This window comes from Fundulus heteroclitus, unplaced genomic scaffold (assembly GCF_011125445.2).
Source record: "Fundulus heteroclitus isolate FHET01 unplaced genomic scaffold, MU-UCD_Fhet_4.1 scaffold_490, whole genome shotgun sequence".
NCBI classification, from domain to species: domain Eukaryota; kingdom Metazoa; phylum Chordata; class Actinopteri; order Cyprinodontiformes; family Fundulidae; genus Fundulus; species Fundulus heteroclitus.
The window spans coordinates 3,710-75,798 of NW_023396913.1; the positions used below are offsets into that span (position 1 = coordinate 3,710).

The 72,089-nt window shown below is 42.1% G+C and overlaps 2 protein-coding genes and 6 long non-coding RNA genes across 9 annotated transcripts; 4 read left to right on the forward strand and 4 right to left on the reverse strand.

Moving 5' to 3' along the window:
* Positions 1–1,403: 1,403 nt before the first annotated feature.
* LOC118560848 lies at positions 1,404–1,945 on the reverse strand. Its single transcript, XR_004929638.1, has 4 exons — positions 1,885–1,945; positions 1,757–1,807; positions 1,601–1,645; positions 1,404–1,524 (listed from the first exon to the last, which is right to left on the reverse strand). It is a non-coding gene; the product is annotated as an uncharacterized LOC118560848 (long non-coding RNA).
* A 22,338-nt stretch (positions 1,946–24,283) lies between these two features.
* LOC110368202 lies at positions 24,284–25,497 on the reverse strand. The gene is made up of 5 exons (XM_036132363.1): positions 25,334–25,497; positions 25,154–25,258; positions 24,755–24,936; positions 24,451–24,645; positions 24,284–24,298 (listed from the first exon to the last, which is right to left on the reverse strand). Exons 1-5 carry the CDS (start codon positions 25,446–25,448, stop codon positions 24,284–24,286), a joined length of 612 nt encoding a protein of 203 aa, XP_035988256.1. The 5' UTR covers positions 25,449–25,497.
* A 7,751-nt stretch (positions 25,498–33,248) lies between these two features.
* LOC118560849 lies at positions 33,249–37,214 on the forward strand. 2 transcript variants are annotated; one of them, XR_004929640.1, is made up of 5 exons: positions 33,249–33,435; positions 34,547–34,654; positions 34,781–35,013; positions 35,107–35,225; positions 36,703–37,213. It is a non-coding gene; the product is annotated as an uncharacterized LOC118560849 (long non-coding RNA). The 2 variants fall into 2 exon arrangements; XR_004929639.1 differs by lacking the exon at positions 33,249–33,435 and having other exon boundaries at positions 34,384–34,654; positions 36,703–37,214.
* A 473-nt stretch (positions 37,215–37,687) lies between these two features.
* On the reverse strand, positions 37,688–43,722 carry LOC118560847. Its single transcript, XR_004929637.1, has 4 exons — positions 43,474–43,722; positions 42,043–42,220; positions 38,829–39,035; positions 37,688–38,714 (listed from the first exon to the last, which is right to left on the reverse strand). It is a non-coding gene; the product is annotated as an uncharacterized LOC118560847 (long non-coding RNA).
* A 6,270-nt stretch (positions 43,723–49,992) lies between these two features.
* On the forward strand, positions 49,993–50,675 carry LOC118560846. The gene is made up of 3 exons (XR_004929636.1): positions 49,993–50,115; positions 50,317–50,381; positions 50,480–50,675. It is a non-coding gene; the product is annotated as an uncharacterized LOC118560846 (long non-coding RNA).
* A 1,930-nt stretch (positions 50,676–52,605) lies between these two features.
* Positions 52,606–53,949, forward strand: LOC118560844. Its single transcript, XR_004929635.1, has 4 exons — positions 52,606–52,845; positions 53,335–53,428; positions 53,633–53,720; positions 53,916–53,949. It is a non-coding gene; the product is annotated as an uncharacterized LOC118560844 (long non-coding RNA).
* A 606-nt stretch (positions 53,950–54,555) lies between these two features.
* LOC118560843 lies at positions 54,556–55,569 on the reverse strand. The gene is made up of 2 exons (XR_004929634.1): positions 55,331–55,569; positions 54,556–54,775 (listed from the first exon to the last, which is right to left on the reverse strand). It is a non-coding gene; the product is annotated as an uncharacterized LOC118560843 (long non-coding RNA).
* A 4,302-nt stretch (positions 55,570–59,871) lies between these two features.
* Positions 59,872–66,451, forward strand: LOC118560845 (calphotin-like). The gene is made up of 2 exons (XM_036132364.1): positions 59,872–60,095; positions 64,088–66,451. Exon 2 carries the CDS (start codon positions 64,898–64,900, stop codon positions 66,269–66,271), a length of 1,374 nt encoding a protein of 457 aa, XP_035988257.1. The 5' UTR covers positions 59,872–60,095; positions 64,088–64,897; the 3' UTR covers positions 66,272–66,451.
* The last annotated feature ends 5,638 nt before the right edge of the window (positions 66,452–72,089 follow it).

The following is a 72,089-nucleotide window of genomic DNA, read 5'->3' on the forward strand; positions in this document are numbered from 1 at the left end:
TCTCACCTATGAATGAAAAATGTATTTCATGTAGTTGAAATCTAATTTAACATGTTTTAAGTGGAAAAAAGACAAAAGGTCCTTACCATCCAGCCAAGCAAAATTAGTTTTCTTCCTGAAAACTGGGTCAGACACAATATCTTTAAAGTACTTGCAGGTCAATGCTAAGGTGAGGTAAGCTGAGTCTCCCTGTGCAAGTACCACCTCCTGGAGAATAGCATGAAGTACATCCCAAGGCATCTGAAAAAAGGAAAAGAAAAAAAGAAAAATGAAAAAGGTGCATTGCAGGACTGTCATACCAAAAGAATGGCTATGACACATATGATTATGAATTAATCTTACCTGTAAGATTGGCGCTATCCTTTGTACCTGCATGATGAAGAGCATTAAACAATAATTAACACTTTATATCTCTCAGTATCTTATCCTTTCCATCTCCAATGCTATAAAAAACGCTGTCCAAATAATAGCTTTGTTTTTTTAAATCATTTAGGGTTTTAGTGTCATTTGCACATAAAGATATACAAATCAAAATTACTAGTTATGTGTAAATTTTAAAAATTAACCTCAATTCGTGCCTCAGTTGCTTTGGCATAGTTGTGGTCATCAGCACACAGAGTCTGTAAAAATACAGATATTTTCTATGTGAAAGACAAATGAAAGCCCAAATAACATCAAAATTGCTTCAACCCTCTTAATTGTTCAATTCAATAAAATTTTATTTATATAGCGCCAATTCATGAAACATGTCATCTAGAGGGACTTTACAAAGTCAAAATCAATCAGATTATACAGATTGGTCAAAAATTTCCTATAAGGGAACCAGTTGATTGCTTCAAAGTCCCGACAAGCAGCATTCACTCCTGAAGAAGCGTAGAGCCACAGGGAGAGTCGTCTGCATTGTACATGGCTTTGCAGCAATCCCTCATACTGAGCAAGCATGAAGCGACAGTGGAGAGGAAAACTCCCCATTAACGGGAAGGAAAAACCTCCAGCAGAACCAGAACCAGGCTCTGAGCACCGTCGGACCTTGGCACTGTGACCCTCTGCCTGAAAAGTGAAGTAGCTGCATTATATGCAGGCTGTCAGTTAAGCTTTTACATTTCAATAATTCCAGAAAACAAGTGTGCAAATCTGTAACAAAAAATATTTTAGATACACAGTCAATTCAAAATTGTTGATAAAGATAACGCAGCTGTTGACGAGGTGCATCACAGAATTAGACAATGTGAAAACTATATTGATCAATTATTCCACACCACTAACCTCAGATTCCTCGTTGCGCCTTCTCTTGAGCCTGAACACTGGAGTATAATTTCCATTCAACATCGTCTGGCACTCTGCTGTCCAATGTGCATGGCTGCAAATGAAAATTTACTGTTACAGCAAAGGAAAACATAGTAGTGTATGGGCTATCTACCAAAAAGCAAGACATGGCCATGTGGAAAAGATTACATACCTGTCAAGGGATTTGTTCTCCAGTATCAACAGACACCACCACCTCCGCAAGACTGACATGTCATGCTGAAATTCAAAATGTTAAGTGTCAGTAAACAATAAAATAACCAGGTTGTAATACTGTCCTGTTAAAAATACTTACCACAGAGTAGTCAAATTCTGCATCCAAGGTGACATAAAAGGCGGCCTGTACCAGAGAAATATTTTTACAACTTCAAGGTTTGTGATAGGGTTGGGAGCAAAAATATAGGAATTAGTCAAATGTGGTTTTAACAAAGTCAATCATCATAGGGCCCACCATTATCATGAAGATGCCACAGTCCAAGCCAAAGAGTTGTCTAGGGAAGCCCTGAATTAAGACAAAACATTCATGAACTTAACGGTCACTCATACACGCTAACTGTAATAGAATCAATTTTCAAATACCTGCAAGTCTTTGCCAGTAATTTCCTCCCATGTTCCATCAGAGATGTTTTGAGCTATTGTAGTGGAACGTTCTTCCCACAACGTAATAATTTGTACAAAGTCCTTCAAAAATTCTAAGTTCTTGATAAGGCAGTTAAGAATATCCAACAGTGGTCAAAAAGTGAACAAAAGTAGCTGAATTTCGGTCCAAGGCGGTTTATTGCAACAACACAAGACAACCACACGTGAGATGAGCTCCGGACAACATCAACATCATCTGACAACATACAGAAAATGGGCTGTTTATATACATTCTCTATGTCTTGGAGCTCCTCCTTTGAGCTCCACCTTTTTATTACGTATTTTCTATCACTTTTCCATGGATAGCTTTATTATTTTGTTACATATCAGTGGAAACTTCCCGAGGGTGCATATTTTTTTAAAACACTTTATTGTCCTGCCTCCTTCCACATGGCCCCTCCTCATTATGTTAACCTCAATTGCAAACTGGCTCCCCATCATTATCTTCTTGCTGATGACAACACTCCATTATATTAACATCATGTGGCCATGCTAAACAGTTGCACATCGTTTCCTCTTCCTGGACCTTTACCATACATCTTTTGTTCACAATACAACATAATTTGATTTCTGATCATGATGTTTCCATGGTGCACCATGTATGTCTGACTGGCCTTGCCTGTGTGCGTCTAACTCTCAGCTTGACCTCAAGACTGACACACACATTTCCCTCAGATACATGTTAAGGCACACTTTTAATCATAGTGATAGGAATACATTTATTGTGAGATATATAAACACACCCTTTAACTAATGTGACAAGAAAATACAAGTACTGTGAGAGGTTAATCTACTACATTTCCCCCCTGTGACCCTGATAAGGGTCACAAAATAAATCACACTCTACAAATGATTGTTGATTCATCATGACTATGAATTTCTAGAGTAAATATCAATAGCACACCACATTGTAAGTAATAGTTAGCACACCACAAACTAATCAATATTAGTACCAAAGTTTAAAATCAAAACACACTTCTACTAATAGTGAGGGATACACAAAACTATGATCACACAGTAAAACACAAGACTTATAGTTAAACAAAGAGGGAATCCCCCCTTGGCACTCTTGTGAGGACTTTTTTCCTCTTACTTACTTTTTTTATAGAAGGGTTTTCAGGATTTGTTTTCAGCAATGATACTGGGCATCAGGTCGACATATCCGAGCAGCTTAATCACCTGTTAGGACACTACAACCCTTACCCCGGGGGCACTGCACACCCCCTACATCAAACGAGTTGATGTTTAAATATTAATACCAATACTCTATCATGCCTGCTGTATCAGGCTAACCAGTCACTTAATGGTCCGTAGACCTGCATTACAACCAACATTTGAGCAACCCTATCGGTGCTCCCTGCACAGTTTTTAGTACTGTCACATAAGTTATAAATATACACAATTATATTTAACTTTTTTAAGCATGCATCATCATATTTATTATTGAAGTATACATAATCATTTCATCATTCATAACAGCTTAGGTCTTTTTTTTTTTTTTTTTTTCATTGAAAGTTCTGAGGTTGGGGATTAGGGAAAACCACCCCCCTTGGAGGTTGATTCCCCAGTCCTACTGTGGAAGTCCCAGGAGCACGCCCCTGTTGTTGTGCCAGTGTCGTAGTAGCCAAACGCCACTGCAATACTTGACGTCTTGCTGTGTCACGTTCTGCTGTCATCTGCAACAGTCTGTCCTGTAAGTTGACAATGGTCTGTTGAGCATCTTGAAGTCGTTGCGTTAGACTGTCCTGTTCTTGGGTTAACTGGCACACTCTAGCCTTATATTTGACTTTGTATGTGCTGCGGCGAATTGCGAATATGTGCTTCTTTGACGCCGGAGATAGACATCTGACCAGCTGAGTGTAAACTCTAGTATCCATAGAGGCAATTTCCGTTTTGAGGTCGTGAGCGGTTCTGTAAAGATCCAGAGGGTGCATTAGAAATCCTGAGACGTGGCTCATCTCAAAGGCGCTCAGCTGCATCTGTTGAAAAACATTAACAGTCGGCTCCAGTGCAGGATTTCCCATCGCGGTTGGACCCGTCGGCCCCGTGCCCGATGTAGATGGCATCTCATGACCAGCTCTGTTTGGCCTTCCTTGGCCAGGTGTGGATGGCATCTCCCAGGCAGCTCTGTTCGGCCATCCTCGGTCTGCTGGGTCCTCAGGGCTGACAGGGCTGAAGTCGATCCTTAGGGCCCCTGGTGATGGCAGGTCGTCCATCGGCAGCTCTCTGAGGTCCCTCATTCCTCCCGGTGGTACAGCGCTAGGCCCCTCTGCTGGATCGTCTGGGCGCCTATTAGGGAGACCAGTGCCTATACCTACATATGCTTGTGTGCCTAACGACGCATGTGCGGCGTTTGTGTTTCCTCTATTCGCGCGTCCCTGCCAATCCTCAGCTGGTGTGTGGTGTACGTTAAAATAAGCGTCCGCCATTGTCAGCAGTCTGCATGTGGAGACATAGTATGTTATAGGTATATATCCACATGAGGCATATACTTTCCTAAAAGAACTTATAAATATTTTTAGCATGCAAATTACTACTCCTACGCTAATCTATAAACACTTGACATGCAAACAACTACATCTAAGGTCGTTTATAAAGACTCGGCATGCAATTTATCACTATATAATTAAAATCAGGAAAAAAAAAAGAATATATGTATATATACACGTACCTGGTGGGGGTGAGAGGGGATCATGGTTTTACCTTATATGACCTGGTCTATCTGCACCTCTATTAGGGGGAATTGACCAGTTACACTCACAATAAGTTTTGAGACCAACCCCCGAATGAGGGGTACGACGCAGCAGACAACTACTAATATTATCAATATTATGGCTCCCAGTATTATTCCTGCTGCTTTGAGGTATCTTGTCCACCCAAGCTTATTGAACCAATCCCAAAACCCCTTCAGCTGAGTGTTCCAATTGGATCTCTCCACATGTTCATCTCTCATACGCTTCATTTCTTGAAGAACACCTGTTAAGCTGCCGTTAACATCAGTATGCATAGGGATTAAAGTACAACAATCTGTCCCGATATAATCACATAGCCCCTGGTCCCCGGCCATACGGGATTCCAGTACGAACCTATGTTGTAAAACCATTAGTGATGTAGCATGTAATTGTTCTTTTATAAGGTCTACGCTCTGTATTGTAAAATTTATAAACCTTTGTTGATTGTACCATAGGAGATTTATCCACCTACTATTTCGAGCTATGTATTGCGCATTATTAATTGCTCCGCCGATTGGCCATGGTATCGAGCCGACCCCTCTTCCAGCTTCTATCCACTCACTTCCTATAGCAGCATGTTCCTCTGGCACCCCTACTGGGACCTGATCCCATGTAATGTATACTTCATCTGACCTTTGCCAATTTGGTTTGTGCTCAGTAGGAGTGCTGTGCCCAGTGGGAGTACTTCTTTTTTCACGGTTCCTTATTTCATTAGATGTTCTGTTGCTGATTTTTTGATTATCTATTATTAATTTTAATTGTCCTGTAAGCATTACTGGAGCACAGATGCCTTCCCACCGAGAAGGCAGTGAGGATAGTATCTGCTCATTATTGTGACATATCCAAAAAATATCTCCTAATGGGGCAGATCCTCTCGCCAGACTCCTTACTCGGTATAGAGCTACCGATGCAGGTTGTAATTCATAGATGACATGTCCTCCATCTGGTACTACCTGTTTACACCGCATTTTAGCTTTAGGGCTAGTTTCACATATTTTAATGTAGCTGACATTTCCTCCAGCTGCCGGTGGATACCATGGCATGTTACTACATTTCACCATTCCGTCTGCCGTCCCCATTTCGCTAGAGGTCCTGTCTGTCACCTTTTCTAATTCTTTTCCTCGAGCTATACAGAATGGAAAAATTATTTCAGCTGGTTTTTTTATTACTGGAGGGAGTAAGAATGTACTTAGTACTTCACTTGTTGAGGGGGTTAGTGCTTTGGGGCATCTTTTCCTGTCTTCTGCCCATGCTGGTGAACCTGCGGCCATGTGCATGGCACAGAAAGCAAAACACTCTGATATGTCTGGGCAATCACCTATTTTACTTCCAGGTATAATCTGAAGGGATGGTAATTTCTTAGCATTATAGCAGGCGATACAATCATCTTTAGGACGATTTTTAGCTTCAAACATTGTCTGAACTGAGAACTGTATCCATTGTTGGAACATGTTTGTCTCCCAATGTGACGTTTTTAAAATCTTTAAATCCCTTTTCTGTCTTTTGTTTATTAACTTTACTACTCTATGAGCTCTTTCTAACGTCATTATTTGTTTTGTTAGTATGTTTTGGCACATGTCTGTCTTGCATCTTACCGTAATGATCACCATCCCATCCCCACGGCAGTCCATGCTTTGTGGAGTTCCAAGCCAATGTTTTCCCATTGACTCGTCTCCTAAAATTTCTTCAGACATCACATAGTCATAACCTTCAGTTTGCACATGCATTAATGATTTATTCTTGTCAGGATTTGTCTTTGATGAACCCAGAACCACACACACAGGACTAAAGTTGAGGAGTTTTATTGACAGGTTTGATGGGATGGTGGGTGATGTAACCAGTAATCCAGGAATACACAGGTACAAGGGTGTAGATGAAGGCAGGAGCTGACAGCCTGGAGAGAGAGAGTCCAAACGAAGCTGGGAGGCTTGGCACTGGGCAGAGCTTTCTCAGAGTGACTGGTCAGGTTAGCAGTTCTCAGGAGACACCAGGACAAAAGGCAGAGCTTCACCAAGAACTAGCAACATAAACAAAGTCTTTCAGAGAGACTGGCAGGACTAACCTGAAATGAGAAAGCAGATCAAATCTTCCAAAGCAAAAAACGAGGACTGGCATGGAGAGGGTGTAGAACGATGACGGACCGGCAAAGGAGTGACAGGCAGAGTGAGGCTTAAGTAGGGAGGCTGGCAGGTGAAGTGAGTCTGGCTAATTAGTGGCTGGCAGGTGTGACTAACTGCAGTGGAAGGGAAGGCTGAAGTGAGGGGAAGGAGAAACTAAAAACAATAAATAAAGTCAAACCCTAACTAAAACTAAAACAAGGTGGAAAAACCGAAAACCAATGGCAACAAAAGCTGAATCAAAACTAAACCATGACATTACCCCCCCCTCAAGGCCGGTCTCCGGACAGCCTAACAAGCCAAACAACAACCAACCCAGGGTGGGTGGAGGGTGGTATGGATGGCGGGCTAGAGTCAAACCAAACTGATCAAAGCAGGGTGGGTGGAGGGTGGCACGGATGGTGGGCCAAAAAACAACCCCTGGTAGGCAAAACAAAGAACGTCTAGCGGATGCTGAAAGGCCAACAAAAAGGCGTCTAACCGACGTTGACAGGCAAACATCGCCACCAGGCAAGACGGGCGAACATTGCCACAAGGCAAAACGGGCAAGGCCAGGCGAATATTGCCACAAGGCAAAACGGGCAAGGCCAGACGTACTAACGCCAGAGGGAAGGAGTAGGTGCGCTAATGTCAAAGGGTAAGTCCAGACATGCTAACGCCAGAGGGAAGAACGGGCGTACGACAGCGCCAAAGGCAAGAAACGGGCGCACGACAGCGCCAGAGGCAAGGAACGGGCGCACGACAGCGCCAGAGGCAAGGAACGGGCGCACGACAGCGCCAGAGGGAAGGAACGGGCGTACTTAACGCCAAAGGGAAGGAACGGGCGTACTTAACGCCAAAGGGAAGGAACGGGCGTACCTAACGCCAAAGGGAAGGAACGAGCGTACTTAATGCCAAAGGGAAACCCGCCGGGGCGTGAGGGAAACGCCGGGGCTTGGGGAAGAGAATGTCGGGACGTGAAGGAAGCAGGAACATCTAACACGCCTAGGAACAAGAACGGAGGGCGTACTTACACGCCGGGGAACCGAGAACAGAGGGCGTACTTACACGCCGGGGAACCGAGAACAGAGGGCGTCCTAACACGCCGGGGAACCGACTACAGAGGGCGTCCTAACACGCCGGGGAACCGAGAACAGAGGGCGTCCTAACACGCCGGGGAACCGAAAAGTCTAAATACTAGAAGACAGAGGAACAAGGAGGCCAAAAACAAACTAAGGAAGCTCGAACTAGCCAAAGCTAAGGAGCATGAAACAGCTCAGGACCAGGGGTCAGAAATCTAAACGAGCGCTAAGACCTAAGGAGCACTGGAAACTAAGAGCGCAGGACAAAAATAAAGAATCAAACCAAGAACTAGAAAATAAGGGCAAAACTAGAGCAGGGATAACACCACAAAAGAAAAACTAAAGCTAACCATTAAATCAAAACAAACACTAAAGCAGAAAATGAAACTAAAGCTAAACTACAAATAAAAGCAAAACAAGAAAAACTAGGACTTGAACAAGTACACTAACGTGACAACCAGAGAGCTAAAGCTAAACTGACAAGGCTAAGCAAACCTAGAAAACTAAGGCAAAATCTAGAATCCTAAAACAGAGCAGGGAAAACAAAGCAAACAAAGACTAAGAACTCTAAGAAAACGAAGAACCCCCTAACTAATTCCGAACTGAGGAATACTAAATAACTCTAAACTAAGGCCGAGCTTTAACAAAATAAACAGAAGGCACTGGCCTTAAGGGCGCAGGCAAACACGGCTGCTAAGCAAAAAGAAAAGTGTTCTTTTCTGCGGCTCCGGCCGAACAGGAAAGTCTGGTGCGGGCGTCGTGGAGGACGACCCCGGCACGATGAACCAGAAACAGGAGTAGCACCAACCAAAGCCTCGGCCTGAGGCGAAACTACTCCCTCGGAGGCCTCGGCCTGAGGCAGAGCGGCTCCCTCGGAGGCCTCGGCCTGAGGCGAAACTACTCCTTCGGAGGCCTCGGCATGAGGCAGAGCGGCTCCCTCGGCCTGAGGCGAAACTACTCCCTCGGAGGCCTCGGCCTGAGGCAAAACTGCTCCCTCGGAGGCCTCGGCCTGAGGCAAAACTGCTCCCTCGGAGGCCTCGGCCTGAGGCAAAACTGCTCCCTCGGAGGCCTCGGCCTGATGCAGAGCGGCTCCCTCGGAGACCTCGGGCTGAGGCTCGTCGGCCGGCGGATCTATTTTCTTGTCGGCCGGCAGAGCGGAGCTTTCGGCGGCCGGCAGAGCGGAGCTTTCGGCGGCCGGCAGAGCGGAGCTTTCGGCGGCCGGCAGAGCGGAGCTTTCGGCGGCCGGCAGAGCGGAGCTTTCGGGTGGAGGCGGAACCATCTCCCCGGCTACCTCGGACGCCGCCGGGCTACAGGCTTCGGAGAGCGCCGCCGGGCTACAGGCTTCGGAGAGCGCCGCCGGGCTACAGGCTTCGGAGAGCGCCGCCGGGCTACAGGCTTCCTCGGCGGCCTTGGACTGAAGCAGAGTAACTCCCTCGGCGACTTTGGACGGAGGCGGAACAACATCCTCGATGGCCTCGGACGGAGGCAGAAAAGCTCCCTCTGAGACCCTTACACGCCGGCGTCTGCGCCGGGAGGAGCCAGATGGCGTAGCAGAGGCTGCTTTGGAAGCAGCAGCAGACCCACGGGGAAGAAGGTCGTCCCGGTCACCGTAATAGAAACTCCACAGCTGTTCCTCCTCGATGTGTGGGGCTCGGATAGGTGGAGCGTTGAGCTTTACTCGGGGGACCAGCTGTGAGTCATAGAGGTGACGACCGAGACGACAAGATGCTGAGCGGCTTCTCTTCTCGTGCTCCGGGGTAGCCGAAACAACGCCCACATAAAACATCTGGGGAGTGGAGTCGGCCTTGATCGGAGGCGCAGGATCCTGGACAGGAGCCGCCTTGGCGTACCTCTCTCTTCTCAGGCGTTCGCACATGTCCAGATATGCGCGGACCTCCGGGGTGCCTCATGGGACTTACCCTGCAGGTAAGTCCCATGTGGTGTCTGGGTTCATCCTTTGGCCGGTCTGTACTGTCAGGATTTGTCTTTGATGAACCCAGAACCACACACACAGGACTAAAGTTGAGGAGTTTTATTGACAGGTTTGATGGGATGGTGGGTGATGTAACCAGTAATCCAGGAATACACAGGTACAAGGGTGTAGATGAAGGCAGGAGCTGACAGCCTGGAGAGAGAGAGTCCAAACGAAGCTGGGAGGCTTGGCACTGGGCAGAGCTTTCTCAGAGTGACTAGTCAGGTTAGCAGTTCTCAGGAGACACCAGGACAAAAGGCAGAGCTTCACCAAGAACTAGCAACATAAACAAAGTCTTTCAGAGAGACTGGCAGGACTAACCTGAAATGAGAAAGCAGATCAAATCTTCCAAAGCAAAAAACGAGGACTGGCATGGAGAGGGTGTAGAACGATGACGGACCGGCAAAGGAGTGACAGGCAGAGTGAGGCTTAAGTAGGGAGGCTGGCAGGTGAAGTGAGTCTGGCTAATTAGTGGCTGGCAGGTGTGACTAACTGCAGTGGAAGGGAAGGCTGAAGTGAGGGGAAGGAGAAACTAAAAACAATAAATAAAGTCAAACCCTAACTAAAACTAAAACAAGGTGGAAAAACCGAAAACCAATGGCAACAAAAGCTGAATCAAAACTAAACCATGACAATTCTCCCCACCGTTATTGCTGATTATCCCCTGGTTAGTAGCTAGTGTTATCATTGCTAGTGCACATGTCTCTGTTTGACGCTTTAAGTGTGAGTGTGAGTGTGCATTGTTAGTGGTGAGCTTAATAAGATCCCCCCTTGTTAACCCAAAAAGGGTTAACAAAAGAAGAAAACTAGTCAGTTTCGGAAGAAGACGCATACGAGAGACGCCCAGACGGCGATGGAGTGGGCGGACACGACCCGCTCGCCGACCCAGACGTGCCGTCCGAGGAAGTGGAAAGGGAGGGAGGGGGTAGGGAAGGCGCAGGTGAGGGATGTGAAAAAGGGGAAACAGTTCCAGCACTGTCTGATGAGTGAGGAAAAAAAGGTTCTTCCAGTGCCTCAGGGCTGGGTGAGTCTGAGACAGGCCTGCCAGGACTCTGAGTGGCAGGAGAATCAGCATTACTGCTGCCAGAGTCAGAAGGCGAATCGGAAACAAAAGAATGAACACTATCATTCTCAGAGTCCCCTGACAGTGGAGACCGTCGGGCTGCCAAGCGGGCTGATCGTCTCTGGCCATCAGATGATGATGGGGTCGAGGATGCATCAGCGCTCGCCCCAGGTACGACATCAGACGCCTGTGAATGTGCTATGGTGTTATGCGGAGGGAGACTTGCTGCTGCCCTTTCAGCATGCGCAGAGCCTGGGTCTGGTGGACGATGACGTGTGCAGTGGTTTTTATTGAACCAGAAGGGCTTACCTTCAACTTTTAGGGCAGTGGGAGTGGTAAGAACAACTTTAAAAGGCCCTTCCCTACGAGGTTCGTTCCACTGACGTTTAAACACTCGTATGAACACTTTGTCACTGACTTGGACGTCTCTGACGTCCACTGGGATACGTGTCTCGTCTCGGTTGTGAGCTGCTTTCACCTGTTGAAATATAAGTCTGTGAATACGGGTTAGGGACCTGAGGTAGTCCCCCAGTTCACGTTCAAGTTGCGCCAGGGAAATCTCCTCCTGGGGCCCTCGGACCTGTGGGAGAGGCATAGGTCAACCTGTAAGCATTTCATGAGGAGTAAGATGGGTTATTCTGTTAGTCTGAGAACGCATTGCCATCAGTGCAATCGGCAACGCATCCACCCACGTCAGGCGGTTATTGCTATCAGCAATAATCTTTGCAATCTTGGTTTTGAGAACACCGTTGGCGCGTTCTACGGATGCCTGTGACTGGGGATGATAAACACAGCCAAACTTTTGTTTTATACACAATTGGGTGAACATCGCCTGGACAACCTGTGAAACAAAGTGAGGTCCGTTATCAGATGAAATAGTGTCAGGCATACCAAACCTGGGAAACACTTCTTTACATAGAAACCTTGCTGCTGATTTGTGATCGCACTTAGCAGTGGGGCAGGCTTCTATCCATCTGCTGAAACGACAAACAACCACAAGCATGTATCTCTTTCCCTGCACACGAGTTAACATGTCAACATAATCCATAATCAGATGACGAAAAGGGCCATCTGGCATGGGGATATGTGCTAAGGGCTGTGTGAACATTTTTCGCACATTGTACTTGGGGCAGTGTGGGCATATAGCTAATTCTCTGTCTACCATAGGTGTCAAATAAGGTGACCACCATACTGCCTGCAACTTTCGAACAACCTGGGCTCGTGAACAATGATCAGGTTCATGCATTATTTTGATGGCTGTTGGTAATAAGGACAAAGGTAGTACAAAATGCCCTCGGAAACTTCGCCACAACCCTGCATGGGGGTGTGATGTGCGTACCGCCCCCCTTTGCACCCACAATCGTTTTTCTGCTTCAGAGACACTGTTCTGCGCTTCAATTAATGAGGCTAAATTAGTGATGGGTTCACAGTCAGCTGCAAGAACCATCGGTCCTTGTATTGCCGGTCCTGTGGCTTCTTTGGCTGCCTCATCTGCTAAGTTATTTCCTATTGCTATAGGTGTTTTTGTCGTCTGATGTGCAGCACATTTTACAACAGCTAATGCAGATGGGAGCTGCATGGCTTGTATTAATTCCATGACAGCCTGCCCATGTGTCACCGGGGTGCCATCAGTTTGAACAAAACCTCGCTGTTTCCAGATGCTTGCATTTATATGGCATACCCCGTATCCATACGCACTGTCTGTGTAAATGGTGACTCTTTTACCTGTAGCTAATTTACATGCAGCTGTTAATGCTTTTATCTCTGCCAATTGGGCAGAGCAAGGTTGGTCAAGGCTCATGGACTGAACTTTTGTATAGGTGCCATCGGGGTCAAGCCGGACCACTCCGTATCCTGCTTTGTTCCCCGTCTCACCTCTGACACATGACCCATCAACAAACAATGTTAGATCGGATGGGATTGGGTGATTGTATAAATCCTCCCTTACTTTCATGAAGGCGTCCGTCTCCTTGAGACAATCGTGTGGCTCACCTTCTGTTGGCAATACCATTCTTGTGGCCGGGTTGATTGCGACACACCGTTGCACTGTAAGGTCAGGTCCTGAAAGCAGAACTTCATAACCAGTGTGACGAGCTTGGGTTATCACAAAACGTGGGCTTGTGAGCAGTGCATGCAATTGATGTGATGTATACAAGAAAACAGGGTGACCCATAGTAATCACTGAGGCCTTTTTATATGCAAATGCTGCCGCTGCCAAGCCTTGGTAGCAAGGAGGCAGGCCTTCTTCAACTCCATCTAATTTTGTGCTGTAATAAGAAATTGGTTGTTTACCTGTGGGAGTGTCTTGCATCAATACTGCACATGCATACCCTTGTCGCTCTGCCACGTACAGATGAAATGGTTTGCCATAATCTGGATTGGCCAGAGCAGGAGCCGTTTGAAGATCTTGTTTTAGCAGCTGAAACGCTCCCTCTGCCTCGTCTGTCCACTGTAACTGAGCCGACTGGTGTCCTTGGCCTGCGGCTTTAATAAGTGCTCTTAATGGAGCAGATTTGATAGCGTAATCACACACCCACGGTCTGCTGTAACCTGCCATGCCAAGGAAAGACAACATGTGACCAACAGTTTGAGGTTTGGGCAATTTGGTTATGGCTTCTATTTGGGACGGTGCGATAGACCTTTTGTCCCCACTGAATTGCCTGCCGAGGTATTCTACTGTTTGTTTGCAGAATTGTAATTTTTGTTTACTTACTTTGTGTCCTCCTTCTGCCAATGCGGTCAACACCGTAATGGAGTCTTTTTCACACTGCTCTTTTGAGGCAGAACAGATCAAAATGTCATCAACATACATCAACATGGTGGATGGTATGTCTAAGTGATTTAAATCATTTGCCAGTACACGATTGAAAATAGATGGTGAATGTACAAACCCTTGGGGCAATCGTGTGTACGTATACTGTTGACCTTTGTACGTAAATGCAAACAGATACTGGGAATCTGGATGCACAGGCACACTGAAAAATGCTGAACACAGATCTATCACAGTAAACCATTTTGTTCCCGGGGGTATGTTACTTAACAGTGTATGGGGGTCAGGTACTATCGGTATTTCTTCTGCTACAATAGCATTGATTAATCTTAGATCATGGACTAATCTATAGTCATTACTGTTAGGCTTTTTGATTGGAAAAATTGGTGTGTTACAGGGGCTTGCTGTTGTTTTTAGAACGCCTACATTTTCTAATCCTGTAATAATGGGCTGTATGCCTTCCACTGCTTCATGTTTGAGGGGGTATTGTCTTTGAAAGGGTAATTTAGCATTTAATTTGGTGGTGAATTTAATGGGATCAGCTGATTTTACTAAACCTACATCTGTTTTGCTTTTGGACCACACCTGCTCAGGAACTTGTTCTAATAGTGATGCATGCTCTTCAGTCACCGCCATTTGTCTTTTCCCAGGCACTTTGATGTGTTCTACTATTACTTCATCTGCTTGTGAAAATGAGATCTTGAAGAATAGTCCATCTTTTGATACACTGATCCGGTTCCACGCCGTATCAATCCATTCTGTGACTTTCTTGGCTTCTTGAATCATGGGACCCAGGTCATGTGACTCGTACTTGTCAGCAATCAGCAATGTGACATGCGGCGCTGAGTTAGTGACCTGGAACCATTCAGCAATGTCTTTTTCAGGAAACTTGACAACGGCTGCGGCTCCTTGTGGCCCAACCATTATGTCAGCATATTGGATGCCAGTTGTTTTGTTGTTAATTTCTTCATCCCAGCTCTTCTCGTAGTCTTCATGTTTCTGTCCTTTGTCATAAAACATGGTGCAATGGAGAGGGAGGAAGGGCTCTTTGGACTTGTCGTAGTGGTTCATTATCAGAGGTCTCCATGTTTCCCACTCCAATTGGAGGAAAGAAGTAGGTGACGTGAGTTTCATCCAAAATACTTGGTCTTTGGGGTCATGATTTGTCACTTGTGGGGTCATCTGTGGGCCCAGTGGCATCATGAAGGCTTCACTGTTGTCAGTTGCTTCAAAATAAATTCCATTTGGAGTGCATTTAATCTTTGCGTTGAGCTGGCATAACACATCTCTGCCCAGCAGATTAATTGGCGTATCTGCTGAATAAAGTAGTGGTGCATACACAGTCTTTTCTCCTATAATCATGGGGACTGGCTCAGTCATGGGTATTATTTGGGTCTTCCCAGAGAAACCTACTGTTCGAATCTTTGATGCTGAGAGAGGCAGGTTAATCCCACATTTACCTATGCATGAGTATGCAGCACCTGTATCAACCATGAATTGATGATGGCTGTCATATATTGTGACATCAATTGTGGGTTCCGTTTGTGGGCGTTGTGTTAATACAGGTAGAATGGCCTCTCTTTCAGGTTTCTCTGGGCACCCCTATTGCCAGTACGCTTCAGGTCCTGCTCCACCGTTGGCAGGTCCCGTGGCAGGGTGCTGGGGTCCCATCCATGGGTTGGTTGGGCAGTCTCTTTGCATGTGTCCGACTTGTCCACATCCCCAACACTGCAGCCTCAGCTGCTGTTGTCCCATGTCTGGACCCGCCTGGGGCATCCGCTGGTATTGTCCTTGAGGGGGCCTCCTCGAGGCTCCTTGTGGTCCTCTCCATCTTCCCCGCATGGGTGGCCCCCCTCTTCCTCTTCCAGTCATTGCGTGCTGAGGGCCAGTTCCCTGATTTAGATGCACATGGATGGGTGGGACCTGTTGAGTTTGGGCCCCTCCTGCAGGTAGTGCTGTTGGATACTGCATCTGCTGTGTGGGTGGAGGGATAGTGGGAGATATCACAGGGGCTTGTACGACTTCTCCTCCAGCTGGTCCCCTCTCAACTGTGGGAGAGGCTGCCACTGTCAGTGCCGCTTGATGTTTGGGCTTTTCTCTCTCTTTCTTTGCTTTTGTTAATTCTCCAATTTGCAGTTGGGCCAACTTTGTGGCCAGCATCTTGCTCTGGTCCTCAAGCGCTTGTTTTTCAGCTCGGTGCATGTTGACATAGTGTATCACATGCTCAGAGAATGCAGGCCAGTCCATTTTTATGAGTCCCACCACTCCATCCAGCCTGGTCTGTACCTCTTTGGGCATGGCACCTTTAACGTACATCTTGAATAGTGCCTTGGTTGACTCTTGTTCATCCCATTCACTTCCTGTCTCTGCTTTCCACATTTGTTGAAACTTGTGCAGAAACTGGGCTGGGCTCTCATCATCTCTTAGGCATTCCTCTTTCAGCTTGGTTGGGTCTCTGTGTGAGGGGTACTTTTGTCTTAGGGCTTCCCATACACGGGGTCTCATATGGTTGAAGGGTAACCCGTCACACCGGTGTCCGCGCATGACCCCTGGAAGCCTAGCTTCCACAAACACTTCTTTGGCTGCCGAGTAGCCTGCTGCTTTTATTAGCAGTGCTTTGATGTCTCCGACTGTCAGGTTGATGCCTCCCGTGATTTCTTCTAACTTTTCTATCCATCTGTCTGCTCCGTCTGCCAGCGGCGTCAGTCTTCCTGCAAGCGTTATCATGTCCATAAATGACCATGTCATGTACCTGTCGTCATCAGGCCCCTTGGAAATTAAAGGCATTATCTTTGCCTCCTGCCCCCGTGTTGCCGCACGTATCTGTGCCTGCGATCTCGTTTCCATAGCGTGGTGCTTTTCCACCTCCAAGTCCACCTCAAATTCAGAGGCGAGTTGTTTTTTCACATTTGAAAACATCTCTCTCCTTTCCGTGACCTGCCGAGGCTTTACAGCTGGGCCCTCCCCGCTCTGTCTGGACCCGCTGAAATAATATGGAGATATTAGATCTTCTCCATCGTCTGGACGTTCAGCTGTGCCCCACAGCTTCTTGTCTCTTTCCTCTTCGTCCTCTTCGTCCTCCTCATCTTTTTCTGCTTCTCTAAGCATAGCTTTAGAGTGCTGGTCGGGGTGGTCTGTGAAGTCACTTAGGGCTGCTTCTTTCATACGCAGCTCAATCTCCATTTTTCTCTTTTCTTCTCGTCGCTTTCTTACGCCCCTTCGTAATTCCTCTATATTTTCCTCCTCTCTTTTACGCCTTTCTGCTTCCCTTTTTCTCTCGTTGTGTTCCTTCTCTTTCTCCCAGCTGTGGACTGATGCAGAGCATTCTTTCAATTCCTCCAGCTCTGCGGTTTTTCTTTTTTCCAGCAGTTTTGAATTTTCTTTTAGACTTGATTCCTTAAGTGTCTGAGGGAGAGTTGTGGGCCTTTCTACTGATGTGGGCCACCGAGACCTGGGAGGTGTTGATGGGCTGAAGCATGCACTATCTTCCTTTTCATCTACTGAGCAGCTTAGTCTTTCTTCTTGGCTTATCTGTTCCCACTTTTCCTGCTGTCTATCTCTATTTCCTCTTTCTCCCTCCCCCTCATTATCCATTACTATTTTTAATCTTCCTGTGATTTTACCCCTACTATTTTGGTCTGTAAATACTGGATATTGTCCTGCTGTTGCCTGGCGATAAGGTGGTGGTTTATGATCCGTATATACAGGTGCTGTTGGACTTTTATTACTGTCAGCTTTAAAATATCGCAAGATATCTCTCTGTTCAGCATGTTTCTGTTTTTTACGCAGCTGCATTTGGTCATTTCTCACCTCGTTATGCCGCAGCTTCTCTTCTACTTCATCATAGCATAACGGGTCAAAGCTACCTTCTATAGGCCAGCGATTTTTTCCAGATGTAATCTTATGCCATTCTATCATACATTTTTGAATTTTGCGTTTATTAGAAGGATGTGTTACCATTACTAATTTAGCAGGCGTCAGTTCCTTAGTCTGTTTGCTCCCGTTGGTTCCCATGGCACTCAGCAGTCAGCAGACACTGTGGCCTGTGTCTTTTACTTAGGGCTGAACGACTTTGGAAATAATCTAATTATGTTTCTCCTTGCTGCTGCTCAGTTGCTACAGGACTCACAGCATCTAGATTCAGAGCAACAATGATTGTGTTTTAGCCTAAATATATTTTAACCTAGGTTGCAATTTTTGACTTTCTTTTACATTAATCGTAAGTAAAGAAAGAATGGCCTATAACTAAAGATGTTTGTACACAAGAACTGATTACAACTAGAGCCTTTATTGCTTCTATTTATCAAAATATTTTTTTAAGATCAGAATAGTATCCAAGACAATTAGAATGTTATTCAAGAGACTAGCTTTTAGTTGATTTGGACATTAATTTTTTGTTAAACTTAACATGCAGCCTACAGGCAATTTTAGCTTTAAATTAATTGACCTGTATTTTTTATGCTACGTATGATTATAGAGGCTTCCAGATTCAGCAATAAAATTAGATTATCTCACTGCTGCTACCGCCTTTCCTTTTGTGTGGAGGCAACCCCACTTTTTACATTTTACCAACACCTAATGGACGCTCTACTTCTCTAATTGTTAGTAGTTACAACTCATAGACGCTGTGATTTTGGAAATTGCGTTTATATTAAGACTGCTATTAATTGTTCAGCCCTGCTATTTGCTAACCTTTTAGTCCCTATGTATCTGATTTTATTGGGTCCTGCTCTTTCCAATATAGATTTTTCCTATTTTTTAATGTTTTGTCTTTTTCAATCTGTTATATTTCAACAATTTAGACGTTTTATCTTTTCCAATCTGTTATATTTCAACAATTTAGGGTCAGGGTATTTCTGATATGCTAGACTTCTTATCCTTTCTTCTTATCCTTTGTTTTATAATTTTTATTATATACTTTACTACTACCAACTTTTTATCTATTATTATCTTACCTTCTATGTTTTATTGCTATAGTTTGTTTTTATTCTACACTTTGTTTCTTACGAATATATATATATATCCTTATCACTGCCGATTTATTATTTATTATTATTTTATTTCTATGTATTATTGTTATAGTTCCCCTTCCCCTTAGTTCCCCTTTAACACTTAATCTACACTCTACACAAACCAAAAACAGACAGACATATATTTTATGTTTTGCTTAAGCTTTAGCTCTCACCTATGCACTTCTTGTGCTTTACTCTGCAGGCCTATATTATTCTTACAATAACTTTCCTCACTGTCTCTTACAGTGGCACACGCGTTTTTCCCAGCTGTCCGGCGTCACCCCTCGGTAGGCTGTGACGGACGTCTCCTTCGAGCGGTACTTTTTACTCTGGACTATCGCTTAGCCAGGCCTTAATCACCAATACCTAACACAACTTTATAGAACTCTTTGACTATCACTTAGTCACCAATATCCTTACCATGCCACAGATATGAACCACACACTAAGTGCATCCACTGCTCCGAGCGGCTATCTCATCAGACTGTCAATCGCTTTGACCGGTCTGTCCTACTTCTCCAACAATTGTCTATTCAGACACAAAACAGTTCTTGCACTACTCAATATCCTAAGCAAAAATGCATAACATCGCTTGTTATGATTACCTCAGCTGTGCACAGGATATTTCATGCATCAATCAATACTTTACACAAAAATGCATCAGTTCATATTAGCCATGTATTCATGCACATATATTTTTGCATCAATTGATACCTTAAACAAAATTGCAGCAGTTTACATTAGACATATATTCAACACTTTACACACACATGCAGCCACATACACTAGCCATACATTCACGTACACACCTTAAACAACAACAACAGCCATATTTTCACTCATACACATTAAAACGATAATGCAGCCACGTACAATAGCCATACATTCACACACACACACACCTCTGGACCGCCCTTCAGCCTATTTCTGTTCTTCTTGTATGTTATTTTTATATATGTTCTTCTTGTATGTTAGTGTTTTGTATATGTTACTAAATTTAGACTTCTAGGTTCTTTTAGGAGAGCTTGTGTGATACCTGACGTCCACCAGCCGCCTGTCGGAGGCCGGTTCCCCACAAATTTAGACAATTATAACAAATTAGTTTCTCACCTGTATTGGTGGATTATCGGGCCCTGGGGGTCCTGGCCTCCAACCGGTGGCAGCAGTCGTCCGGGATCAAGCTTCCTCCTGGCTCGGCTCGCCAAAATGTAGTGGAACGTTCTTCCCACAACGTAATAATTTGTACAAAGTCCTTCAAAAATTCTAAGTTCTTGATAAGGCAGTTAAGAATATCCAACAGTGGTCAAAAAGTGAACAAAAGTAGCTGAATTTCGGTCCAAGGCGGTTTATTGCAACAACACAAGACAACCACACGTGAGATGAGCTCAGGACAACATCAACATCATCTGACAACATACAGAAAATGGGCTGTTTATATACATTCTCTATGTCTTGGAGCTCCTCCTTTGAGCTCCACCTTTTTATTACGTATTTTCTATCACTTTTCCACGGATAGCTTTATTATTTTGTTACATATCAGTGGAAACTTCCCGAGGGTGCATATTTTTTAAAACACTTTATTGTCCTGCCTCCTTCCACATGGCCCCTCCTCATTATGTTAACCTCAATTGCAAACTGGCTCCCCATCATTATCTTCTTGCTGATGACAACACTCCATTATATTAACATCATGTGGCCATGCTAAACAGTTGCACATCGTTTCCTCTTCCTGGACCTTTACCATACATCTTTTGTTCACAATACAACATAATTTGATTTCTGATCATTATGTTTCCATGGTGCACCATGTATGTCTGACTGGCCTTGCCTGTGTGCGTCTAACTCTCAGCTTGACCTCAAGACTGACACACACATTTCCCTCAGATACATGTTAAGGCACACTTTTAATCATAGTGATAGGAATACATTTATTGTGAGATATATAAACACACCCTTTAACTAATGTGACAAGAAAATACAAGTACTGTGAGAGGTTAATCTACTACACTATGTCTCTGGAAATGTGAAATGGAGACAATTACATTTGAGATTTTTATACAGACAAAAAAAATAGAACACCAATTAAATTTATAGGAAAACAGGACAACTTTTATTCCTATCAGTTCCAACAGTCATATCAACACAATCACATAATAAAATTTAAATGGTCAAAGGAACGTGACCAGAAGTAGAAATGGTCATATGAACACGACCAAATGAAACTTACAAAATGGTCAGAGGAACAACAAATAAATTGATCAAAGGAACGTGACCAGAATTTAAAATGGTCATATGAACACGACCAAATGAAACTTACAAAATGGTCAAACAAACTTGATAGACAGGCCAGAGGAACGAGGCCATGTATATAATTATAGATAACCTCATTAGTGGTATGTATTGTTGCCCCCTAAATCCAGACTCGCTCTCTGCAAAAAGCGAGTCCAGGTAGAGGATGCATTTCTGCGCTGGCTTGATGACCTAAAGATGACCATCTTGGGTTTATTAAGTACAAGCCACATAGTGAATAGCATTTGATAACGGGTTTCTCGTGAAGCTACATATACACATTAAGCCTGACTAGAAGTTAGAATAATACTACAAAAAGTTCTATGATTTCAGTCTCCAGACTTCCTTCAAACCAGACAATCATGAATAGTAGACAATAATACGCACACAGATCTGATAGTGACCAGGCGTCCACAGAGGGATTACAATTGCATCCAGCTGATGCGCTTGGCTCTGATACAGGGGATTCAAAGACAACCTTTAACAATGAACTCAAATAATTTTTTGAGCTGTATATACACACACAACATAATGACCATACTTACAGGTATACTTTCCATTGGGTCATTGTTAATTGGGGGCAGCCAAGTTGGCAGACGTACAGATCGACAATGTGGATATTCTTACCCTGATTGAGACATAACCTTAATTTCCCTTGAAATGTTCCAACTTTGAAATGTAAACAATTCAGCACATGGCAAACTTCAACAAAAATTTCAACAGAGCATACGGCACCTTGGAAACAGCAATTTCTTGTATCATGCTTAAACAGGCATTGCCAATCTATGAAGAAAAAAAAAGAAACAAGTAATATATATAGGCATTTGGATATTACATTCTTAACACTATGTACAACAGGCAACATACAGTTGAATCCATCTGCTGCTGCAGACCTAGAGTCTGAAAGTCAGAACGAGTAAGACAGCAGTTGCTGCAGCGCACAATGATTTCATGAGGCGGTTTCTCAGTGTCCAGGACATAACATAGCTGGGAAATAAAAAGCAGGTTTTAAATTCAAAGTTAGACAATCACTACAATCACAATATTAGACAATCTGTCTATTTGTCCTTTAGCTCCAATATCACAATAGGGTAGTTCACGCGTGACGTCAGCGCTACATCCGGGCACTGTGGTTGGCAAAAAACAGAGCTGCTCTCGTCTACAACATGACAAAACGGGTGATTTAGAGCGTACTTTTACTTTGTTTATTTTTGTAATCTAAGCAATGCCTACGACTCGTTGTGCTCCCGGTTGCACAGAGAGGCATTCCAAATCGTTGGATGTACGTTTCTGTCGTTTACCGAAGGAGGAAGGACGAAGAAAAAATGGATATTTTCAATGAAAAGAGCGCAGGCAGACACTCCCAATGGACTGGGGGAGCCATCATTCTACAACAGAATTTGCAGTCTACACTTCATCTCCGGTAAATACAACTTAATTCTGCTCTAGTCATTGTTCTACTTAAATAGCGGCGGAGGGGAGCAGCCGCCGCAGCAGCTTCAGACAGCAGCTGCTGCTGCTCCATTACGCCCCGGTTCACGGGCGCTAGTACTTTTGTGTTTACGCTGCAATGTCGCCGACACCCCCACCCATTTTAACAAGACAAAAACACCAAAATAATCCATAGTAAACAATGTTTTTTTATCCTACCGGGCGGGTCTTCCTCTGCTGAGACGCGGTCTGTGTCCGACGGCGCTTTGTGCTGTTGCACAAACATGTGAACAACATCCATCCATTTTCTGACCGCTTAATCCCTCATGGCATCGCGGGCATTGCTGGAGCCTTTTTCCTGATATAAAATAATTGTAGCCGTCCAGTGGTTTCAGGGGCTTTCACGCTCTCTCGTCTGTACTGGCCTGCCGTGTTAATAAGGCAGCTGTATATGTCGTGGTACGGAGCACTTGGTCAGCATTTCACAGACTCGCTCCGTCCCTTCAGGCTTTTGTTGTGTGGATCTGGTAATCTGATACCATCAACTTACTCTTAAAATGATCTTGTGATACGTTATCTAAAGAAGAAAAATACGTGGAGAACTCGTCAGTTTCGCTGTTTGCGTTGCCATTGTGTTCGTCTTTTGCCAACCAGTCCGGCGCGCATGCGCGAAAAACCCGCATCAAAACAATAACAATGAACTGGTCTATAAGCACTGTACCACTTTTTCCTGATCATGGTGCAAAGCCAAAGACCAGCATGATCTCTTTGCCTCTATCGATGCTACAGTCATGAGAACCGCACAGTGAGGCCCACATGGCACGCCTGTTGTTGAAGTGATATAGAAAAACAAAATATGATAACACCTATGAATCGGACATAGACTACTCGTGCTCCCTAAACAAAATGACCTAAATATACCTGCTTTAACAGGGTCCACATTGGTTTTCACCTCATGTGTACGGTCATCAGGCAGATGCTGAACACCTAAGATATGTTAACAAAGTGGAAAACAAAAGTCAAAATTGAGATTAACGAAACAAAACAAAAGACTCATTCAGTATCATACACTTTCAATCATAAGTACCAGCTTCAAGGGTGCTAGCTTCAGTCAATCTGTCTTGATTTGTGGATAGGTCTGGAGATTGTGAACCTTCTATAATGAAATAACACAAAGTAAACCGAACCAGCATTCAGTGTTCAGCTTTGGTGCAGAAGGATATTGCATATGCACAGTATTATTCATATCTTTAAACAATAATTTCTATGACTTCATATACATACCTAACACTGCTTGACCATAAGAATTTAGTGTCACTTCCTGGCCAAGTGTCTTCTTCAAGTTGTCCAAAACAGCAGCATTTTTGTGGCAGTTGTAGTGGTGTAGAATGTTCCGCATTAGGAACACATGTGAGGATGGCGTCATCATGTTGAGAAAATGATTATTTCGCCTCATCCCTGAAAACAGCTGTTCGGCTGTCTGACTGTTGACCCAGCCACAGATCTCTGGAGAAAGTTCCATTTTTCGCAGGACATCACGCTTATCCTTTGTGTTGTCCTCATGAAAACGATCATACAAGGAGACGTTCCAGTGAGAGGATGTCCATCTGGGTCTGGCACCTTCTGTTTGTGTTTTAACCATGGCAAGTTCACTTTCAGTTCACCTTCAGCTGCCTGTGCAATATTGCCGTCAGTGGGTTCACACAACCTGCCACCATGCGGCCAAAACGTTTCTGGCACTTTGGTTGGTGTGAGTTGCCAAACCACGGGCAAAATCATACAGCGTGATGTTAGGAAAGTGTTTGAAGGACAGAAGAATGTCAGCATAATCACGTGGACTTTCTGCTCTGATATTGAATTTTACGGCATAGACCACAGCACAAGGGCAGGTTACTACTGCCTATCCACCTATGAGAAGGCCAATAAGACAGGAAGAAACAATAAAAGCGAAAAAAAACTTTGTATAGGTTAATCAAATTTCAACACACACACACATAGAACGTCTTAATATTATTATCAGTGTCATAAAATGGTCCTAAAACATAAAGCAACGGATAAACAGTGTAAGTAGTGTGCATGTAAATCCACTTATTTGCCAGAAAGTAGTAGGTACCTGAAGCTCCCCAAATCTGAGAGAAGACCTTGTCATAGCTGTCTCTGTTCTTCATTTCTTGCTGAAGCCTGCTTACAATGTCCATTCGTGAACCTTGGGGGTCCACACCACACTGACCACACAAGCTTCGTAGATCTCCCATCTATAAAACACAAATTATATACACACCATAATGTAGCTAGCATCAGTCAGAGTGAACAGAAGTCATTGTCAGACAAAGGTTAGGTGCAGGTTAAGTACAGCTTTCATACCTTGACTTTGAGAAGCTCGTCTATGAGTCGGTCCTCTATGACCGTCAGCTCCAACTCTTCCACAGGACTGTGTGGGGAATGCATTTTTTGGTATTCCGTATTGCCACTCCTGGTGTGGGGCCCTATCCAAGGTGCCCAGTTGTGGTAGCTAGGATGGATGACAAAGGGGTTTTCCTTGTTGCCTATGGGGTTGGGGGCGGTTTGGGAATTTAGAGAGAGCACAGACATGATATGTGCTAATAAATAAAGGAAATGTCTCATTTCTATTTACAAGAAGACTATTGTTCAGCCAAGTCACCAAATCTGGCATTATGTAAATGAAAAAATAATGCTGCAGTTTTGGCACATGACCACATGACTACACTTTACATTGGAAAAAGGAATAGTTTGTATACTCACTAGACACCAATCCCCGGGAAATCACTTCCATTTGCACCTTCTGCCAGAACTCTTCAGCATTCACCCTGCCATCAAAATCTGCTGGTGGTTCCTCAATATCACTCACTTTCAAGAACAGTACAGTCATGACATAATCTGTACAAGACAAATATGATGTGCTTTAGAAACAGACACACTTACCAGGCATGCTAAACACTCCTTTCTTGTGAAGATCCATAACCACAGTCACAGGATGATAGCCACATGACACGCATGCAAATGTGTAACTGTGGTCACACAAGGCCTCAAACGTCATATAAGCCTGAAGAATCTTCTGAGCTGATGGGAAACGTTTGCCTGATGTTTTCTCCTCAACGACGCTCCCAACAGCCTGGTGAGTCTGCAGAATCATTGACATTACATATAAATGTACTATGTGTTCTCGGCAAAATAGACAAAATTAAAATGTTTCATATTGACTACATCCAAGAGAAAGGGGATTATTTGCCTACCTGAAGACTTTCGCAGGAAAAGACAAAGGTGTATTGACAGTAGTGTATGGTCGTCAATACACTGGTCTGATGTGGACACCATCAGACCATTCCTGGTATCGGTAAACCAGGCCACACTTGTAGCAACACTTGGTATATAATGAAATTCCTGTTCATAATAATTGATGTATTAAATGTGAAAGAGTGTAGTTTTTTGTAGTACTGTTGTGTGAAGTAAAATGACATTGAATGTACTATTTCTATTGAATTGGATAAGGTAAAGATGATGGGGCAGAATGTCACACTTGCACTGCTATACAACATGCACAAACAAACACAGATAAACAAGAAGGACCTACCTTCAAAGACATCTGTAAGGCTCACTATCTTTGCCTTTGAGGTGATTAGAGCTGGTTCACTCAGCATAGTGTGTTCTGGGCAATGGCGGCAGAAGGTCTCTGATGGGACCAAAGCAGACGGGAATGTCTTTGTGTGGACTGCCTCACGTGGAAGTGGAACTGGGATTTTTTTGTTTTTGAAGATGTCCTGAATCATCTCCACAAGAGTTTGGCCTGTTGGTGGATAATGTGCATCGTCCTTCTTCAGCTCTTCACCTTCCATTTCTGCACTGCACAGCATCATTCCTTGGTCTGCCTCAACACATTTAGCCCTCCTAAAAAGTGACTGCTCAGTTTGAAATAGATGCCACTTGGCCACGTACTTATGAATGCAAGACTGCCGTGGCTTTGCACATGGACAGTGCCAAGTTATCTTTTTTCAGTCAAAGCTGACCATCACACGTCCAAGTCTGCTGTAGTAAGTGATAGACGGCTCAAACACAGAGATAAATCTCTTAGAAGGAGGGCCTGAGAAGTTAACTTTGCAGGAGAGCGGAGTGTCAGCCTCGATGGCAGCCTTTTGCCGTGCCAGATACTGGTCTTTCTTGTCCCGCCCAAACCATTTCTCTGAGACCATCTGCTCTAGCACTTCCTGGGAAAGAGGAGAATCCAGTTGTGATGCCGGAGAGCAATAGCAAATAGACCTGATATGTGGACATTCAAAAGATCTCAAATTGGAGCGTGCAGCACAATTCATATTAATTTTGCACACATCCAATTCACAGCACGTCATCTGATTTTCCCCCCATGTCCTCTTTATTACGTGAATTGGTGTGCTTGATGATGTAAAGGACTTGGCAACAGCAAAAACACCACTGTCAAAATCAATGCACTGGTAGTACAGGTGGTGTTGAGAGGTTATGTCAGGTTTCACTACAGTGTGGCGTCTCTGCAGGTGCACCCGTAAATTCCGCCTGTTCAACTTCAATCCACAGTGTGGACATACCACTGACTCTGTGGCCTTGCAAATGGGCGGTGTGGGGGGAAATGGCACTCGCAAGGAGAATGAGCCAGGTGCTGCAGAGGCTGGGGAATTTGACAAGGTGGAAGGAGCTGGAGACTGTGGTGAGGCTGGAAGCACCGTTGAATGAGGCAAGGGGGCGGGGGGTGGAGCGGGAGACTGTGGTGAGGCTGAAAGCGCTGCTAAATGAGGCAAGGGATCTGGAGACAGATGCCCCTTCAAGGGAATCTCAAATTGGTCCTTCCGTATAATGGTGTTGATGCAGTGTGGGCAATGAAAATGTGCAAACTTTCTGCACGGCCTACTGCATTTACAGATGGCAAATCCTGTAAAGAAAAAACCTAATGTTATACATACATCTGAAAGGCCAGCTATTCCAACACGTAGGAGATATTTCACCATAGTTGCCATAAACATACCAAATTCCATCCCTACAAACTCTACCTTTGTGCTTCACTGCTAGCTTCAAGTGATTTTGCAAATGAATATCCATCTTGTATGTATGTTTGCACGTGAACATACAGCATGGGCATTCATACAGTCCATCCCTCTGAAAAGACTGAAGTTCCAGGGCACCTTCCAAACGGGTAGAGTGCTGACAAAAAAACAGAAATTTATTTCTTGTTTCATTTTACCTTTAACAACAAAATCACTTTGCAAACTATCTGCAAACCTGCAACTACAATGTAGTACTTTCACTCTTTACAAAGCTCTTTAATTTTTGGTTAAACAATCTGATTTACCATTTTGTCCCTTTAAACTTTATTAAATCCGTCCCGTGAACACATTTTAATGAAATGATTAACCTAAATGTGACTTGTTTTTCTGCCTCCATGGTAGCAGGCATCTTAAGCCCATTCATATTTAGCCTAACAATATACACAACTACAAAAAAGCTTTATAAACTACATAAAATTGCCATATTTTTACAAATTTATCGAAATATTGCGCAGGGCAGTGCTGACCGCAATGTAAGACGTTCAATCGTTTCCTTCAGTCTAGATTATCCTCAATTTCCTAACGACATTGTGATTCGTTACAAATAATAATAATAATTAAAACCGCAAGCGGTGATGAGCGGCCCTCGCAGCAAAGCGCCGCTCTGGCCTATTGGCCACCGCTGGGATTTGCGCACCGCCGGCCGCCCGCCACCGCAGATGCTGTCACGCATTTTGCCCGCCCGTCCACTGGGCGATTCACACGAACGTGTTCGGCAGCGCTCCCCCACGACTCTCAAAAAATCTGGTGCAGATCGCTCGATGCAGCGAGGAGATACAGCCGTTGAATAATGATAATGCATTTGGCCATCGGACCGGACTAAATCGTTCGGCGGGCCGAATTCGGCCCGCGGGCCGTATCTTTGACAACCCTGGTTTAAACATTAGTATACCAATTTAATCAAAGGTATCTTACTAGCTGTTAATCCAGCTTAATGTGAAAAGTTAACAAAACCATTTTAGTTTTTTAAAGTTACTTGCTATTTCATGTGTCTAAGGGTTTTGTTTCTTGCATTAAGACAGCTTTTATGAAAGTTTAACATCTAAATTGGTGGATACACACCCAAAAGTAATGTAAAAGTAACACTTTAGCAATTGGACTATTGCCAAAGGAACACTTTAGCAATATCGCGGGGGTAGCAGCTTTATAAAGGAGGCCCAGACATTCCTCTCCCCAGCCACTTGGGCCAGCTTCTCTGGGGGAATCCCAAGGCGTTCGCAGGCCAGCCGAGAGACATAGTCCCTCCAGCGTGTCCTGGGTCTTCCCCTGGGCCTCCTCCCGGTGGGACGTGCCCAGAACACCTCACCAGGGAGGCATCCAGGAGGCATCCTAACCAGATGCACAAGCCACCTCAACTGGCTCCTCTCGACATGAAGAAGCAGTGGCTCTACTCTGAGTCCTCCCCAGATGACTGAGCTCCTCACCTTATCTCTAAGGGAGAGCTCACACACACTATGGAGAAAACTCATTTCGGGATCTTGTATCCGGGATCTCGTTCTTTCGGTCACGACCCAAAGCTCGTGACCATAGATGAGGGTAGGAACATAGATCGACCAGTAAATCGAGAGCTTCGCCTTTTGGCTCAGCTCTCTCTTCACCACAACGGACCGGTACAGCGCCAGCTTCACAGCAGACGCTGCACCAATCCGCCTGTCGATCTCCCGCTCCATCTTCCCCTCATTCATGAACAAGACCCCAAGATACTTGAACTTCTCCACTAGAAGCTGGCTCTTTGGACTTTCCTTTTTTAAAAAGCTTATAGTTAGAGTGGCTCATGTTACCCTGAGCTACCTCTATAGTTATGCTGCTATACGTTTAGGCTACTGCAGGACATCAGGGTCTATTGTTCTTCAATTTTGAATGACTGTTGTCATTTCAGCTTTTAACTTTTTGATTTTTCTTTTTTCTTCATAGTAGGTACACCTGGTCCGGCGTTCTGTTAGCTGTGGCATCATCCAGGGAAGACAGATCACCCGCTACTACCATCTAATGTAGAACTTCTGTGCTTTTTTGTCTGTCTTGTTCTGTCTCTGCTCTGTCTTCTGTAACCCCCAGTCTGTCGAGGCAGATGACCGTTCATACTGAGCCCGGTTCTGCTGGAGGTTTTCCTTCCCGTTAATGGAGAGTTTTTTTTCCCGCTGTTGCTTCATGCTTGCTCAGTAGGTAGGATTGCTGCAAAGCCATGGACAATGTAGACGACTCTCCCTGTGGCTCTACGCTTCTTTAAGAGAGAATGCTACTTGTCAAGACTTTGATGCAATGAACTGGTTCCCTTATATAGGAATTTTTTTGACCAATGTGTATAATCTGACCCAATCTGTATAATCTGATTGATTTTGACTTTGTAAAGTGCCTTGAGATGACATATTTCATGAATTGGCGCTATATAAATAACATTGAATTGAATCATCTCTTTAGACCAAGTAAACTATCACATTTTATGAGACAGTTATCTCATTTTAAAGATATAATCATCTAACGTTATTACTCTTAGCAAGTTAAAGCTCCATAAAAATTTTAGACCAGCTTTTAGTTCCACTCTTTTATTATGCACATCTAGGCTACCTATAAATATAAAGTATGGCATGCCAAAAAACATTTTCAAGAAACGGCAATTTTAGTAATTGTCTTGCAATTTTATATCTAAGCATTAAAAATTATAAAATTTCACCAATTTTCACAGCAAGATGGAAATAACAACTATCCAACATTTTAAGATTTTGTAAAAACTTTTTTCCTCTTTTACCTACCTTTTGAAATTAATACTTGTTTCTACTTCTCCAAAATTATACTTCAAGAAAACTATTGTGCTGTCCTGGGGCCATATGCAGCTAGACAGCTGGGACAAAAGTTCCCCACACAAAGCTTCCTTTTCTTGCGTTCTCTGAATAACCTTTATTCACAAATCTGGCTTTAAACATTCTTTTTGTAAAAAGACAAATATTTTCCAAGGCAGAAGCGTGTAGAACAAATTCAACTTCAACATTAGCAGTTTCCCTAGCTTCCCTAGCTGAAAAGCAGCTTTTACCAGAGCAAAATACGTCAAACATCTTTTTTTAAGGTGGGAGCACTCACTATCTCACGTAATTCACATAGACATCTAACAAAGTTGTGATGTCTCACTCTGATTAAATATGAACCCAAAACGTTTCTAACTGTTTTTAGCATGGATTTCCTCTGACTAATAAATAATTTATACATTTTTTATGTAATGTATTCACGACATGAATTCCTTGCTGTCTTAACAAAAGGCAGAACAACTATAACGTTACTTTCTATAATTATTACAGGTTCTGCTGAGATGTCAAATTCTGGAGAGTGCTTAGACACTCTGACACACAAATATGGATTAACTTCATTTCATGTGCACTCGTGAACTTGTTTTAGTTGATTTAGTTTTCTTGATGTACTGTAGAGCGTGATGAGGTCTGTTGTGGTATTGTGTGCACTGGATTGAGGGGACAGTTGGCGTTGTCTGTCAAACCCAATCTTCTTAAGCTGCAAATTCAGTAAAGTTACAAGTTTTCTTGCAACCTCTCATATGGAACTAGTCTAAAAAATAAATAAACTGATAATTAGAAGATCAGTTTGTACATCCACACCAACTCTAGAACCAAAGCCGTATTCAGCTGGATCTTATCCTGACAAAATGTCCCAATTCAGCCAAATAAACTCCAAAAGCTTAGAGGAGATCATTCAGCAGCTAAGTTCCTCCTCATGCTGACTTGATGCTCTACCCACAGTTTTCCTTAAGAAAGTTTTGCCTGTCATAGCGTCTGATTTGACTCAGATAATAAACACGTCCCTTCTGTCAGGTGTTTCCCCCCAGTCCCTAAAAACAGCAATTATCAAACCACTGTTAAAAAAGAACAATTTAGACAAACTACTACTCCAGAACTACAGGCCCATTTCAAACCTCCACTTTATCAGTAAGATTATTGAAAAAGCTGTGTTTCAACAATTAAACACCTTCTTAACAACGACCAGCCGCTTTGACGTTTTCCAGTCTGGCTTCCGTGCTCACCACAGTACAGAGACCGCCCTTATTAAGGTGTTTAATGACATCCATATAAATACAGACTGCGGAAAAACCACCATGCTGGTTCTGTTGGACCTCAGTGCAGCATTTGATACTGTTGATCACTCCATTCTGTTAGAGCGCCTGGAGAACTGGGTCGGCCTCTGTGGTACAGCTCTCCACTGGTTTAAATCCTACTTAAAGGACAGGGACTTTTTTGTATCAGTAGGTAACTTTACATCGAAGATTACAAAAATCACATGTGGGGTTCCCCAAGGGTCCATCCTGGGTCCCCTCCTATTCAATATCTACATGCTCCTCTAGCTCAGATCATAAGAAACAACAACATCAGCTACCATAACTATGCAGACGACACACAGCTCTACATCACCATGTCACCAGGTGACTATGAACCAGTTCAAGCACTGAGTAAATGCCTAGAAGAAATCAATACGTAGATGTGCCAAAATTTTCTTCAGTTGAATAAAAACAAAACAGAAGTAATAATTTTTGGACCAATAGAGGAGAGATCAAAGGTTAGCACACAGCTTCAGTCGCTTCAGCTAGGAACCACTGATCAGGCCCGAAATCTTGGAGTAGTAATGGTCTCAGACCTGAACCTCCAAAAGCATCTAAAGACAGTTACAAGGTCAGCTTTCTATCACCTGAAAAACATTTCCAGGATTAAAGGACTAATGTCTCAGCAGGATCTGGAAAAACTAATCCATGCGTTTATATTTGCAACGGTGTTTTCACAGGCCTGCCTAAAAAGTGGATCAGACAGCTGCAGCTGATCCAGAATGCTGCTCCCCGCGTCCTCACTAAGACTAAGAAAGTAGAGCACATCACCCCAGTTCTAAAGTCCTTCCATGGCTCCTATGAAGGCAGATTTGTGTCTTTATTATTCAATCAAAAAAAAGGTTGCTTCAATCAAAAAATATATTTTCAATAAAAAAAAAATTCACTTCAATTAAAAAAAAACTTTTCAATCAAAGAAAAAAAGTATTTGAATCCAAAAATATATTTGAGACTCAAAAAAATACATTTGAACACTGATTTTCTTTGATTGAAAATGTTTTCTTTGATAGAAGTCCGTTTTTTTTTGTTTGAAGCAATGTTTTTAATTGAAGTAGCATTGTTTTTTGATTGGACCATATAATGGGTAGGACATTTGTGTCTTTATCATTCAATCAAAAAATAAGTTGCTTCAAACAAACAAACAAGGGAATCAATAAAAAAAAGTCACTTCAATCAAAAGATAAACGTTTTCAATCATAGAAAATAGTTTTGAATGCAAATCAAATATTTGAGACTCCAAAAATTGCATTTGAACACTTTTTTTTTAATTGAAAATGTTTTCTTTGATTGAAGTAATCTTTTTTTGCGTTTGGGGTATACATGGGTAGGACATTTGTGTCTTAATCATTCAATTCCAAAAAAGTTGTTTCAATCAAAAAAAATATTTTCAATTAAAAAAATAAATTAATTAAATGCAAAAAAAATTACCCGTCAATAAAAAGCTATTGAAGAGAATGTGTTTTTTCGTTGTTTTTTTTTTTTTTTTGAAGAAAAAAAAAATTTGAAGTTCAACATTTTTTGATTAAATAACTTTTTTTTTGAAGAGAAAAAAGTTTTAAAGTTCAATTTTTTTTGATTGAATCATTTTTTTTTTTAAGTGAAAAAAGTTTTGAAGTTCAGATTTTTTCGTTTGAATCACTTTTTTTTTGAAGCTCAAAAAGTTTTAAAGTTCAAATTTTTTCGATTGAATCATTTTGGAACAAACGTACCGTGGTGGGCGGGTGCTTCTCTATTGGTCAGACATGTTTGATTGACAAGTGTCTACACCAACGACGTCTTTCTGACAAAGAAGTCTTGTTCGGCACTCCCCAGGCCAGACAGCTTTTTAACAGCAAGAGGGAACAGCGGTGAAGTTGTCGGTAAGTAGATAAAACAGGTTGAAAATAATTGTTGTCATGTTATTAGCCCATTCTGTTGATATTTACAATAAATTGTACGCTTACTAACTTTGTTCACGTTGAGGAATGTTTGTAATGGTGTGAGGTTAGATGTCTAAATATTTTCAGACAGGCAAGCAAAGTGGGCGAACCTATGGCCCCCACGCAGCAGCTTGCTATGTGCTAAAGAGCTACTGTGTTGAGTAAAGTAGCCACAGCGCTGCCTGTTTAGTAGATGCTTTTATCTTGAGAGCGGGATATAGGCTGCTTAAGCTGCTGTTAGTCGAGGTGCATGCGTCTCTCTCCCCCCTCCCCCCATACATTTACCGCTGGGTCCCGTGTCGGCCAAGTGCCATGTACTGTGCAGGGTATGGCAGGCCGTTTTAACATTTATTAGCTTGACTGAACATGAATTTCAGACATCTCAAATACGGAATAAGATTTTTGCACTTAAAATAATAACAGTTCATCTACATCATCTTATTTCAAGTGCAGAATAGCTAATAACCTTCTTTTAGGGGTAAGGATACTCATTCCATTGGCAAATAGTCTTATTTAGCTGCTCAAATCAAGGAAGAATACACTGATTTCAAGAAAGTTTTACTCACTTTTAGTTCCCTTTTTGCAGTGCTAAAGTCTTGACTTAATGTGTATTTCAGATATCTCCAACAGAATTCTTGCTATCTAAAGTGGAAACTTTAGATATCTTAAATATAATTATTTATAGTAGAAATTACATCACTTTTCCCATTTATGTGTAGTGGGATTTTACTTTCGGATATCTAAAATAACTTTCTTCCTATCTAAAATAAACTTTCTGGATGTCTGAAAACTAATCCTGGATCTCCATAATCCATTTTTTACCGGTCATAGTTTTTATTTCAGATATCAAAAATCAATGATCAAAAGTTTTGAAACCAATAAATTCCGCTTTCTGTCCGTCAATTTGCGTTGGTAGTAATTGACAGAATTGCAAGAAAAGGGCATGAAACTGAGCGAGCCCTTAGCCAGGGAATGTGTAGCGACAGAGAGCGACGTTCAATAGAAAGTTGTGTAAGAAACCTTCACAGAATTGAACATTTATTGTCTACAGAAACCTACAATGAACAGTAAAGCAGTTTGACTGAGGTTGGAGTGCTAGCAATAGCTCATTTCCATCGAACCGAGGATCGTCGTTTCTTCATAAGGCGGGTTAGTTCAGGTAAGTCCTCACAAACAAAATTTCTTTTCTTTTTTTTTTATTAATTGATTTCTATTTTATTTTTTTGCTGTTAAAGATTGGGTTGTCTTCTGTATAAAATGTAATACTTAACATTTGTTTTCCTAGGGCGGAGTGGCAGACCATCTATTGTTACCAGAGAGCACATAGACGTCCTTATGAAGCAAGGACATACAATCAAAAAAAAGGCAAAAATGATGGGATGTTCCTCGTCGTTTTTGAACAACAAATCAAAGCTGGTGGACCTACACATAAGAGGAAGACTGTCTGCCTTAGATGACAATCAGCTGCAAGATCGTGTGAGCACATTGCAGGACCAGTATCCAAACTCTGGGAATGAGGTTTGTCTTTTCTACAGAAAATTGATATTTAAGTTGGATCCGCTTGTGAGAGTATTTTTTAATCATTAATGCTTTCATGTTTGTATTTTTCAGATGATGAGGGTGCTGCTTCGTGCTCAAGATGTGATTGTCACACGGGCCAGGGTACGCTAAATGTTGGGAAGGACAAACCTGACATCTGCTTCAAGAAGGTGGAGTCGGACTGTTGCAAGGTGGGCTTACCATATGCCGTACCCCAACAGTTTGTGGCATATTTATATATATATATATATATATATATATATATATATATATATATATATATATATATATATATATATATATGAGAGTGAGACAGGCTGCTTGATTTGCTGTACTGAATCATGGAGAGTGAGCAGAGTTATGCTGGTAGTTACGCCACGTTTCGGTCTGTTGAGTTGGAGGATTTTTCACCCTCCTCATCCCCGGCGGTGTAGGAAGGTTTTTGTGGAGCCAAGCAGACCAGACTCTGATCAATTTGACCTGCTGGCTCAAGGCCCTGACTCAGTGAAGCCACAACCTGGCGCTGCAGAGTCAAATGGTGGACAGAATTGGTCCTGTTATATATTATCATATATCAGAATCAACATATATTTTCTGCTTTGTAACCCAGGCGGGATCACCGGCAGCTTTGTGCATCATGATTCATTTGTAATGTGGACATGTCAGCCCCAGATCACCCTCTCTGTATCGTCTCAAACAGCAGGCAGATACCGCAGATCGCCCATGTCCAATGTCCAACCTAGAACCAACATCACAGTCTCTCAGCAGCCCCTTCCCGGCCGCCTCAAGACACTAACTGCAGAACAATTGATTGCTTTCACATACACTGCCCAACAACACATAAAAAGTTGGTAAATTTGTTTTTTGAAGATAAAAAAGGTCGCTAGAGAGTTTGAAAAGTGCAATAGTGCTCTCTGTGGAGGCACAAGAAGATGCTCTATTTTTTTGTTTTGTTTTTTAAGACTGAGGTGGCTTTTATAGTCCTGAGCAGCCAGGGGACCAATGTCACACACTCAGAATTACGTTGCACGTGCAGAAACTAATGTTAATTTGAAATTCAATGCAAGAAGTTTGACCCTAGGAAGGCGCCATACTGAGTTTTGGACACAAAAGCCGGATTTCAACAAATATGCATTATAATTTTTCAAAAATAATGACCAGGATATGTAGATAGTACTATAAAACAACCATGTTAAGAGTTTATTGACAACAAACAGCTGATTTGGGGAAGAGTTACACTTTAACAGAATTTAGCAACCTAGAAACCAGGCTTTTCCATATTTGTTAAGCCTCCTATCTGGGATACCCTCCAGGTTGATATCAGTAGCTCTTTAAATTCTATTGTTGAGTTATTGTGCTCTGAATTGCTTTTTACAGAAAATTATCAAATGAAACAATATAGTGACCTTGAGTGTTTTTCCAGCAATGAATATATAACTTTGTCTTTTTGAAGATTGATAATGTTGATTTTTAGCACTAGGTGATAACGTGTTTCAAATATTTGCTGATATACTAATTCAATTATTCATAATTTCAGCAAAAAATGTTGAAACCATTGATTTATTTCTAATACGGGTTTTCTGATCATTATCGTATATTGTCTCCAGGTAGGGGGTTGTATCCTTATTTTAAGTACTAATTTTATTTTGTGTTGTTTCAACTTTCTAGATGGGGCTTGGTGATACATGGTGCCATCGAAGGACACCCGTGTGGGATTACCTCAGCTGCTAAACAATAGGGCAACAACAGTACTCTGTCAGTTTTTGAAAGCAACATCTTACTATGGACTACCATCAAGAGTCAGATCAGACCATGGGGATGAAAACATGCTGCTTGCTTTATGCATGCATCTAGTTCAAGGGCTGGAACACAGAGGCTTCATAACAGGACAATCAGTTCATAATCAGCGCATAGAACACCTTTGGCAGGATGTATTTTTGCATGTGCTGCAGCATTTCTACCATACATTCTACTGTCTGGAGGACGCAGAGAATCTTAACCCAGATAATGATATCCACAGACTTTCTTTACATATTGTATATCCACCTGAGATTCAAAGGAGGCTGGAACAGTTCAGACAGGCTTGGTACCACCATGGTTTGCCCACAGAAAGTAATCACACAGCAGCTCGTCTGTAATTCTGATGCAGAATACATTTGACAATTGTTGACATTTAATCATTCTTTTGCACATTGCCATTATCACTTTATTTTAGATCTGTAAATATTTATTTATATATATATATATATATATATATATATTTCTTTTGTGGGGAATGTTGTATTTATATAATTGTTGTTTTTATATCTGCAGCGTGTAACGAAAATAATTTCCCACTGAGATTATTAAAAGTATTTCTGATTCTGAAATAACTGTTGGGTGCGGATCGATGAAACCTTGCAGTCAGGCCGCTGTGAGGAACTTGTAAACTTTAGTTCAGAAAAAAGGAAGAAGCATGAATACCGTCACTGTATCCCTAACCTAACCTTCGGATGTTTGCGTTTCTACCACATTTTAATTGTGCTCTGAGCGAAAGATTCCGTTTTGCAAATTTAGATGCCCAACTAAGTCAAGACGACAGACGCTCACATCTCTTCTATAAGAACTCCAAAGGACTGTACACATTATGCACAAACACATCAGATAGACTAGGTAATATAAAACAGCTTCTTTATTGACTCTAATGGGAAATTCTATATAGTTTGCATATCTTATGTTTCAACCTCTCCCTTACATCTGGAGCTGCTGTCTTACAGGAGTTGTCTGGACCAACATGATCTCACATACAGAACCTTCTGAAAGTATTTAGCCCCCTTGAACTTTTCAACCTTTGGCCAAATTTCAGGCTTCAAACATAAAGATATAAAACTGCATGTTTTCGTGAAGAATCAACAAGTGGGACACAATCATTAAGTGGGACGAAATTTATTCATTCTCTTTCTTTTAAAAAACACATTTTTATTTTGGCCCTCTTCTTGTGTTAAACTTCTCCCTCCTTTTGGCAAAAATATCTGTTTATTTATTTTTTCTTTGTCATTAGTGGCCATGATAAGTTCAGTTTAATATTTTTTTATGTATCAAACTTTAATTTTGAGTATTTTCTTTATTGCCATAAAGACAAACCTAGAAGAGAACATATGATGGTCTTGGATAACAATTTGTCAACTTCCTGAAAGTTGTTAAAATCTAAAACCATTTCAGAAGTTTAATGACAGAACCTGAATCATCTGGCACAGTCTTCTGATATTTTATCCTCAGGACCAGCTAAAGGCTTTTAGTAAAAAACATATGAACAGTATTTTTTAAACACTGGTACACTTTTCAGACTTGTAAAACCACGTTTTACCTTAAAATTAAGTAAAACATTAACAACAGCTGGACAAACATGCAAACCCGTCATCACCTTACAGCGTAACCTTTCATAGTCACATTCGTGATCATTTAAGAAACTCCAAAGGTCGGAGCTTGCAAAATTCCCTCCATCATGTATATTCTAAAAGCCTTGTAGGAGGAGTGCAGCGACAGATACAACAGGACAACAACACTAGTATTGGCTTCTGGGTAAATTGTCTTGGTGTCATGCAGAAACTGGATTTCAGGCTGGCAGGAAAAGCCAAGTGGAGGGATGGCAGAGGCTCCAGAGGTGAACATCGAGAGAGAGGGTGGACCATCCTCCTCTTCTATAAGACAGAACAATAGAAGAATACGACTGTTAGACATGGAAAAAATACCCCTGATGTATTGTACAAAGTAATTTTAAATTTATGGAAATTGACTAAAATGAAAAAACAGACCTTTAATGTCAATCAGCCAGTCACTCCTAAAGCAGACCAATTGGTTCTCCAGAACGCGCTGATTGCTGCCCTGAGCAGAATAGGCCACTGTGGCTCATGTCCCTGGCAGTGAGGGCTTTCTCCTCACACACGGACATGTCAGGAACAACAGCTGGGTTTTTCTGGAGCTCTTTCAGTAGCCCCAGAATCTTGAAGCCCTCTGCAAACCTAAGAGGCAAGGCAAGTTTATTTCTAAAGCACATCTAATGTACAAGAAAATTTCTACAAAAACCTTAAAGCAAGGTACAGAGGACATTAAAAAAGTACATATAAAAAAACAAACATGATTAACAAACAATTTATTAAAGGAACAATAAGCATTATTTTGACACAAGGTTGTGCTTTAGCACTGTCTGTAGACCAAAACAATCATGGGTGCTTTCAAAGGCTGCCTGCACCGCGGCGTGGTGACCACTCTGCATTTCTCAGCGTATTATTAGCATGGTGGGCCGCCAGGCTAATATTAACTACAGACCTGAGAACAGGTGGGTCTTTAATCTGGATTTACATAAAAATGTTTTAGCTGAGTCTGGGAGTTTGTTCCAGACATGTGGAGCATAGAAGCTAAATGCAGCTTCTTTAGGTCTACTTCTGACTATGGGAACCGGTCCAGATTGCATCCAGATGACCTGAGAGGTCTTATGGATTTATGTTGGATCAGAAGGCCACTGATGGATCCTGGTCCTAAAACAATCAGAGCTTTATAGACCAGCAGCATAACTCAAAAGTCTGTCTTCTGACAGTGAGGGAGCCAATGGAAAGACCTCAGAACCAGACTGATGTGGTCCAAGGGTTTGTTTTTAGCTAGGGCTGAATGAGCTGCAGTTGTCTATTACAGGGGTTGGACAATGAAACTGAAACACCTCTTATTTTAGTGTGGTAGCTTTCATGGTCACATTGGACCAGCCTGGTGGCCAATCTTCATTAATTGCACATTGAACCAATAAGAGCAGAGTGTGAAGGTCCAATTAGCAGGGTAAGAGCAGTTTTGCTCAAAATATTGCACTGCACACAACATTATGGGTGACATACCAGAGTTCAAAAGAGGACAAATTGGATGCACATGGTTCAAACTAGTGATGGGTCCGGCAACACCGATGTGTCGGCACATGTGTCGAGCTCATAGAGCAAAACCCGTGTCGATGCGCGTATCGACACGGGAAAGTCACGTGACCGATACAGGAACTGTTTCGAACTGACTGACGCACCAAACTGTTTCTGTTCCCTCTAAGCTGCACGCGTGTGCATTTGCGCACAGCAAAGATATGCTGCGCAGTAAATAAAATCCAAGTTGAACTGTAAACAAAGTAACGGTTAATAATGGTTCATTTTTAACCATGTTGCAACTCTGGTGTGATGGTGTACCACAGTCTCGCTCTGTGAGCGCCAGGTGCTGATCGGAGCGCGCCACTGATGGATAGGTTGGGCAGACGCCTTTACGGTTGGGCGGGTTGCGCTGTGCGTCTTTGTTCTGAGCGTCGTTTCAGAAAAAACAGCTGATCTACCCTTAGTAGAAAGCTGCTACTCTGAGTAGTTCGATCAATCATTGAACGTGAGCATGAGCATTGAAAGGACATGGCAGCAAAAATTTTTTAATAAATAAATAAATATAAAAGCCAGTCCACAAGCATCCTCGTTCACATTATTTATTGACTGTATCTAAAAAAAAAAATCAAATATATGTTTAATTCAAATGAAAATATAAAATAATGCAATGCAACATACAATGATTTAAATTGTATTGTGTATACTTGGTCATCAAATCAGTGTCAGTTAACTCTGTCAACCAGGTTGGCTGTAGGGATTTTTAAGGTCCAGCAGGTGTCAGTATTCAGTGACACAGTATCGGCACAGTTTGGCAATGTGTTGAAACGCTTCATGACGCCTCATCGACCCATCACTAGTTCAAACATTGTATCCTGAAGGAGGTGCCGTGTATCAGGATGACGATGCACCAATACACACAGCAAGACTGGTGAAAGATTGGTTTGATGAACATGAAAGTGAAGTTGAACATCTCCCATGGCCTGCAGTCACCAGATCTAAATATTATTGAGCCACTTTGGGGTGTTTTGGAGGAGCGAGTCAGGAAACATTTTCCTCCACCAGCATCACGTCGTGACCTGGCCACTATCCTGCAAGAAGAATGGCTTAAAATCCCTCTGACCACTGTGCAGGACTTGTTTATGTCATTCCCAAGATGAATTGATGCTGTATTGGCCGCAATAGGAGGCCCTAAACCATACTAATAAATGATTGTGGTCTAAAACCAGGTGTTTCAGTTTGATTGTCCAACCCCTGTATATTTAAATGGTAGATCTGTAAACATGCTGTTACAATAATTAGGCTGACTGCAGATGAATGAAGGACTAGTTTCTCCAGGTCCTGCAAAGTAATCACACATTTCATCTGATATTCTTAAGGCTGATTTTGTAATTGCCTTAACTTGTTTCTTAAAATTTAGGTCTGAATCTGTCACTAAATCCAGATTTCTGGCCTGGTTGGTGGTTTTTAGAAGTATAGATTAATATCCCTGTCCATCAATCTTACTGATAAAGGCACCACAACACAAGTATGCTAACAGAAACATGGAGGAACCCATTTTTTCCCCTCAGATCTTATGACAACATCAACACCTTTGTTAAGATAAGAGGGTGTGAATATTTTACTGGTCGTGGGCAACTCTCATAGGTCCGTTGACAATAAACTTGACAGCGGAGCGAACTAGGGAGTCCTTTTTTCTCCAGTTTGGGACATGCCTAAGGCAACCCTTGATGCTAATGCTGTCTGCAGCTTCTTCAATGGCAAAATTAGCCTCATTGGTGATTTCACTTTCTTTTGTCTGAATAAAGATGAATACACATGAGTCCACCCAGCCTCTCCCCCAGTGACTGCTGGAGATAGGCACCAGCAACCCCCGCCACCCCATCAGGGATTAGGCGGGTCTGAAAATGGATGGACGGACACATGAGTCCCACCAATAAACTCATGCTAAGTGCATGTCTTTGGACAATGGAAGGAAACCGGTGTGCCTAAAGGGGGCCACATATACACAGGGAGAACATGCAAACTCCACACAGAGGCTTTTAAGCCTCATCTGTGGTAGGCCCACATTATCCAGGACTAAGCATTTTAAAAAGTATTGAAGGTGACAAATGACAGTTTATACTCATACCTTGATTAGCTGCTCCCGGAGTTTGTGATCATGCAGAACTTCTGGTCTGAAAGGGATATTTGGAAGCCCGCAAATTGCTGAAACAGCCCTTCTGAGAAAAAATGGTGGGCAACTCCTCCACGGACAACACAGACTGTAATCATTTTTGCTACAAAGTAGTACAACTTTGCTTCCAATGCTGCAGAAGAAACATAAAAGGATGGTTAGTTAAATGACTACCCAAGACTAAATTCCTCTGCTTAAAATAGACTGAATTCACTAGAATGAGGAAGGCATGATTAAAAACGAACCCTGACATACAAAATACCCTAGCACTATGTGACGTTTATTTGATGGCTGGCTGGAGAAATACTCATGTCCACTCCACTGATCAGCTAAGACAAAATGGCTTTTAGGGTAACTCTGAGAGATGGGAAGAGGAGAAAAATTAACTGTAATGTAACAATTCTATAATCTTATTTTAAAAGTTTTGGTTTTTTGTGACCAGAAGTTCAATTCAATTTATTTAAATGTTATTTATATAGTGCCAATTCACAACACAACCTTGTATAGGCATATTGAAATTTTAGATATCTGAAATTCCAATTTAATTCGTCATATAATCAGTAGTGGATATATGTAATGTCATTTCTACTAGTAGAAATATATTTTTGATGTCAAGAATTATATATCTGGATATCTAGAATGTTTTATTTATTTTTTATATCTGAAATGATGATGACTAGTATTGACTGGATTATGGAGATCTGAAATTAGATTTCATCCTAGTCGGAATTCAGTTTTAGACATCCGGAATGTTTATTTTAGATTGGAAGAATGTTATTGTAGATGTCTGTAAATAAAAGCCCTATACACATGAATGGGGAAAGTGACGTAATTTGTACTACTTTGAATTATATTCAAGATATCTGAAATATTCATTTTAGATAGGACAAATGTTATTGTAAATGTCTGAAATGTAAATTTTGACTAGGAAGGAATGTATTTGAGATGTCTGGTATACATATTCAGTCAAGCTAATAAATGTTAAAACGGCCTGCCATACCCAGCACAGTACATGGCACTTGGCCGACACGGGACCCAGCGGTAAATGTATGGGGGGAGGGGGGAGAGAGACGCATGCACCTCGACTAACAGCAGCTTAAGCAGCCTATATCCCGCTCTCAAGATAAAAGCATCTACTAAACAGGCAGCGCTGTGGCTACTTTACTCAACACAGTAGCTCTTTAGCACATAGCAAGCTGCTGCGTGGGGGCCATAGGTTCGCCCACTTTGCTTGCCTGTCTGAAAATATTTAGACATCTAACCTCACACCATTACAAACATTCCTCAACGTGAACAAAGTTAGTAAGCGTACAATTTATTGTAAATATCAACAGAATGGGCTAATAACATGACAACAATTATTTTCAACCTGTTTTATCTACTTACCGACAACTTCACCGCTGTTCCCTCTTGCTGTTAAAAAGCTGTCTGGCCTGGGGAGTGCCGAACAAGACTTCTTTGTCAGAAAGACGTCGTTGGTGTAGACACTTGTCAATCAAACATGTCTGACCAATAGAGAAGCACCCGCCCACCACGGTACGTTTGTTCCAAAATGATTCAATCGAAAAAATTTGAACTTCAAAACTTTTTGAGCTTCAAAAAAAAAGTGATTCAAACGAAAAAATCTGAACTTCAAAACTTTTTTCACTTAAGAAAAAAAAATACTTCAATCAAAAAAAATTGAACTTTAAAACTTTTTTCTCTTCAAAAAAAAAGTTATTTAATCAAAAAATGTTGAACTTCAAATTTTTTTTTTCTTCAAAAAAAAAAAAAAAACAACGAAAAAACACATTCTCTTCAATAGCTTTTTATTGACGGGTAATTTTTTTTGCATTTAATTAATTTATTTTTTTAATTGAAAATATTTTTTTTGATTGAAACAACTTTTTTGGAATTGAATGATTAAGACACAAATGTCCTACCCATTTATACCCCAAACGCAAAAAAAAGATTACTTCAATCAAAGAAAACATTTTCAATTAAAAAAAAAGTGTTCAAATGCAATTTTTGGAGTCTCAAATATTTGATTTGCATTCAAAACTATTTTCTATGATTGAAAACGTTTATCTTTTGATTGAAGTGACTTTTTTTATTGATTCCCTTGTTTGTTTGTTTGAAGCAACTTATTTTTTGATTGAATGATAAAGACACAAATGTCCTACCCATTATATGGTCCAATCAAAAAACAATGCTACTTCAATTAAAAACATTGCTTCAAACAAAAAAAAACCGGACTTCTATCAAAGAAAACATTTTCAATCAAAGAAAATCAGTGTTCAAATGTATTTTTTTGAGTCTCAAATATATTTTTGGATTCAAATACTTTTTTTCTTTGATTGAAAAGTTTTTTTTAATTGAAGTGAATTTTTTTTTAATTGAAAATATATTTTTTGATTGAAGCAACCTTTTTTTTGATTGAATGATAAAGACACAAATCTGCCTTCATAGGCTCCCTGTATATCAGAGAATAGACTTTAAAAACTTCTGTTCGTCTATAAATCCCTGAATGGCTTAGCACCTAAATACATCAGACTTGTTATCAGTGTATTAACCATCCGGGCCATTAAGGTCTTCTGGCTCTAGCCTACTCTGCATACCTAGAACCAGAACTAAACAAGGAGAAGCAGCATTTAGTTCCTATGCTCCACTGATCTGGAACAAACTACCAGAAAATTGTAAAGGTGCGGAAAGCCTGAGTTCCTTTAAATCAAGATTAAAAACACATTTGTTTTGGATTGCCTTCAACTGTTCTAGTTAACTGAATCACCACTTTTTTGTTCTTTTTTCTATCTACATTTTATCCCTACTTGCTTTTATTCTGTTTTATTTTGCTATATTTTAATCATGTAAAGCACTTTGCATTGTCTTTGTACTGAATTGTGCTATATAAATAAATTTGCCTTGCCTTGCCTTACTGAACAAGACAACTTGGTTTGTGGTTTATTTGTGGTCTCTTGCTGCCACCTGGTGGACAGGTTTGAGCAAATAATGCTGTCAAAAGATTAAAAATATATGGTTTGATGTGATTTCCCCACGCCACTACGCCGCCCTGCTCCATGGAATCCACTTGGGGCTGGAATCCACAACACACCAATATGTCTTCTGTCTCTTGACACAGTTTCATGTTGATTAGCTCAGAGGGGTAACATAGCGACCGCTTACAACAAAACATGACACTTCCTGTTGTCAGGGGGCGTGGCCTATGCAATGTCATCATTTGACCATTGGATATTAAAGAAGACCTAGTGGTGATCAACTACTGAAAGTTTGGTGGCTCTGTGAGTTTTTGTGTATGAAATATAACAGTTTTGTGTTTCATGGCGAGTAGGTGAACTTTGACCCCTGCCAACGACCCTTCAGCATGCTCTAAAACTCACCGTTTTGATAACTTTTAATTGGCCATGCCTTATGATCAGACTGACCGAGTTTCAAGCCGCTCGCTCAAAATCCCTAGGAGGAGTTCGATCAAATACCAATGCTGTAAACGTCAAAAATCGGGTCAAAATCAGACCTTCAATCTAAAATGGCCGACTTCCTGTGATATTTGCACTATGACATTAATTGTAAATTCTGAGCGTCTTGGTGAGCTCTACCACTGTACCAAATCTCATGTCTCTACGATGAAGTAAGTGAATAGAAGAGGGTCCTTTGAAAATTGCTAGGTGGCGCCGTTGAGGCATTTTTCTTTTGATTTTTGTGACGACCTTAAAATACTAAATTTTTAATTCGTCACCATGCATCTGCAAAGTTTGGTGAGTTTTTGAGTATGATAAAGCCCCCAAAAAGCCCCCTCTTTAGGGGGGCAGAATAAAAAAAATAATAAGAAGAAACAACACAGAAACAATAGGCCTTCGCAGCGCTTCGCTGCTCGGGCCTAATAATAATAATAATTAACACTACAGATACAATAGGCCTTCGCAGCGCTTCGCTGCTCGGGCCTAACTACAGATACAATAGGCCTCCACAGCGCTTCGCTGCTCGGGCCTAATTAACACTACAGATACAATAGGCCTTCGCAGCGCTTCGCTGCTCGGGCCTAATAATAATAATTAACACTACAGATACAATAGGCCTTCGCAGCGCTTCGCTGCTCGGGCCTAATAATTAACACTACAGATACAATAGGCCTTCGCAGTGCTTCGCTGCTCAGGCCTAATAAGAAGAAGAAACAACACAGAAACAATAGGCCTTCGCAGCGCTTCGCTGCTCGGGCCTAATAATAATAATTAACACTACAGATACAATAGGCCTTCGCAGCGCTTCGCTGCTCGGGCCTAATAATTAACACTACAGATACAATAGGCCTTCGCAGCGCTTCGCTGCTCGGGCCTAATAATAAGAAGAAACAACACAGAAACAATAGGCCTTCGCAGCGCTTCGCTGCTCGGGCCTAATAATAAGAAACAACACAGAAACAATAGGCCTTCGCAGCGCTTCGCTGCTCGGGCCTAATAATAAGAAACAACACAGAAACAATAGGCCTTCGCAGCGCTTCGCTGCTCGGGCCTAATAATAATAATAATAATAATAATAATAATAATAATAATAATAATAATAATAATAATAATAATACAACTTTTCATGCATGTTAATCAGAATAAAAAAACGCATTCAAGTCGGTTTGTCACTACGTCAATATATTTCTTTTGCAAGAAATTCCAATCTTTGACTACGACAATGCAAGCTAGCTGTTAACATGTAACAACACGGCCAGTTATTTTTAAGAATGTTATATATCTGTGACAAATTACATAAAAGATAACACTTACAGCCATTGAAAACGTATTTTTACGATGTAAGGACGGAGTAAGAATTCAGCCGCGACTTCTCTTCTCTCTCCATGTGCTTCCCTCCATAGATATCCATAATAAAGGCTAGATGTCTTACGGCGGAGTCTCAAACGTCATCACCGGCGGCCATCTTGCCTCAGGCAAGCTTTCTGGCGTGCTCTGTGGTACCTAATGTAAGGTGAGTGATCAGCACGAACACAAATACTCTTATCTCATTGAATTCTTGACGGATTTACAAACAGTTTGGTTTCTTACAAACGTTATGAACGTGGCTATAATTCTTGATGCATGAACATGTCAAAATTGCAGATTTTCTTGTTGAAAAATAACTTAATCATGCAGCATAGTTGCGCATCACGGCTACTTGCGCAAGTTATCAAGGCTGAGACCACTGGTCAATTATATAGGTTTTACTGACACCAATAACGATTGTATGACAATTACTCTTTGGTGTAAATTTGAGGGAAATCAATCTCACAATGGTCCAAAAAGATAAATGTTCCCCTAATTTCCCCATGGTTATTATAAATTATTTTAATATACCAACTCTTATTTCAGGATTTGTTGAGCGACGGGCTCTGAAGAAGCTGTCCTGTGATGTCTGCCGTGCCAGCTTGGTAACAGATGCTGCATCTGCCATCAAGGACCAGAGCTACCACCTGCTGAAGTTAAAAAACAATGGAAATCTGGTGATTCCATCAGAAGGCACAGTGATGTGGTCAGGACAGCAGAGTGGGTCATTCGTCAGACCTCATGTACCAGACGATCACAGCCTATCAAAGTGCTAGAGGTCGTGTACATTGTACGGAAGAGGATAGGGTCAAAGGATGTGTTTGTGCTCAGAGAGCACATCGGAGAAACACAGTATGGCATAGACAGCCACCACCATACGCTGTTAACGTTGGTTGTGTCCTTGTTTTTTAAGTTAAGGCTGCACCACATTGCCAAAATAACTAACCTTAGCTTACAGAGCAACAACATGCAACAGAAGCTCAATAAAACCGTCCTTTTCAAAGGGCATTAGCCAAGCTATGTTTTTTGGGTCATTTTTTAAATCTCTGTCTTCCATGTGTATACCATCACAGTAGTGTAGGTGGGGATTTCAACATGCTACATCTATATATACTTGTGAATGGGACTATTGTACCAATTTTAATAGCAAATAAATGTCACTTTTACAATGGTTTAAAAATAGGAACTTTTGTGTAATTACTCCTGATATATAATCCGAATAGTCTACAAGAAACTTCAAAGTGTTACCTTTAATTTGAAACCTGGATTATGCTTCTACACCAAGAGGTTGCCACACAATAAGCCTTTTTTGTCAGTGTTTCATATTTTATTATAACAGTAATATTCATATTATAAAAGTATGTATGTAAATATAAATAAATTAGAACTGTGGAATAATTAATCACACCCTAATAAAAGTGTTTATATATATATATATATATATATATATATATATATATATATATATATATATATATATATATATTAGGGCTGGGCAAGTTAACGCGTTAATTTCGCGTTAATTCATTAGACTATTAACGGCGATATTTATTTTATCGCGCATTAACGCATGTTGCTCACATGCTTTCAGTCAGTGTCAGTCAGCAGGCGCGCTGACTGCAGCGCGCTGTCACGGCAGCACTCTCCAGCTCCCCCTCCCCTCTCGTACGGCGTCAGCCAATCAGCACGCAGGCTCAGCCTGGCCCGCCCACTCAGCTCTCACACAAACTTAATACACAAACAGCTGAGAGAGACCGCAGCAGCGAAAAAACATGAACAGAGGAAGTAGCACCGTTTGGCTTTATTTTAATACCGTAAATGAAATCAAGCTGTATGTTTTGTAAAAAGCCGGTTCATTTCAGTGGAAACACAACAAATTTATCTAAGCACGTGAAAAAACAGGAAAACGTCGAGCCCCAGAAACGGAGAGAGGAGACGAAACTTCTCTCATTGCCCCGACAGACCCACAGACGTCTCTGACTGAGGCGTTTCAGTCCTCCAGGGAACATCCAGGTAGATCAATGGATGGATGGATGGATGGATGGATGTTACTGGAGCCCACACATAACATGTAATTAAGACCTTGAAAGAACCCAGTACATATATTAAAAAGTGTTATTTAAGATAAGATAACATTAGCTAATCCTTTTTTTATCCCACGACGGGGAAATTTATAGGATTAAAGCAACAGGCAGGTGCACACAACTCAGACAAAATTACATAAGGATTGAAATATATAAGAGGTGGATTAGCGAAAAAACACTGAACATAACATTATTATTATTATTATTATTATTATTATTATTATTATTATTATTATTATTATTATTATTATTATTTAATTGTAATAATAAAATAAAAACCACAAAACCCAAAAGGTCAACAGTTTCATGATACATCAAGCTTAGGGACTGGCTATTATACAGCAGGTCAAAAAAGGCCATATTTTGGCTGCAGTGCTTGCTGTTCTCTTATGAAGAAAAGATCAAGTAGTGCACTAAATTCAATAGATGGGTTGAAAATATCCAGTATAAAATAAGTGCTACAAATGTTACAACACTTTTGTTCATATGGCAGCAGAACATTAAAATAAAAGTGCTCTTTACACTACTTTTGAATTCATTCTTGGAGTTTGTAAATACAATGCGATTAATCGCAATTAATCGCGATTAATCAGGGCGATTAATCGCGATTAAATATTTTAATCGTTGCCCAGCCCTAATATATATATATATATATATATATATATATATATATATATATATATATATATATATATATATATACACATATATATATGTGTATATATATATATATATATATATATATATATATATATATATATATATATAAATATATATATACACAATTATATATAATTTGAAACCTGGATTATGCTTCTACACCAAGAGGTTGCCACACAATAGGCCTTTTTTGTCAGTATTTCATATTTTATTATAACAGTAATATTCATATTATAAAAGTATGTATGTAAATATAAATAAATTAGAATAATTAATCACACCCTAATAAAAGTGTTTATATATATATATATATATATATATATATATATATATATATATATATATATATATATATATATATATATGTAACGGAGCAGAAGAGCTCAGGTTAAATTATGTGAAACCAGGCGCAACACCGCCACCTACTGACGTAGTGGGTACGTGGGGTGGGGAACGCCACAGCGGCGAGAGGATTTATATGGGTAAGATGTGCTCTCACGCGGTCTGGGACGTTATTGATTTTGTGAGTGTTTAATGTGTTCATATTTTGTGTTCTGTGGTGTGGCATTGCTCTGTGTGTTGTGTTAGCGCTCACTATAAATTTTGAGCCTGTATTTAGTTAATTAGAAACTTTGTTGCTGAAGCTAACTTAGCTTCTACGCTATTTTCGCCTCACGTGTTAGATCATAATTGTCCCGCGAGACTGCTGTTTACCCACGCCGCTGCTGTGTCGTCTGCTGTGTTGCAGGTAATATACGATCACTGTAGTATATATTTTGTGTTGTTTCTGTTTTGTATGGCCACAATTGGTTATTTTTCTGTTGTTTTGTTTACTGAACGCCACAGCGGCGAGAGGATTTATATGGATCATAATTGTCCCGCGAGACTGCTGTTTACCCACGCCGCTGCTGTGTCGTCTGCTGTGTTGCAGGAAAAGAATAAAACAGTAACACCCACCTGTCATCGTCTGACATCTAAATATATATATGAAGCCTCAATAAAGTGGAGCTGTGGTCATCAGGAGAAGTAACCTGTCACATATATATATATATATATATATATATATCATGTTGCCATTGAGTTTTAATAGTATATATTAATTTAACATAAATACCTTGTGCATTTGTATATTTATTGCACCTGTATGTTATATTCAATGTTCTTTTTATATGAAATTCCATGGTTATAATTATTCATAAGTGTGCAGTGTCATAACTACATGTCTGACTTTTGTTTAACAAACCAAACAGTTTGAGAATCGTTAGACAATTGAGGAAGTTATGGTTATTTAAGTACATGCGCCATTGAAACACAATGTTACGAATGAGCGAGCTGCCTGTGGCAAGATGGCCGCCACGTGCGGACGTCGACCCCCATTGGCCAGCAGCGCGGACGAGACAGCCTTTATAGACCCTTTTCACATGACGTCACTCAACTTCCGTTTTGAAGCGGAGCAGGGTATCTTTACTTCCGGCTACATGCTTTTACATAGAAAATTCGGGAGGTGAAGAGGTGTTTCACTGATAATATATATCTATGCTTCCCTCCCATAGACATAATATAAGAGTAGACCCCGCATTGACTGTCGCTGCGCAGGAATTACGGGCGCCACCTTGGGGCGGTCGACTTGATACCTAATCCTGCTGATTCAAGCTGACACACTAATGATACCTCAGCACTGTGCGGCTCATTTTTGTTTAAATCGAGGGACTATTTATGTCAGGGCTCGAGGGATAACTTTTCACAAGCAAGATGAAAAGACATTGTTTATATTTTTGATCAAAATGTAAGTTTTCTAATACTAGGAGATACAAAGTTGTTGTTAGACATTAGTGAATAAACAGCATATATATATATATATATATATATATATATATATATATATATATATATATATATATGTGTGAACCCTCGCTATATTGCGGTTCACCTTTCACGGTCTCGCTGCTTCACGGATTTGCATTGATGAGCCGATCATTACAGTTCTCATCAGGTGGCGTGTCGGTTTATAAGAATCTTTTTGCCCAGAAAAAAAAAAAGAGTGACAACTACCGATAAAAATGTGTTCTTCTCCCGAAAAAAAAACTCACCTGCACCGCGGGCTTTAGAAGAAAAAAACGCTACAGAGCGGAGTCACGGATGCAGCGCCTCAGTCAAAAGAGCAGTGAAATACACACGAGTCACTATTTGTCCTACTGTACTTTGTATTTTTTTATAATAATTTTTCATTTTCTCAAGTTCTAATCCAATGACTCGGGTCGCGGTGGGCCGCGCTGATCTCCGCAATTTGAAGCCTTCAGTTCGTATTGATTAAAATTATTATTTTACAGCTTATTTGTAAATAATAAAAAAAAACGTTTATATAGTACTTTCATTTGTTAAACAAATGCTTGGGCCGGTAAAAAGGTTTTGTTCTATGGTTTCAATATACTATAGTGTATTTCATTGTATATAATAATTGTAAAAAAATAAATAAAGGTTACTACTTTACAGATTTCGCCCATCAGGGGTTCTTTTTGGGACGTATATGTGCATATGTACATGTACAAATGTGTTTGTTTATATAGCAATAAAAAAATTATAAAAAATGTGTGCGTGGCTGTGTTTTGAAACATACATACATCATGTCAGAATATTCTATTACTTTTAACCCCACTAAGATTATTTAAACGCACTGGACCATTTGTTATAATAACTATAGTTTTAAAGTTTTAAGCAAAACAAATGTGAAAATTTGTTTAACATTAAACGAGTTATAGTTGATTAAAATTGATTCTGCACCTGGTTAACACATTAGACTGAGCGGAGTTGTCGACCGCCCCAAGATGGCGCCCCTAAATCTCGTCAGCGCCTATAGGCGAGAGCGGTCGATGCGGGGTCTACTCTTTATATATGGCTGTGTCTCAATTCGGCGGCTGCGTCCTTCGAAGGACGCATTTTAAGGCCGGTGACGTCACAACGATGCGCGGAGGCTGTCCCATTTGGCAAAAATTCTGAGGACGCTTAAAATGCAGCCTTCAAATGCGTCCTCCTTTTCCCCGAATTCTGAGGATGCACCGCGACCATCCTTACTGGCCTTGCCTGCCATAATATTTCCCAGGGTGCTTTGCTCGCTTTTTTTTTAGTAGTTTAAGAAGAAGAAAGAAGGCGGATTTTCATCAAGACTAAAGGAAAGCAGCAGCAGCGCTGGCAGTAGTGCTGAGTACAGCTATGTAAGTAGTTTGTTTTTATTTTTTTAACTGAACATTATTAAAATACATGACGGTAACGGAGCCACCGGAATTTGTAGGACCAGCTATAGCTAAAGCTTAGAGCTAATCTGTTGATACGAGACTTTTAGAAACATTAAAAGACTGAATAAAAATGTCACAATTTTTTATTTTAACCTACATCTTATTGTAACTGTGCTGATAGCCATGTCCCTCACAAATCCGATAAATTTATTCTCATACAGTTTATTACAAGTGATTAGAACTGTCAAAGCTTAATGCAGCTGAAGAAATAACATCAGTCCAGCTGTGCTGGGCTGTCAATACTGCAAACGTTTTGTTTGAATACTCAATAACGTATAGTTAATTTACAGTACAGTATAATAAGGTTTAAAGTATAATTCACTTGAAGAACAATACCAGCGTAATTATACAGAACAGTCATTTTTCCTGTTGACATAGAAATATGCTTTACATGTCGTTTTGTTCTAGGGAGCAGGGAGCATACAGAGGAGTTGATAAAACTCCGTGGGCAAAATGACCACCTCTTTACCAGGGCCAAAAATACTGCCGCAGTCGGATGGAGGTAAGAGTTGAGACATAATTCCATATACATGTTGCATTTATATGTAAAAGTCACACAAGTTCAAAGAAGTCCTGTTCAAACACCAACGTACAAATATAATCTTTTGATCACATCAAATGATGCCCAGATGTCACTTTTTTAAATCTTATAGTTGTGATATTAGTGACCCTTGTGTGTTTATCTCTTCTCATTTCTCTTGTTTAGAACAATCCTGCAAAAAACGGGCCTGGAGGGTGAAGTTGAGCCACAACAGGCCAAAAAAAAGTGGGACAACTTGGAAAAAAAATACAAAGTATGTTCAGGTTTGGCTAATGTAATGAAATACACACACACACACACACATATATATATATATATATATATATATATATATATATATATATATATATATATATATATATATATATAAACACTCCTTTTTTCTAGCTTCAAAGAAACACTACAGAAAATTGCATCTGTTGACACAAATTGTTTTCCTCTACTTTAGGAATGCAAAGATCCAGGGACAGGGCAGGACGTCAGTAGGAAGCCTACTGCTGCCACCTGGCCATGGTTTATCCTCAGGTTCTGTGTTGCTGTTATTGTTAAATTAAATTATTAAATTGTTTATAAAAGTTATTGTTGTCTGTGTGTTCTTAAAGTCTTTTAACCTTTTACATCGTCTGTTTCATCACTTCTTTACAATTTAAGTAAACTTAGAACAACTTCTCAGTGATAACATCAATTTATTTTTAGGGAAACAAGTATTTACAATAAACTATCAAAAACATTTTAACTATTTACAGAAGATATAAAATAAATATTACTAAAGAATATATATATATATATATATATATATATATATATATACAATTTTGACTGAGCAGGAGTCCCTGGTGGTGCTGCTGGACTGGATGGGATGCCACACAGATGACCTTGGAGTCTTATCACTGCGAGTGGGACATCATCTGGGGGGTGGGGGATGCCTCTCTCCACTGTTCACCACATCATCCATCAGGGTTTGCAGGGCTGACCCAATCGACGGCTGCCATGTTCCTAAAAATGTTTAAGACGACGCAGAAAATGACTTTACTACAACTGTTTTCATAACCCTTACATGAGAAAAGCTAAAAAGTGATTATACTTGCCATCTAAATGTAATCGTGGTCGGGTAGACCCTCCTCCAGGGCAGACACCTCGGCAGACAGCTGGTCCCGCCAGGGAGCACCACTGACTGCCTCCAACACGTTCTCCCCCTCCTCATCCTCTGGCATGTCGTCCTGCACTTCATCGTCTGGGGCCATGATGTCACTGGCTCCCAGGCAGATGTTGTGCATTTAAGTTGATGCAGCGGCACATCGGCCTTGTCTGGATAGAGACATGAAGATTTAGAACAACAGGATTAGATGATAGCAATGTCATTTTAGCTGATATAATTCTAGTGAATGTTAACCCCTTAACGCCTGGTGTTGCTAATTTGTGACCAAACAATTCTGGCCTTTACTTATTTTACTTCATCTAGATCCCCTATTTAACTTTTTTTTTTACGTTTTTATATTTAGATTTATATTTCCTGTATTATTTTTTCGTTATATAATTACAAATAAAATCAGGCAGTAAGGGGATAACAATTTAGACAAATAATGATTTAGTTCTCAATATTAGTTTGGCTTCTCAACACAACATTAGTGATAGTGAAAGTAGTGATTTAAGTCAGTTATTTACAGGGTTTGTACACATTTAACTATTCAATTCAAATTACTAAAGTTACAAACATAAGCCTATATCAAGTCTTACAAATAAATATAACATTTTATATTTAAACATATTCATCAATCTGCTGACAAGCGTTTGTTTAATAACTGGTATATTATGATCAGTAGCAGACCCCTGTGGGTGAAAATAATAGCAGGTAAATGTTACCTCTCCACTGCGCTCCTCCAGCCTGAGAAAAATTCGTCGCCGGTTTTACTGCTGCCGAAGCCGGCTAAACCGACTCTCCTCCACCAATAACAAGTAAATAAAATAAAATAATTCAATATCCATTTTTTTGCGTCGTTTATCGGCGCTGGTGCTGTTTTCGCCGGGCTTGGGGTAGACGTGATGACGTCGTGTTGCAACCAGGAAGTGCTCCAAAGGCTAGACCGTCCCATTTACCAACGGCTGAGGATCCTCCGGAGCATCCTCCGATGGCTGGGTCCTCCTAAGGCTGAGTAGGCTGGGTCCTTCGAAGGACGCAGCCGCCGAATTGAGACACAGCTATATGTCCCTCCCGTGAAGTTACGTGAGACTTGTGTTACGTCAGCATTTCCAATATGGCTGTCCTTGACATCAAGCCCCGCCTTCCCGCAGGCTGCAGCGGGATGCTTCTCCCCCGATCTGCGGTCTGCAGTCAGGGGCTACTCGAACGCAGGATGACGTTCAGACAGGACAAAGAGAAATAACATACACTAAGATTTTTTTTAGCTACTTCCAGGGGGAAAAAAATCGCCGTCATTTGGCCTGTGGTCTTTATTTTATTTATTTACAGAGACTGATTTGATTTGTCACCAATAAGGAAGGGCAGTTGCGGTTTATTACCGAATCCCTCTGTAAAAAAAATAAATATTTGGTGGCTCTAGAATAGTTTTCTTTTGGTTTCTGGGGTGAATTTGGTGTAAAGTATGCGGTGCTTCGAAACCTCTTGTCTTCAGCCAATCTGAACAGTTAGAGCTGAGACGACACAGCGACTGCTCCGGTAAGCAACCTGTTCAACTCCTGAGGATTAAGCGTTTGACATTATGTTAGCCTCCCAGCTACTCATACAGCCCTGATGCTCACAAGCCAACAGCGCTTTAAGTGAGTTGCACGGTAACTAGGTCATGTTGCTGTACTAGACTCTGGACAATCATTGGGTCAAATACTGAGCGGCTTCACGATAACGTCACTAAATATCTTTAGCGTGTATGCATCCGAGGCGGTCTCCTCCACGCATCTGAAGCGGTGCCAAGACATAACGTCTAGATTGAAGGAAATTTAAGGATGAATATCTAAAGACGAAGCTACAGCGCTTAACTCGTGTCTTGGGTTGATGAACTGAGTCAGAGACCTTTCTAGCTTCAGATCTTTAGGGGTGCTCAGCCTCCACTGAACAGTTGACTTTGCTAATCGGTTTCAACAAATTAAATAAGTACTGTTTAGTTATAAGGTCAGGTTAACCCAGCACGTATTCATGACCATCTATGACTTCCCTCTCGACATACACTAGCATGCAGCCTAGTGCTAAATATGAAAATTCACAGGATATAATCAGTAAGTCTTTCTATGTAGTTATGATTGCAGTTGCCAGTCATCACAGATTTGTATCCACAATGTGAAATGATCTAAGCTAAGAATGTTAAACTGTAGGGCTGTCCAGAGTTTGTAAAGATAAAGTGCTGGATCAGAAATGCAACGTTGTGTCTGTTTCTAGGTGTTGATGTTCTGGAGAACTGTGGTGTGGTACAGGACCACCAGGCTCTTCATGTCTAGTGGCTGCAGTCAGTCTAAATTTGCTGTGGAACAAAGCTAAAAACAGTCTACTGGAGTAAAATTGGCTACAGTCGTTCCTACCCATTATTTATTAATTTATGTGAGCAGAAACACATTGCATCTGGGAAAAAAATATTCTAATACTGATTAACAGTTACATAGCTTTTATATTGCAAAAAAGGAAATAAAGCCAAGTCAGGCAAACAATAGACAGAGTAACTGATCATCAGGGAATGATAAGCAATAATGTTTTCAGCACTGATTCCCCTTTTGAATTACATCAAAGACACTCATTCCGCTCTGCTTTGGGAGAACTCAGCTGGGTTACCTTTCCTTAAAGGAACAACAATAGGGGGTTTTCAGGTGACATCACGCTCACGTGACTACTCAGCGCATCCGCCATATTGGGTGTCAGTCGTTTCGCACCGTTGACCTGCATTGTATGACGCCTTAGGCAGTATTGGAAGTGAACAATGGGGAAAACGTGTTTAATGGTTGGTTGCACGGCCCGTGGAGGTGGAGAACAACGCTCTTTTTATCGCCTACCAGCCGTAATAGTGAATCAGTGTGAAAAAACAAAACAGCTCTCTGAACAACGCCGTCACCTATGGCTGACACGGATATCCAGGTCCGATTTGGACGGTGTTAAGCTGGAATACGCCGGAGTCTGCGGTGCTCACTTTGTCACAGGTAATTAACTGTTAAGCATTTAAAACATGTAAGAATATATTAATAATAGGGCTTGGGCGTCATGACGTATTACTTTCCGCGGCTGCCATGTTGACTGCCTCCGCCGCCTCTACTGCCTTTGACTACCGCGTACTGTACTCCCTCTCTCAGCCGTGTTTTAATTTGATTAATTTCACCTTAACTTGATTTCAACCATGGTAAACCGTTGCTGTATTGTGGGCTGTAACAGCGCAACACATGATCGCCATGGGAAAAACATAGAAAATGGGTTAACTTTCCACCGCTTTCCTGCCTGGAGGCGCAACCACGAAGAACAAGTGTCAGAGATAACAAAGAGTCGTCGGCTCGCTTGGATCGCGGCTGTAAGTCGACCGAACATAACTTTCCACAGTATCCCGATGTCAATGAGAGTGTGTTCTAAACCTTTGAAACACATAGCAGCTAGTTAAAAGTACATTACATGCGTGAGTGGTTGTTAGCACTAACGGTTAGCATGTGCCAGAGCCCGTCTGAGCACAGCTTACCTTTGAACGAGTTACTGTGTTCCCACTGTTTGCTGGCTTTATGATCTGCAGCTACTACCGGCACCTACCGGCGCCAATACGGTAAATACAACTTAATTTTGCACTGGTCATTGTTCTGCTTAAATAATTAAAGCAGCGAGCGGCGTCGATCAGCCCTGCAGCCAAGCGCTTTCGCACACCGCCAGCCGTCAGCCACCGCAGAAGCATGTGACGCATTTGCGTCGGATTGTTAACATTTTTACCATCTTATTAAAACTCACCCGTCCACGTATGATGGCGATTTCCTTGATGTACATAACTTCGACATCTGGTACCCAACCAGATGTGAACTGGTTGTGAGCCTCTAGACCCTTGCAAGCTCTCATTTCCTCAAGAGTGTGCAGAGGGTTTTCACTGAACACCAGGTAATGCACTATGTCGCCGTGCTCTACATTTGGCCAATCATCTGGATTACGGCTAAACAAGGCACCGTGGAGGGCATAGGGGTCCATATGGTCGATCACGGAACATTTCCTCAGATATACGTCCTTATCTGGTCGCTCTAGCGTGCTGGCGTACTTATCCATTCGCGATACGATAATACGTGTACGACAACTAGAGATAAGGAAGTGTGCCACCCAATATGGCGGACCGGAAGTTGGCCAGTGACGTCAGTGAAAACCCCCTATTAGTAATTAAAGCTGCTAGCAGCATTGGCGGCCCTCGCAGCTCACCGCTGCTCGGCCTATGTCGCCACCGTGGAAGCGTTGCTTGAGGACCTCCATGCCAACCGCGTGATTGGCGCTCAATTCCCCCTATCGCCACCATTGCAATAGTCATAACTAGTGATGGGTAGATGAGGCGTCAATTTCGACACATTGCCAAACTGTATTAATACTGTGTCAATACTGTGTCACTGAATACGGATTCTGCTGGAACTTAAAAATCCCTACTGGCAACCTAGTTGACAGACTCAACTGACATAGATTTGATGACCTAGTATCAGAATAATAGAATTTAGCTGTTGCTTCTAGAAAATGGATGTGAGAAGACTTTTGTCAGTCACTGTGTATGATTTGCTTTGTGAGAAAATCCAGATCACTCTTGTTAACTTCAACAATTGTCTTGTTTAAAGACTAATATGTAATTTAATTAATAAACTTACTAAAATAATTTTCCCATTTTATATTTACTGTGATACATCTGTAGTTTTTAAATAAGGCAGAATCTCTTCATTTATCTGCCATTCAAACGTATTGTAATGAAAAAGGGTGAAACAGCGCCAATAGATGCCGAAAGTGGTATTTATTTGTTCCATAGAGAATGAATAGGCAGTTTCTGTGAAATTCAAATATTTATAAAAACTCAACTGTTGGGGGCGTACCCGTGGCGCAGCTGGTAGCTCGACCCATCTACGAAGGCCTTTAGTCCTCGACATCGAATCCGACCCGCGGTCCTTTGCCGTATGTCTATGGAAGTAAATCTGCGTCACTGGGATCTGAATTAAAAATACCACTGAAATTTAAATGTTGTATGTTTGTACTTACTCTTTCAGTGTTAAAATATATCCAGAAAACACACCTAAAAAAATTCATTTTCATTATTTCCATACAGTTGAAATTTCATTTGTTATTTTCTCTTTAAGCTAAAAATTCAAATCAGTATTTGAAAGTGATTATATTTTCAATACCTATTTTTCAGTGTTAAAAAAAACTGCATATAAAAAAATTCAACCTTTCAAAATTCAAACTCAATATTTTCAATCTTCTGAGATTCAACTTGCTCCATTTCACTGTCTTAAATTCAGCATTAAAAATTGGTGTAAAAAGGGGAGGGTTACTTCAGGTCACAGACATTAGCAATAGATTGTGGTGTCCAACACCCAGCCAATCCCGGTACGTTTTCTTAGTCACGTGACGTGGCACCCGCACTGAAGGAAAACCAGCATCTCGGAGGTGGTCATGTAAGCTAACACTAACTGACTGGTGAGTTTATTGTTTTCATTTTTCTGTAGTATTGCTTTTCTTTGCGCATGAAAGTCAATACATAGGGTGTGTCCAAATTCAAGGGGTCCAGCCCACTGAGCTATATTATACACTGGAGTGCTAATCACCGTCTGTTTGAACGAATCGCTTTGAAGCCACCAGCCGCCATATTGGTACTCCCTATTTCCCCCCAGTAACCAGGAAATATGTGCGCTACAGCATCGAATAACGAGGATTTTCTCATGTTCAGGGGGGGCTTAAGACTTTTAAAATGTCAAATGCCATATACTTTTATGTTATGTTCTAAAACTATCAAGTACTGAGAAAGTCATGTGCTGAAATATTTTGCATTTTATTCATTTAAATATATATGTTTAACATTTATAAATATATAAATAACAATATACAAAAACATATATTTACATATGTGTATACATATATATACATAAATACATATACACATACTTATATATACATATATATATATTTAATATCAATAACGTGTAAAATATTTCAGCACCTAATTTCCAAATAGTTGATAGTGTTAGTACATCCACTGACTGTAGAATTACCTGTGAAACGTTTTCACACAGCCAGAAAACTGCTTGTTGTTGCAACCAAATCCTATGGGACTCTTGTGAGAGTAGGGAGTAGCAAGATGGCGGCCAGTGACTTCAGTTTTTCGGCAAAATCAGCACTCCAGTGTATTATATAGCTCAGTGGTCCAGCCCAAGAAGGATTCGACCCAGGTGGACCGCGTCCTTTGCATACTGCAAAAACCAGGGAGGCTAGCTGTGAATTGGAACCTTCTAGCCTTCACCGCTCACCCGTTGCCTAGCAACCGTGACAGCATGAACCACAGCTGTAACGCTTAGCTGAACCAATGTCAGATAAATGTTCAGTGATTTTTATGTAAAATAAAAACAAAAAATAAACTGATTACAAATTTAATTTCTTTTATTTGTTACTAAACGTTTAGCAACTTCACCTCCAAAACCTCTTTCTTTAAAATAAATATTTATTTACTTGTAAGAGCAAATATTTCCCATAAAAATTAGGCTTGTCTCTTCTCAGGAAGGGACAGAGCTTCGCTTTGGAATCTAATGGCGATTTTTCTTTTTCCTAACTTGTGATTTTGTTTCGGGGTGATAAAGATGCAGCAAACTACCATGCAGGTGTTTCCTCCACCATTAGACTGCCGTGGCACCCGCTGCCAAATTCCAGCAAGTCTTCACTGATACAGCCCCTGAATTGAGACACACCCTTACAACTTGATTTAAAACATGGCTTTGGGTATCAGTTTCTCTGTTTTTAAATAGTAATTTAATTTACATTCTTTTTAGTTTGGGGTACCAAATGTTGAATGCTTAGCAACACTATAAAAAACCTCGTTTGGGTTTGTTAATTGATTAAAAAGCTTACTGTTTTTGAAAATTATTAGAAACTAGAAAAATTTGCATTTCCTGCGAAAATGCACTGTGAATGCAGATAGCTGCATGATTAAGCAAAAGATGCAGAAGATCTTTGAAGAAGAGAAAAAATAGCTGAAAAGCATTGAAGAAGTTGAAAAAGTTGAAGAAGTTGAAAAAGTTGAAGAATTTGAAAGAGTTGAAGAATTTGAACATGAAAGAACAATAGCTGAATGATTAGAAGAAGAAAAAACTGAGGGAAAGGCACCAAACATTTCCTAACTCATTCTAAACACTGAATCGTTTAACAAAGCAGAAGTAGAATTTCAAACTTGAATATACTGTAGCCATATTGTGGGCCTGCATTTCTAGGGAGTATAAGGGGTTTCGCCCCCCATTGAAAAAGCATTGGATGTTTGACACCTCCTAACTTGGAGATGCTTTACATGACGAGGCCCAAACTTATTGTGGAGCATTCTGTATAAAGGAGGTACAGACTCTGTAAAGCAGAAGTTTGTCCGAGCTTCCTAGAGCTACTTCCAATTAGCAACATGCTAACCATTAGCCGCTAACATGGTTGTGCTCAGGATCACCCGGTGATTGTACTCTGTCAGTTTGGTCCAAATCCTGTACTGGGAAGTGCCTCAAATAGGGGTGCCAATACTTAATGTCGCCAAACATGACCAAAGTTCATGGGTCAGATTGGCCTCCTTTAGCAATTCAGCCTCACCACATCTGGGCCCAGAACTCAACATTTGGCCAAAATGGTCAGTAGCGCCATTTCCCACAGGTGGGTGGTGCTGTATTGGCCAATTGGGTCGTGTCTGGGCATCATGCCAGGTCCTGTTGGAAGCAAAGGCCCAATAGGAAAACATGTGAATTCCAAAATGGGATAGAAAAATGACACATAGCTGAAAGTCACTTGAAAATTTTAAAATGTCAAGAGAAAGTCACTGTGCGAATTTCAGATTCCTACATTAATCACAGCAACTGCGGTGAGCGTCGAAAGTTGCCATTCTATCTCAATTGATCCTCTCCCTCTGGCCCTCAGAGTTCCGTCGTCATGGAAACTCACTCACACACCTGCAGTACAGAGACTTTGCTCACAATAAGTCCCATTGGATTATAATGGAGAACTTTGCCCCGAACAACGCTTCATATCTCCTGATCCCTAAATGGTAGAGACGTAATTTTTTCTGCGTTTAGTTCGTAACGGATAGGGGAAGAAGAAAAGCTATCGTTTTTTGCTGGAAAAAGTTTAATAAAGGCGTAAAAAATTATGATCTAAAGGGGGTTTTTAAGGAATTTCCAAAATCCTCTAAAAACAGTCCCGAACAAATCGCTCTAGCTGAAAAAGTATAAGAGATATCAAAACAATTATTTCACTGTGAGTATCAGCAGGCTTTTGAGGACTATGTTGCTAATTTTTATGTTTGTACAAAAATCGGTGTAGGCACAGCGACGATGTAAAAAAGTGGATCATTTGGGGTGATGGAGGTCCAAAGCGTCTTCAGGATTTTGCAAATTTGCTACTCCCGAACAAATTGTTCCTGCGGGAAAACCGTAACAGTTATCCACAAAATTCCTTTTTTGTGAGTGCCAGAAGGGTTGGGACATTCATATGTGAAAGTGTCATGCCTGTACATGAAACGGTTTAGGAGTAGCGACGATGCGAATACGTGTGATGTTTTGGATTTTCAGACGTCATTTTTCAAAACCGCTCCATAGGAAATTAATGGGGGAGGTTTCGGGTTTGTGTCGCTCTGAGGTGATTTGCGAAAAATCTATAAATGCTACACCAATGACGGTTACATTTCCTGAATCCAGACAAAAATTCCTACGTTTTGATGTATAATTTATGTGGATAGGTTGAAAATTGAGCGAGTGAGAAGAAGTTGTTCGGAGAAGAAGAATTTGTTGAATTTCTAGAGTGCGCACTGTATAACTGCCTCCTTGACGACCATAGCAACGCATGTTATTTGCTGAATTTCTTGAAAAGCCAAAATTATTTTAAGGAGGTACTATATGAAAATGGTAAAAGATATGAAAAAGCTGAAATAGACCATAATAGCTGAAAGATATCACTACATTTTAAAAGTTGAATGGTGTTTCTAGCTGAAAGTAGGCTGAAGCAGTAAGCTGTCAAAAAGCAGCTGAAATGAGAGGAATTTTAGTGAATTACATTCATTTCCTATGGGAGAAAAAAAAGCTGAAAATGTGCAGAAAAAGCTGAATATTTTAAAAAGTTGAAGAGTTAAAAGTACAAAAAGACAGCCATCCATTCCAGAAGAAGCTGAATAGTTTAAAAGTTGAATGGTTGAAATCGGAGAAAAACTGTAGGAGGAGAAGCGAAGCAAAGTTTAAACAGTAAAAAGGCGGAAGAGGATCTCAAGAACTGTGAATGCCTACTGCATTCACAGTAATTAGAATGTAACCACATTCTGTTATTTATTTTAGATTAAATATCTTACTGTAATTTTACACAATTTTAAACAATAATGAATATTCTATTTCAAAATTCTAATTTAATTTTTAATGACAATTTTATGACATTGTTTTTTCTTTTTCTTCTCTCTGTTCAAGGAACTTTTTCTGGGTCATATTTTTGATAGACTCCGTGATCATTTGGAGCATGTTCTTCAGCATGTGCCACTGGATCTGGACTACCTAGATTTCATCTGCCCTCTAGAGCTTGTTTTTTTTAAATGCCTTGTCTTGTCAAGTAACTGTTCCTTGAGAAATTTTGGATGCAGTGGGTCATTACTAGTTTTGTGTTAATGATTTCCACATCTAATATGTATATAATTTGTTATCTGAGAAAATTAGAAGATCGAATTATTGTTTCTAAATGTTCACAACATAATGGTTTCATTAAAACAATGCCGCTTCATGTAGATGGAAAACTCTGAAACAGCATAAATGCAGATATGTCAGGGTGCAGGTCTCCCTTCTGCACCATGGACAGTTCGAGATCCTTCCACCATCCACTCTGCCCTACTTCACTCCATGCTGGATCAGATTCACCTGCTGCAATAATCAAGTCCGGACTCAATACACCTGCCAGCTCTCCTTTATAAGCCCTCTTCAGTTTGCTCCTCGTCGCTGGGTCATCTGCATTCTCACCTTGTTGCCTGCCTGAGTTTCACACGTCAACTAGCCTGTGTTTTCTGCATCTTCCTGCCTGAGATCCCTACCTCAGACTCCGTGCTCAGCCGACTACCTGCTCCAGCTCTGCCGCGTCTCCACCCTCAGCCATCTCCACCACCACTCGTCTGTTCCAGTCCGGTACAGTCTTTGGTCACCGTCTCCATTACTCAAATTCTTCAATAAAGCTCCTTAAACGTAGCTCTGTGTGTGGTGGTGTTCGGGTTCATCAGAACAAATCCTGACAGCATGACCCAGCCAAAGTTGAACCCGATGCCCACACAGAGCTCTCATGGTGAGCTCGTCTTACGAGACGCAGCGGAACGTTTTTGGATTCAGCTCCAGGAAAATTTGAGGACCTTACCTACTCTCAGCCCACCCAAGAAACGGATAGAGGAGGTTAAACGCGTGCGGGGCTGCTTGGAAAACCAGATGGGGCTTCTGTCGCTCCTCGGAGTGTCTGGGCTGTTTGAGGAGCTAGAATGGAACATCAAAGCAGCGCTTGCCCAGCTCCTCGGCAAATTACCACCACCCACACCTCCGCCAACCAGTCTGTCCACCTCACCTGCTGCCTTTGCCGCCGCTGCCGCCGCTGTTTCATCCGCAGCCGCCGCTAAAGATTCAGCTTCAGCGCTTGTCTTTGCTGCGGCTCCCGCTGCTCCTGCAACTTCTGCCGCTGCTGTCTCTGCTGCAGCTCCCGATACCTCACCGTCAACAGCTGTTTCTACATCGCTGCCCGGCTCCTCCCGGCGCAGACGCCGGACTCGGCGGCATGTGAAATCTCCCGAGGCGAAGCCTGACATTCCCGCTGAAGCCGCACCAACTGCAGCCGACGTCACCTCCCTTTCCCTGGTGAGTCGGCCGGGCGCAGATGCTGCCGCTCAGGAGAGTCTGGCTAGAGCACCCTGCCTTCATGAAGATCAGCTGTGGGATTTTTTCTACGGGGACAGGGATGACCTTCTCCCATGTTGGTCTGCCCCTGACAAGACCCGCACAGTCTACGAGGCCGGGGTGCACACCGCCTTGCCAGCCATTGCAGAGGTTCCTACCGCACACGCCACGGCCCAAGCCTGCGTGGGTGTGCGCAAGTCCTCTCTGCCGGCCGTCTCCAAGCTCCCAGCGCAGCCGGCTGAAGAAAGCTCAGTCCCGCCGAACGACGTTGAAGTTCTGGCCGCACACGCCACGGCCCAAGCCTGCGTGGGTGTGCGCCTATCCGTTCTGTCGATCAACAAAGTCTCCGCTCTGCCCGAAAGCTCCGCCCTGCCGGCCGCCGAAAGCTCGGCTCTGCCGACTTTAGCTGAGGCTCCTGCTCAGCTGATCTCAGAGGTTTCAGCTGCACACGCCACGGGCCAAGCCTGCGTGGGTGTGTTTATTCCAGCTCCGCCGTCCGTCTCCGAGCTCCCAGCTCCGCCATCCGTCTCCAAGCTCCCAGTTCCGCCATCCGTCTCCAAGCTCCAGGCTCTGCCGGCCGAAGCAAGCGCAGCCCCGCCGGCCGCCGAGAAAAAAGACCCGCCAGCCGCCGAGAAAAAAGACCCGCCGGCCGCCGAGAAAAAAGACCCGCTGGCCGCCGAGAAGAAAGACCCGCCGGCCGCCGAGAAGAAAGATCAGCCCGAGGCCATCTGATGATGCTGCTCTGCCTCAGCCCGAGGCCTCCGTGGGTGCGCACTTCTCGCCGCTGCCGGTCTTCGCTGACTTCCTGCCGGTCGATGAGAGAAAGGAGCTGCCGGCCGTCGAGAGAAAGGAGCCACCTCAAGCTGAAGTCCTGCAGTCCCGCGAGGGGGTCCAGGTGGACCCGCCTCCAGTCTACGCACCCGAGTCCAGCGAGGCGGTCCAGGTGGACCCGCCTCCAGTCTACGCACCCGAGTCCAGCGAGGCGGTCCAGGTGGACCCGCCTCCAGTCTACGCACCCGAGTCCAGCGAGGCGGTCCAGGTGGACCCGCCTCCAGTCTACGCACCCGAGTCCAGCAAGGCGGTCCAGGTGGACCCGCCTCCAGTCTACGCACCCGAGTCCAGCGAGGCGGTCCAGGTGGACCCGCCTCCAGTCTACGCACCCGAGTCCAGCGAGGCGGTCCAGGTGGACCCGCCTCCAGTTTACGCTCCCGAGTCCAGCGAGGCGGTCCAGGTGGACCCGCCTCCAGTCTATGCACCCGAGTCCAGCGAGGCGGTCCAGGTGGACCCGCCTCCAGTCTACGCACCCGAGTCCAGCGAGGCGGTCCAGGTGGACCCGCCTCCAGTCTACGCTCCCGAGTCCGGCGAGGCGGTCCAGGTGGACCCGCCTCCAGTCTACGCTCCCGAGTCCGGCGAGGCGGTCCAGGTGGACCCGCCTCCAGTCTACGCTCCCGAGTCCGGCGAGGCGGTCCAGGTGGACCCGCCTCCAGTCTACGCTCCCGAGTCCGGCGAGGCGGTCCAGGTGGACCCGCCTCCAGTCTACGCTCCCGAGTCCGGCGAGGCGGTCCAGGTGGACCCGCCTCCAGTGCCAGCTCTAGTGTCCAGCGAGGCGGTCCAGGGGGACCCGCCTCCACTGCCAGCTCTCCAGTTCAGAGAGGCGGTCCAGGGGGACCCGCCTCCAGTACCAGCTCCAGTGTCCAGCGATGCGGTCCAGGGGGACCCGCCTCCAGTGCCAGCTCTCCAGTTCAGAGAGGCGGTCCGGTTGGACCCGCCTCCAGTAAAAGCTCCAGAACCCTCCCAGGATTCTTCAGTGGAGCTCGACGCCAGGAGAACCAAGGCGAAACTCCACTGCCGGCCGCCTGAGATCCTGCTGCCTCGCTGCTGGCTGCTCCATCCATGACGGAGTCGCCCTCCACAACGACCGCCACCGGTGACCCTGCTGTTCTGCCGCCGGATGACTGCGCCTCGCCGGGGTCGCCCACCGCGACGACCACCACCGGTGACCCTGCTGTTCAGCCGCCGGATGACTGCGCCTCGCCGGGGTCGCCCACCGCGACGCCCGCCGCCTGAGACTCTACTGCCCTGCCGCCGGCTGACCCTGCTCCGCTGCCTCCCGCGCCCAGGCCGTCCTCCACGGAGCCTGCCGAGGACTCTGCTGCTCCGCCGCCTGCCGCGCCCAAGCCGCCGCGCCCAAGCCGCCGCGCCCAAGCCGCCGCGCCCAAGCCGCCGCGCCCAAGCCGCCGCTCCCAAGCCGCCGCTCTCAGAGAGGCGTCGCTCCCAAGCCGCCGCTCTCAAAGAGGCGTCGCTCCCAAGCCGCCGCTCTCAAAGAGGCGTCGCTCCCAAGCCGCCGCTCTCAAGAGGCGTCGCTCCCAAGCCGCCGCTCTCAAGTCCCCGAGTTCCAGCGCTGTCAAGTCCCACGAGTTCCAGCGCTGTCAAGTCCCACGAGTTCCAGCGCGCTTCAAGAGGTTTCTGTTCTCCCGGCACCTTTTGTTGGAGTCTGACCCCCCGTCCTATCCTCCCTCCGCCCACCCGGGATGGGTGTTCTTGTTTTTGAACTAGTGTTTTGTTTAGGCCGCCTGGAATTCGGCCTTGAGGGGGGGGTAATGTCAGGGTGCAGGTCTCCCTTCTGCACCATGGACAGTTCGAGATCCTTCCACCATCCACTCTGCCCTGCTTCACTCCATGCTGGGTCAGATTCACCTGCTGCAATAATCAAGTCCGGACTCAATACACCTGCCAGCTCTCCTTTATAAGCCCTCTTCAGTCTGCTCCTCGTCGCTGGGTCATCTGCATTCTCACCTTGTTGCCTGCCTGAGTTTCACACGTCAACTAGCCTGTGTTTTCTGCATCTTCCTGCCTGAGATCCCTACCTCAGACTCCGTGCTCAGCCGACTACCTGCTCCAGCTCCGCCGCGTCTCCACCCTCAGCCATCTCCACCACCACTCGTCTGTTCCAGTCCGGTACAGTCTTTGGTCACGTCTCCATTACTCAAAGTCTTCAATAAAGCTCCTTAAACGTAGCTCTGTGTGTGGTGGTGTTCGGGTTCATCAGAACAAATCCTGACAAGATCATGTTTCAAAATGCATGTTGAATAATCACAGCAGACCAAAGCCAGTTTGGCAAGAGGAAATACAGGCTAAAATATCATCATTAAAAGATTTGTAGTCGTTGTAGTGGCTTGGGATTTCCAAAGTTTCATAGCAAGTGGCAGCTGTGGGGTACTTGCTTTGGACAAACTCCACAGACAGACGTGCTGCTAAATTCTCCCATCCAGAATTTCATGAGCTCTTTCGGTTCAGGTGGTATGGCTTTGAAAGGAAACAAAATAAAAGAGCACAATCTAATTTATCCATAAACCAGAACATATAGATAAATGAGTATGTTTGTAAGACTAAGGTAAAAGGAAATCTGCTAGACAGTTTTCCATTTTCTTAAAATCCACACGTAAAGCTTTGGATCTACATGTTGCAATAGAGCTGCGCTACACAGACGGTACACACAGGAACATGCAAACTTCACTGTTTGATTTACTCTGGAGCTAAGATTAAATCACAACTGTAACATACCACTGCTAAGTAGTAAGAAACAATCATTTCCATAGCGATGCTTTCTAGCAAAGTAATTGAAAACCTCCAATCAAACACTGGTAAACTCACAATTTGCAATGAACTGTCTCAGATATCTTGAAATGTTCCATTTGGTTTGACTTGAGCAGTCATCGTCATCTTCAGGACTTCCAACATCTGGAACATTTGTATTCTGCAGGTTTGCAAAAAAATGTCTTAAATAAAATATGTTTGATGAAATCGATGAGGGATGCAAAACCATAATTCTAGTAATTTAAAAGTTACCTCTGGACACAGGGATGGTTCCTCTTTTGGAAAAAGGAGGAGTACAGCATCTGGTCGCAGAGTCACCAGTGTCCATATTTGGGTTTCTTTCAAGCCTTGTCTAAGCTGCTTTATCTGTCTTGTGACTCGTCCAAGAACCTATTTAAAATAAATAGCAATTTTATTAATAAACCCCTGAAAGTTATTGCAAAACCAGTGCACTGCACTGGTAATCAAACTAAAAACAAGGATCAAAGCCGACACTAATGTGTACACAAAAATTTTAATAATTCATGTAGCACTGAAGAAAGGAAAGTCAGTAGAATTAATAGCCAATGTAAAAGGATGAGTTTTTAAAAGAAAACGATTGAGTTTTAGAATATGCTAAAAATGCATGTTATTTAATTCATAGCTACTCAAACACATGTTTTAAATCAAGTTGTAAGATAATTTATTGACTTTCATGCGCAAAGAACAGCAATACTACAGAAAAATGAAAGCAAAAAACTCACCGTTCAGTTAGCGTTAGCTTACATGACCACCTCCGAGATGCTGGTTTTCCTTCAGTGCTGGCGCCACGTCACGTTACTAAGAAAACATAACGGGACTGGCTGGGTGTGGGACACCACAATCCATTGCTAATGTCTGTGACCTGAAGTAACCCTTCCCTTTTTACACCGAATTTTAACACTGAATTTAAGACAGTGAAATGGAGCAAGTTGAATCTCAGGAGGTTGAAAATATTGAGTTTGAATTTTGAAAGGTTGAATTTTTTTATATGCAGATTTTTTTAACACTAAAAAATTAAACTGAAAAATAGGTATTGAAAACGTAATCACTTTGAAATACTAATTTGAATTTTTAGCTTAAAGAGAAAATAACAAATGACATTTCAACTGTATAGAAATAATAACAATGAATTTTTTTAGATTAAAAATGTTTCCTGAATATATTTTAACACTGAAAGAGCAAGTACAAACATACATTTAAATTTCAGTGGTATTTTTAATTCACATCCCAGCGACACATATGTACTTCCATATATGTCTCTCCCCCTCTTCCACCCCCTTCCTGTCAGGCTACTGTCATAAAAAGCGAGCCACTAGAGCCATAAAAAATACCTAAAAAAAAAAAAAAAAAATCAACCGTTGGCCCTAAAATCCTGGAAATATTTACAGGTAATCTGGAATGCGTGTTCTAACTGCTAATTTCTTTCAATGTAGTTTGACTGATTTTTTTTTTTTTTTTTTTTTAGAGCTTATAGTGACATGGGCAAAAACTTTAATGTGACCTAATTTAGTCGAACAGGTATGGATTTGCACCAAACTGACAACGTATTTTAGGCTCTGTTAACTGAAGATTTGTGCCCATTTACAAAAAGATTGAGACATGCATGTTGCAGATATAGTGATTGTTCATTTGACAAACTTTTAAAATTTAGAGTGACGGACATAAAAAAAAAGCTTGGATTAGAGTGTACCATTTGCTTTAATCTAGCCAAGGAATAAATCCTGACATTCTAAGCTCATAAAAACAAACGGCTGATTTTTTTGTGAATTTATTTCATTTACCGAATAATAGGTGTTTGAACTGACAAAATGGTGGTTTTGATCCAAAATGGCGGACTTCCTGTGGGGTTGGGACCATGGATCCAAGAGACTTTTTTGTAGGTCCTCATCAGTTACATATGTATATCCAATTTCATAAACCTCGGACAAAGCATGGCTTGGGGCTGATGTTTTGAAATATTCTAGAAGGCGCCGCTGTAGAGCAAGTAGGCCACGCCCACAGGAAATTTCACTGGACTGAGATCAAATTTGTTGAATTTGGTACAGATCAGATGAAAAATGTGGAAACTTTAGAGCAGTTTCGCCACACCCATTTTCAACTCTATTAATATCCAAAGACTTTCATTGGGGGACAACTTTCTGCCAAGCTTAGTCAGTTTTCGTATATGTTTAGGCCCCCAAAAAGGCTGCTGAAGTGGCGGAAACACAGATACAATAGGCCTTTGCAATGCTTCGCTGCAAAGGCCTATTAATCACACCTGGTGGCTAAAAGCAGAACAACACATACACATAGCCTGCTGTTTCTAAATGGTCCGTTGCTGCTGTGAAATTCCACTGAATTATTACTTGCACAGAATAGATTCGTAATTTTGCATTTTGTTCTATTTCTGTTCTGTTTCTCTCACTGGCTTCCATGTTTGCTGCTCATTTGCTAACATAAAATACCAAATACTGTGCTCTGTTTTGGGAACCCTGGGAACTCTCATATGATTGACACAGGAATCAGGAAGTGAACACATGCTACACTATGGGGCCATTATTGTTGCAATATTATTAGCAAATGTGTGTGGAGAGTTGTGTGTGTGTATCTCCATTTGTGTGTGCAGTGGGATTTGAAAATGTGTAAATAAATCTGTAAATGTGTGAGGAGATTTGTGTGTCGGTACAACAATCTGCAAATGTGTAAAACTACTTGTGTGTAATCTGTTTTGAGAATGTGTAAAAAATCCTCAAATCTGTATTCAGATCTACAAATGTGTACTGAGATTTGCAAATGTGCAAAAAATCCACAAATCTGTATTCAGATCTACAAATGTGTACTGAGATTTGTAAATGTGTAAAAAATCCACAAATCTATATTCGGATATACAAATGTGTACTGAGATTTGCAAATGTGTACTGAGATTTGCAAACGTGTAGATCAATCTGTAAGC

Coding starts and splice junctions, on each gene's coding strand:
- LOC110368202 (XM_036132363.1), bottom strand. CDS start 25,448: ATGACGTTTGAGGCCTTGTGTGACCACAGTTACACATTTGCATGCGTG. Junction 25,259..25,333: donor AGGAGTGTTTAGCATGCCTG/GTAAGTGTGTCT, acceptor TGTTCTTGAAAG/TGAGTGATATTGAGGAACCA. Junction 24,646..24,754: donor ACGAGCTTCTCAAAGTCAAG/GTATGAAAGCTG, acceptor TGTGTTTTATAG/ATGGGAGATCTACGAAGCTT.
- LOC118560845 (XM_036132364.1), top strand. CDS start 64,898: ATGACCCAGCCAAAGTTGAACCCGATGCCCACACAGAGCTCTCATGGT.